General features: G+C 36.7%; 2 protein-coding genes across 5 annotated transcripts; one reads left to right on the forward strand and one right to left on the reverse strand.

Moving 5' to 3' along the window:
* The first annotated feature begins 9,373 nt into the window (after positions 1 to 9,373).
* Positions 9,374 to 23,587, forward strand: mapk8a (mitogen-activated protein kinase 8a). Of its 3 annotated transcripts, none has more exons than XM_066693691.1 (12): positions 9,374 to 9,559; positions 12,010 to 12,194; positions 12,722 to 12,851; positions 13,279 to 13,337; positions 13,871 to 14,009; positions 14,303 to 14,468; positions 14,916 to 14,987; positions 17,436 to 17,618; positions 18,153 to 18,277; positions 18,900 to 18,963; positions 19,632 to 19,709; positions 20,373 to 23,587. In XM_066693691.1, exons 2-12 carry the CDS (start codon positions 12,073 to 12,075, stop codon positions 20,516 to 20,518), a joined length of 1,284 nt encoding a protein of 427 aa, XP_066549788.1. In that variant the 5' UTR covers positions 9,374 to 9,559; positions 12,010 to 12,072; the 3' UTR covers positions 20,519 to 23,587. The 3 variants fall into 3 exon arrangements, with proteins under 3 accessions (XP_066549788.1, XP_066549787.1, XP_066549789.1); XM_066693690.1 differs by lacking the exon at positions 14,916 to 14,987 and adding an exon at positions 16,182 to 16,253 and having other exon boundaries at positions 9,375 to 9,559; XM_066693692.1 differs by lacking the exon at positions 14,916 to 14,987 and adding an exon at positions 16,182 to 16,253 and having other exon boundaries at positions 9,375 to 9,559; positions 20,368 to 20,495.
* A 324-nt stretch (positions 23,588 to 23,911) lies between these two features.
* Positions 23,912 to 58,119, reverse strand: LOC136716182 (rho GTPase-activating protein 22). 2 transcript variants are annotated; one of them, XM_066693688.1, is made up of 10 exons: positions 57,783 to 58,119; positions 54,274 to 54,473; positions 52,433 to 52,520; positions 32,773 to 32,901; positions 29,600 to 29,807; positions 29,149 to 29,281; positions 27,372 to 27,445; positions 26,976 to 27,097; positions 25,939 to 26,824; positions 23,912 to 25,539 (listed from the first exon to the last, which is right to left on the reverse strand). In XM_066693688.1, the coding sequence occupies exons 1-10, from the start codon at positions 57,814 to 57,816 to the stop codon at positions 25,317 to 25,319; spliced, it is 2,097 nt and encodes a 698-aa protein (XP_066549785.1). In that variant the 5' UTR covers positions 57,817 to 58,119; the 3' UTR covers positions 23,912 to 25,316. The 2 variants fall into 2 exon arrangements, with proteins under 2 accessions (XP_066549785.1, XP_066549786.1); XM_066693689.1 differs by lacking the exons at positions 32,773 to 32,901; positions 52,433 to 52,520; positions 54,274 to 54,473; positions 57,783 to 58,119 and adding an exon at positions 30,372 to 32,736.
* Positions 58,120 to 58,394: the final 275 nt, after the last annotated feature.

Genomic DNA, 58,394 nt, shown 5'->3' on the forward strand with positions numbered 1-58,394 from the left:
ATGATTCATTTTCTGTGTACGTGTGTAGGAGTCGTATGACTTGTGCCTTACTGGAATGTAACTGCCTGATAAATTTAGACAACTGCTGAATTGACAGGCATCACCATTTAAACATTATTTGAAGGGGTTTTAATTAAAATAAAAAACTTCAAACCCATACATAGATACAAAAATCTGAATTCCAGTAAACTTCTTCACATTTTAAGTACAAGAATATTTATTTTTAAATTATTCTTTGCCTGCCAAACTGACTGTGACCTTTTGTTTGTTGAGTGCAGGTGTTGCCTAGGAGATTGAGTGCAATGCCGGCTTTTCAGATCCCTGGTTTGATACGTGATGTTTGGGGAAAGCAATCCCTGGCTTGACAAGTAATGATGGAAATCTTACATTCACAAAAAAAGTATACATAATTGGAAGACTTACTTGAGAAAGGTCTATTCTTGTGAAGTCTATTCAAACAGACTTTCTTCCGCAGGATAAGTAAAAGCACTTACAGAGACTTAAAGGTCATGTACTTTGTGGTGTCTTTTTTTGCAATTGAGGAAGGTGGGTAATAATTAAATAGCTATGTGCAGACTCATGATAATGAGATTTGGGTGTGCATTTTGATCATCAAATGCAAACACTGCAAAGTACTTTTTCTACTTTATACCACTAGATGGCACAATGATCCATAGCAATGCCAGTTAAACCAGTCAAGACAAATGGCAGCTCTGCCTGAATTCTCAGCTCACAAATGCCAATACAGGCCCAGAAATCATTACAAATTTGAAATACCTGTACAGAATTCATGCAAAGCCTTTTTCAAAGTATGAATTAAATTATGAAAGCCAACATAAACTGAATAATATTAGTTAAAGCCAATGCCCTCACAAGTACTATATCAGGAAATACATATATTTTAATTGATTCATTCTCTGATTTGACTGTAATAGAAAAACAAATTCCTTAATAGATGGCACCATGTGAGCATGTGCAAGGCATTGGATCAATTATTCAAAAGAAGGATTTCATAAGATTTCATTTGAATATTCATGCAATCATATGATGCAGCTTCCCATGCTGATGTAATGGTTGTGTAGGAAATTGTGTAGGAAGCTGGACGAGCGTGGTGTGAAAATTGCTTGAGCATTTTTAATTGCATTCATCTTTTTATTTTTAATCATGATTGTAATTGCTGCAATATAAAACAAATTGTCTATATCTCCAGACATGTTGTTGTTAGTTTAGATTAATTAGTCCAGAGCACTCTCATAGAGAAAAATGGGTCATATTAATGTTTAATTTCCATAAATGTCAACAGCTTGTTTGTTTGTGTGTTTAATTGCCTGCAGCTAATCTATCCAAGACTTTCACCATGCAATTCCTAAATGGGCTGAGAGAGTCAACTTTAAATACTTGGCATGGGAGTTTGTTCCTTATTTCTTTGTGTAAAGAAGTGCCTCCTACATTCATTGCTCAACCCCAGCTTTTGTTCATTTTCAGTTATGACCCTGGGTTCTTGTTTCACTGTTTTGTTTTATTAAATATAAACTTATAAAAGAAAGTGTTGTTTGAGTTATTTACTTACTTTCTCCTTGGCTAGACTGACAGTGACAGCTCGCCCCTGGAGCACCTCAGGGGCTGTAAATGTACACACCTCATCAGCCAGCGCACTGTTCTTAAACGCAAGGTTCCCATTGGCTGAGAGCAATAGGGATCCAGGACAGATGGTATTACAGAGATTGTTGTGACCTGAAAAACAAAATCAAACTATAAGTTCTCATTGTTCTCATTGTGTTTAAGCATTGCTGGTTACTTTAGATGAAATCACCTCATATTTTAGGCAATGTACCTTTGTATGAGGCCTCCAGTAAAGACTCAGCCGTGCCCAGTAACAGGGACCAGATTTCATTTTCCTCAAGTGGTCCTCCCTTGTTCTCCAGGACTTCAGCCAATGTCACAAAAGTGCTACTCATCCTGTTCATAAAGAGGAAAGGTAATAAAAAGACCCATGTCAGTATTTTAGTCTTTTCAATTCTCGTAATCATTTTTTAAATTGAATAAATTATCCCTAGATCCCGAACACTAGACCCAGGGTTGATTCAAATTGTTTAATTTATATTTCATATAATTTAGCCATGACAGTTCAACATAATTGTCATGTTCAAGATTTCAAAACTTGATCAACAATATGGTCCTCCTCAGGGTAACTCTTCTTACTGACAATTATATACAACATAACCTGTTTTTATTGCTTGCATATCATTGTAATTATAAATCATAATTGTAATCAAACATAATATCTCTGTAACTCTGACTAACAAAAACTGCTGTAAATGTAATTTAATTATAATTGACTTGAGGTCTACTGAATACCAGCCTACCACAAGCTTAGTGTAACACGTTTACTTTGTGCTCCCACATTACGCTGTAATTGGCTTTCAGAGAGGTTGATGTTGGTTCCTGGATTTGGTTTAATGCGACTGGTACCGTTGTAATTTTTCTGTTTCTGGCAAATTGACAGTTCAGAGGTTTCTGTAATGAGATGGGACTCTATAATTACCCCAGGAAGATGTGATCTTATGAATTCAATGGTTTAAAAGAACATGTAACTGTTGCTAAGGACTGTACTCTGAAATGATTACTCTAATCTCAGTTTAAAATATTTTTTGTTTCATAGGGCCAGTTCGCTAATTAAACACATTACAAAGAATATTACATATCTGAGTAAGTCACACATTAAGTATGTTAAGAGACAATTAAATGCTAATGTTAATGACATAATATCACTACTTAATATGAATCACGTGGCAATATTAATAGAGTTACAAATTAATTTGTTACTGTTACTGTGAAGCAATAAAAATGAAAGTGATTGAAAAGTAAGGTAAAAGACAAAAAGCATGGGCCAACTTGCATAAAATGCTTTTAAAATGGCACATCTTGGAAGTTCTAAAGATTTTTGTTTCTATAATCCAATTAGGGATTATTGCAAACCTAATGATTAGGACTAAAGAAATGTAAACCAAATAATAAGGCTTTAAAATATCGAATTACTCATTGATTATAGCTGCTTACAATGTGACAGAAGATCAATGCAGTCACTAGAATTTAGCCAGCCACCAAATGCTTGGATTAAAAGTAGAAAGTGTAGAAGGTTTTAAAAAAGTAATGATGGATACTGCTGCTCTTATGCAGTTCAAAGGACAGCCTCTAGACTAACTCTAGGTCTGAAATTGATGGCATACTCAGACAGAAGGAGCAAAAAGGGCTGAGTGGCCTCCTCTGGTTTATTAGTTTTCTTCTTCCAGATATTTCCTATAACAAATTCTAATGCATATTGGAGGAAATTGAAACGAGTATAGTCTAAAATTATTTTCAAGTTAACTAAGTTAAACACAGCTTATTTGAACCACATTCGATTGCAGATGACATCGTAATATTTGCAGAAACTACTGAAGACCAGCAGGTTCAGTTTCAAGAACTGTCAGACACAAGCAAGAAAACTGGACTGAAACTGAACCCAAACCAAACCAAACCAAAAAAAAAAAAAAAAAAGTAATGTTTAACATCTTTGTCAAATCTAAGAAATCTGGAATAGGTCAATGGATACTCGAAGAAGTCAAAAATTAGGTCTACCTTGGGCAACAAATCAGTGCAGATTGGGATGTGGAAGAAATCAAAAGAATTTACTGAATTACCTCTATGTAACACTATTCTATATGTGAACATCAGTCAAAACATGTTATCTATTTTACAAATACACTACAAAATGTATTTTAAATAAATTATGAAATAACATCAGATCATACTTTTTATTTAAATGTTAAACATACCATAATCTACAGAACTTTTTGGTAGAATTGATACATGAACCATTTCCTTCTGAACTGAAACCACACAGTTGTGTAATGACGACAGTGCAGTGGCACAAAAGGCATGTACAAGGAAAGATTAATAAATATTTAGCTTATTGTATTTCATTATATATATAAAGGTGGTAAATCCAATACCTAGGCCCTTAAATTCGGGATGAAATAGATAATGTGATCCTAAAAACAGAATTGTAGAAAAACACAAGCCAAGATTTAATGATTGCTAAGAATCACATAGAAAAAATGTTACGTTAACTAATGTGACCCGCAGTCTATAAACATGTGGGCGTTTAAAGCCAATAATAAATGCTATCCTTTGCCTCTCTTGACACACAGAAAGTTACACACACATACTAATAATCATGGTCACATTGAAATAATCCCTACACTGAATCTTAAGTAATTCAAATTCTAAATAGTTTGTGTAATGTACTTTACGGATCTCTGATCACATTTTGAACATGACAATATAAAATATTAATATGTTTTACACCCCGCACTTATAATACGCAATATTTCGACTACATAGTGCCTTATTAAGATCCTAAAAAAAAACACGATGCTACAAAGTTTGTACTAAAAACGCTGGATGCTAAACTTTTTTGCCCCCAGTGGAAAACTAGCGTTAACTACAGAACTTGGCATTATCTCAAATACAACAGTCACACAACTAGGAAGAATGATGACATGTCACTGGTTTATCAGTATAGATATTAAACCAGCTGATTACCTTGATTCATTCGATATCTGGAAGAAGGATTTATTTTTTCTTTATGTAGTTTCTTCAGACGCTACAGCTGAAAGAAGTCCCATTCAAGCATCCCTTGCTGATTCGTTTACTTTATGTAACTAAGCACTGGCTACCTGGGTAGGTGGCTATTCTTCAATGTGCTTTAATCCAAGTCAAGTGCCAAACCCTGCAGAAAAACAACAACATCATACATCATTTTCACCATCCCTCTATTGTGGTCTCTTGTTTGTGATTGACTCTCACTTCTTTTTATCCTATTCTTAGTCTCCAGCTAAAGACCTCAATTGGATTACAGACAGCTTGACAAGCAAGAGTCCAAAGGAGCAAGAGGCGTGGCAAAGATTTCTGAGCAACACCCAGAAAATAATCCATCCTATTGCCATTTTTAACTTAATCTTAAATGTTGAGGTGAGGAATGTGATTATTATTATTTTATTTTTTTCCGGGTGTGATATGGTTTTCTATTTATTAACTTTCTCTTATTCGCCTTATTCCCGAAATATGTCTTGATTTTAAGTCAACCAACACAGCAAGAACACAAATATCACAAGTTGTCAATGAATTTCTTCTTTTGAAACCTAAATGTGAATGATTATACTCATATTAACGTCTCGAAATCCACTTATGTTGTTGTTGTTGTTGTTGTTGTTGTTGTTGTTGTTGTTGGTTTATTTTCACAATTCTTACAGACACAAACAACCTGGCATACTTTACTATATTTCACAGTATGGTTCTACAGCATTCTATAAATTTAAACATGTTGTGTGCGTCCCATCACAATGTAGAAAATTATTTACAAAACGTCCAAATGAAATCATCGGCCTTTCATCAGTTCTTATCTATCCCAACAGGCTAAGACTTGCCCTAAGCTCACTCATACATGCTATAATAAATTAAGAACAGCCCAGCAGTAATCACAAACACACAGAATTAACTTGAGCCTCTGCTATGGCAATTGTTATTAAGTATGTGGCACTGTTTCAAGAGGTACAATGCTAGAGTGAGAAAACAAAGCTGCCTTAAATGTAAATTGATATTCAGACATGACGCTTTAACTGTACCATACAATTTCTCAAATTTTCGGCTTAGGCCATGTTTGGTGTATGGATGTTTTTATTAGTCGATATGTGAAAGCTAAGAGACAGGGCAAGTGACAGCTCTGGGCCTCTGCTTTCTAAAGAACATTGAACAAAGCAGCAATACTAGAGATCAATACAGCGATATTAATTGCAAATGAATGCCCAGGCTATGTAGCTCAGAAGCAATGACATTAAGTATGTAGTTTAGCAATAGTAGTGTATGTAGGTTACAAGTCTAACCCATTAGTTTATAAGTCATTTAATTAATTATTGTTGTTTTTTCCAATGTGTTGCATAAACTTTGTTACATGATTTATATGTTCTGCTATATGCTATATCTGTTTTGAAATATTATGTTTTGTGTGTTATATGATATATCCACATTAATATACACCGATCAGCCATAACATAATGACCACTGACGGGTGAAGTGAATAACACTGATAATCTTGTTATCATGGCACCTGTCAGTGGGTGGGATATATTAGGCAGCAAGTGAACATTTTGTCCTCAAAGATGATGTGTTAGAAGCAGGAAAAATGGGCAAGCATAAGGATCTGAGCAACTTTGTCAAGGGCCACAATGTGATGGCTAAACGACTAGGTCAGAGCATCTCCAGAACTGCAGCTCTTGTGGGGTGTTCCCGGTCTGCAGTGGTCAGTACCTATCAAAAGTGGTGCAAGGAAGGAAAAGCGGTGAACCGGCGACAGGGTCATGGGAGGACAAGGCTCATTGATGCACGTGGGGAGCGAAGGCTGGCCCGTGTGGTCTGATCCAACAGACGAGCTACTGTAGCTCAAACTGCTGAAAAATGTATTACTGGTTCTGATAGAAAGGTGTCTTTCTTTCAGTTTGTTGCGTATGGGGCTGCGTAGCTGCAGACCAGTCAGGGTGCCCATGCTGACCCCTGTCCACTGCCGAAAGCGCCATTCAATGGACACGTGAGCATCAGAACTGGACCATGGAGCAATGGAAGAAGGTGGCCTGGTCTGATGAATCATGAGTTCAAGGTGTTGACTTGGCCTCCAAATTCCCCAGATCTCAATCCAATCGAGCATCTGTGCGATGTGCTGGACAAACAAGTTCGATCCATGGAGGCCCCACCTCGCAACTTACAGGACTTAAATGATCTGCTGCTAACGTCAGATACCACAGCACACCTTCAGAGGTCTAGTGGAGTCCATGCCTTGACGGGTCAGGGCTGTTTTGGCGGCAAAAGGGGGACCTACACAATATTAGGCAGGTGGTCAGAATGTTATGGCTGATCGGTGTATTTTCTGCTATATGATATATCTACTTTGGTACCTAATACATATTTTATGCTATTTAATATATTCACTTTAGTATATGATTCATATGTTCTGCTATATGATATACACTCACCTAAAGGATTATTAGGAACACCATACTAATACTGTGTTTGACCCCCTTTCACCTTCAGAACTGCCTTAATTCTACGTGGCATTGATTCAACAAGGTGCTGAAAGCATTCTTTAGAAATGTTGGCCCATATTGATAGGATAGCATCTTGCAGTTGATGGAGATTTGTGGGATGCACATCCAGGGCACGAAGCTCCCATTCCACCACATCCCAAAGATGCTCTATTGGGTTGAGATCTGGTGACTGTGGGGGCCAGTTTAGTACAGTGAACTCATTGTCATGTTCAAGAAACCAATTTGAAATGATTCGACCTTTGTGACATGGTGCATTATCCTGCTGGAAGTAGCCATCAGAGGATGGGTACATGGTGGTCATAAAGGGATGGACATGGTCAGAAACAATGCTCAGGTAGGCCGTGGCATTTAAACGATGCCCAATCGGCACTAAGGGGCCTAAAGTCTGCCAAGAAAACATCCCCCACACCATTACACCACCACCACCAGCCTGCACAGTGGTAACAAGGCATGATGGATCCATGTTCTCATTCTGTTTACGCCAAATTCTGACTCTACCATCTGAATGTCTCAACAGAAATCGAGACTCATCAGACCAGGCAACATTTTTCCAGTCTTCAACTGTCCAATTTTGGTGAGCTTGTGCAAATTGTAGCATCTTTTTCCTATTTGTAGTGGAGATGAGTGGTACCCGGTGGGGTCTTCTGCTGTTGTAGCCCATCCGCCTCAAGGTTGTACGTGTTGTGGCTTCACAAATGCTTTGCTGCATACCTCGGTTGTAACGAGTGGTTATTTCAGTCAAAGTTGCTCTTCTATCAGCTTGAATCAGTCGGCCCATTCTCCTCTGACCTCTAGCATCAACAAGGCATTTTCGCCCACAGGACTGCCGCATACTGGATGTTTTTCCCTTTTCACACCATTCTTTGTAAACCCTAGAAATGGTTGTGCGTGAAAATCCCAGTAACTGAGCAGATTGTGAAATACTCAGACCGGCCCGTCTGGCACCAACAACCATGCCACGCTCAAAATTGCTTAAATCACCTTTCTTTCCCATTCAGACATTCAGTTTGGAGTTCAGGAGATTGTCTTGACCAGGACCACACCCCTAAATGCATTGAAGCAACTGCCATGTGATTGGTTGGTTAGATAATTGCATTAATGAGAAATTGAACAGGTGTTCCTAATAATCCTTTAGGTGAGTGTATTTGCTTTGGTAGGCTATATGATTTATATTTTCTGCTATGTGATATATCCACTTCGGTACATACATTTAATTTCATATTTTTTAATGGAACAGCCCCTCATATTGTACAGGGGCATTTGTATGGGACAGGGGGCATTCATATGGGACAGAGCACGTTCATATGGGATAGGGAGCATTTGTATGGGACAGGGGGCGTTCCTATGGAAAAGGGGTGTTCGTATTGGGACAGAGAGCATTCTTATGGGACAGGGGGCATTCGTATGGGACAAGGAGTCTTTGATGGGACATGGGGCATTCGTATGGGACAGGAGGCATTCGTATGGGACAGGGGGCGTTTGTATGGGAAAGGGGGCATTCGTATGGGATAAGGGGCATTCATATGGGACAGGGGGCGTCCATATGGGACAAGGTCTGCTCGTATAGGACATGGTGCATTCGTATGGGACAAGGAGCACTCGTATGGGACAGGGGGTGTTCGTATGGGACGGGGCGTTCGTATGGGACATGGGGCGTTCATATGGGACAAGATGCACTCCTTGCAGTCTTCGGCTCATATACAATACACGCTTATTATGTTACATACAACACCACCACAGGTTTGTATGTGTTTGTGTGTACTAATACTATGCCATATTTTTACCATGCTACACTACACTACACATTACCATATTATACCACGTTTTTACCACATTCTACTTCATCCTAACATAAATTCAACTACAACTACTTTGATTTAAAAAAAATACACTGCACCTTCATACTATTGCTCAGACTACACTACGAAATATCACACACTAACCTGCATACTACAGTACTACACATATTATATTCAATCATTTATTGAGTAAAAAGTACTTAAAATAATATTATTCCCAGTGATAGTAATACGTAGGAAGAGAATCTACATATAAATACTAACCAAAAAAGAAAAAATATAAAACAAACGAAAAACTCGAACCAAACCCCTGTGCTCTTTGCGCCCCATGTCTACGTCCTGCGCGTCGGACCTCTGCTGCACTAATTGCGAAGGCGACAGCGAAAGGAAAGCAGAAACCGCCGACGTCACGGAAGCGCAGAGATCGTGTGACGTAGTACGCAGCTCCTTTGCAGTGCTAGGCCTGCCAGTGAAAGGAAACGCAGTGAATACACAGTGTTTGTGTTTCAGTGCAGCACATAAAATAACAACAATTAAAACCATTTTATTCTGGGGACGAATAGGCGGACATTACAGGTGAAGTGACCGAGAAAAAACACAGACATCTCTTTTGGCAAGGTAAGCAAGGGTTGCCGTTTTTTTAAGACATGTTATTGTTTAGCAGTGGGGGAGGGTGCTTATGATATCGCACATAAAACAACATACAGTAGGTGATTTTGTTGTATTTCGGCCTTTATTGTACGCTGGGTGTGCATTACATTATTTTAATACATGCACAATTGAATCAAGTGTTTTTCAGACTTGAGCTGTTACATGAGATTGACATGTTTTGCTATCTCATTACAGATACCTAATTTTATAGCGAAATGCAGCTAGATGCACTTTCGAACAATAAAACTATATTTACGAATGTGTGTCGACCTATACCATTAAAATAACTGGAAGTGATTCATTGACTTCATTTGTAGTTATTATTCTTGTTTATTTATACAGAAATAATTAAGCATTTGTGTTTAGATTAATACACAATACAACAATACTATCATCTGTAATGTCTATTTTAATTACAAAAAGGAGCTGGTGCATTATTTACAGATTGTAGTGATATCACTGTATTTATCAGGGTGGTGTGCGTCTGTGTTTAATGTTAGGGAAAAAAGAGATCGATATATTACACGTTGTCGATCATTGAATACAATAATGGTCTCATTTGGTTTTCTTAATCCGAGGCATTTATTTAACAATGCGAATTTGTTTTTAGCAGTTGATCAGCGACATAGTTTGCACATTTTAAATATGTAAAGGACCGTCTTCTGTATAAAACCGTGTAATTGTGCATGGACAGTACCTGCCTTTAACTACTACATATATAACGTAGGCTAATGTTCATAATGTATAATGTTTTTATATATATATATATATATATATATATATATAATTTGTTTGTGTGTGTAGTTGTGTGGTTAGGATCTAAAATTTTGGTGAAAATCAATATCTATTCACCTATGCTTCTATCCATCTGCTTATCTAATCTGCCTAATGTTTTAACTAAAATCTTGTTTTGGGTAGTCTTGGGGATGGGATTCAATATAAATCCATATGTCAGGGTTTAAACTATGTTACAGTTAATCACATTTTTATAGAGTGAATGCACTAAAAACAAATTAGCTGTTGGATTTTTGTTCTTAGGACAGTACTACAGTGTTACTCCTTCCATGGCCCAGGAAAACAGTGGCTTGATGGGTTATTTGTTCTTTTCACTTGAAAAGGGTGCAATATGCAAAGATGCTGAAATGCCTGTCTTCTGGTACAGCCTACACAAGATACATTTACCTTTTGAAATATTGCAAAATAGATTGAAGATGCTTTTTGTAACATGCAGATCAGGAATTGATTTAATATATTCTAGATTGTCTAGAAAGATGTACATTGATACAGAACTAGCTAATATAATACATCATTTCCATTAATCTTCACAAGCTCATGCAATGAGAGAGTCAACATTATTTATTTCACCACTATATTGCCTTGTTATTATTGGGATGGAAGGAATTCTACTTAAGAAATGAAATAATTTATCAGCTAGATGGGTGCTTTGCAGTGTATCTAAGCTTTAACAAATTTAACAAAGTATTTATTTTCTTAAACTTACAGTAACAAATTAGCCTATGTGATTGTATGAATGGTGATTTTCAGCTGGTCTGAAGCATCCTCTCCGGTATTATCTCTGTCTTTCCTGTCCAGCCTTTTTCTGTCATTGTATTTGTTGGTTTTGCATTTAAAAAATAATAAAAAAAAAAATTACTGACGTTAAAGACAAAAGTGCAGGTTTATGTATATTTAATGCACTGTTTGTCCTGAGTAGTTTTACACTGGGGCACCCTTCTCTCCTTTTTTACAAAAACAAAGTGCGCCACTCGGTTCTGTTATAATAAATTTTAAACTAAAATTAGTTTTTGACAATGTATTTGTATTGCCTAGGGCTCTCTTAAGCTTTGTGAATTGGTGCTTTGACCTTGACATCAAATAGACACATTCTAAGTTCTTTATGTTAACTGAGTCTGCCCAGTGAGAAGGATTTAAAATGACTCCGACATTATTTAAAAAAATGCAAAACCGAACCAAACAAGAAAACAGCTAATTATTTTTCAAGGCTTTTTACTGTGTCTTTAATACTATTAATATCGTTTGCATTTGTGCAGTACCTGGATTATATGATAGTCTACCATTTCTCTGCTATTTTATTTTAGGTGGCTGGAGAAATGCCATGCCCTTCTTGAATTTGATATACAGTGTACCATCTGACCACTTACACAAATGGGCACTTCTTAAGGCATCCTTGCTGTAACCCTAGATCTCCAGTGTTTTCTTTCGACCATCCTTTTAATTTCGCACAGCTATTAAGGAATTAATTCTACTCTTTATTTAATGAGGTGCATCACTGCCTGGAAAATGCCTTTTTCCTGATTTCACATGTCCAAATCCAAGGAAGCAGTGTGAGAGTAATTCTTATGTTTTGTGATAAATCTGCATTGCACCAGAGATCTAATATTTCACTTTTCTTTCAGGTCTTGAGAAGAAATTGCTTTTTGGTTTTGGATGCACATAATAAAACTTGCCAAGATTTCAACATGAATAGAAATAAGCGTGAGAAAGAATACTACAGTTTAGATGTTGGGGATTCAACTTTTACTGTTTTGAAACGCTACCAGAATTTAAGACCCATTGGGTCTGGGGCCCAAGGAATTGTCTGGTAAGTTGAGTAATTTAACTGCAATCAAAATCCTATAATTGCAGAGAAAGATGCATGCATAACTTTAATTAATTGGTTTTAGATCTCTTCTCCACTTAAAACCACACCTGATCATCAAAAAGAATATTCTACTAAATCACTTCAAAGTGAAGGGTTAAGGCTTGGTTGATCTACCAGTTACTTTAGTTTACTATGCATTATTGAAACTGAAATGGTAAAATCACAAAGGTTATATATATTATATATATATATATATATATATATATATATATATATATAAATATAATTCCCCCCCCCCCCCCCCTTGGCTTTCTTACTATATTAAAAAAAAAGGGCTAGACGTTTGCAAGTTACCAAAAGTATATTATTTTGTTCTGAGACAGTTTTTTTTAAGAAACATAGTTTGTTGTTTTCATTACAACATGAACCCTTAAATGGATTTATAGTAAGGTTTGTGTTGTTCATTCAAGTATAAACTTAATTGAATTCATTTTATTTTTTAAATGATTTATTCTTTTTCATTTCAGCTCCGCATATGACCACATCCTTGAGCGAAATGTTGCAATTAAGAAACTTAGTCGGCCTTTTCAAAATCAGACTCACGCAAAAAGAGCTTATAGGGAACTGGTGCTTATGAAGTGTGTCAACCACAAAAATGTAAGTGTGTTTTACTAAAATGGTCAACCTCTTTATAAGCTGTTCATAACTCCTTTAAAAATGCTCTGTATAGTACTTATAGTATGAGATATTGATACATTGATATTATGACATTGATAGATTTTTCAATTGTTAATATTGTTGGTATACGGAGATTAGTAATCCCATCTGGTTCAGCACCTACAACAGTCTTGAGAGTCGTGCATAAACATGTTTAGTGGTATTAATTACATACACATGAATCAGGATTCTTGTCTACTTTCACCTGAGCGTGCAGGTCATTAGTGAGTTACCAGCTGGGGGCTTTGAAGTCCGCTTTAGAGGATGAGCAATTTATATAACCTGTTGAAAGGTTAATTTTTTTTAAAGGTTATGGGACACCCTTAAATCAAACACAGCTAATATAATAATCTCTTTTCTTTTACAGATCATAGGACTATTAAATGTATTTACACCACAGAAAACACTTGAAGAATTCCAAGATGTGTAAGTACTTGCCAATACCTTGATGACCCTAATTGTACGACTACTACAGACTATAGACTAATATAGCATAGTAAAATTGAACACATTTAATCCCTGCGGATGAGTATAAGTGTAGAAAACACGGGGATCAGAAATTACTGAATTTATGTGAACGTATTAGGCTTTTATGAATTAAAAACTTCACATTTCAAGCTGGCTTATTTGAAATTGTTCTTTTAAGAGATTTTCTAAATTATGTATATTACTGACAGTTCAGGTCCAAGACTGACCAATTTTTAATAATGCCATTTTATATCCAAACCACAAATCCAATTGGTGGACTTTGACAGAGGTCTAAATGCATTACAATAAATGCTTGAGAGTGGAAAGACGTTTGTTGTTCCTAAACAAAATTATAACATTGTATTGTGATTTCTGACCTAATGATTATTTATTTTCAAGTCTCTCGATCATGTTGATTAATTGTTTCTGTGGCGAACGTGGATTAGATGCATTAGTTCTTATTTTTATAATTTCTTTGTTGTTGGTAACAGATACCTTGTGATGGAGCTGATGGATGCCAATCTTTGTCAAGTGATTCAGATGGAGTTGGATCACGAGAGATTGTCGTATCTACTGTATCAAATGCTTTGTGGTATCAAACATCTTCATTCAGCTGGAATCATACACAGGGTGGGTGTTATCTCTTTAGATATCAACATACATCATTGTTTAGGTACTACATTATCAGTCAAAAACCAAAACACAAATGTACAGTTAATTCTTGAGATTAGCAATGTACTTACAAATTCTTACCCAAGACCAGGACATGGACGTCAAAGTTAATCAAACTGCTGTAAATACTCTCCAGATGTCTCTATATGACTTTATATCTTTTTAAAATGAAGTTTAATGGGTACTGCTAGGAGTGAGCTTTTTTACTTCTGACACAGGTTGGAATATGATTTTCCTTTTTTTCTTTCTAGGATTTAAAACCCAGTAATATTGTAGTAAAGTCAGATTGCACTCTGAAGATCCTTGACTTTGGATTGGCCAGGACGGCAGCCACAGGTTTATTGATGACTCCGTATGTGGTGACACGTTATTACAGAGCACCTGAGGTCATCCTTGGAATGGGATACCAAGCCAATGGTCAGTAATGACACACTTTACAGTGCAAAAGCTTATTGTGTTGTGCATGCTATATTGAAAGATGTGGGAACATATTCAGCCATCCTAAGGAAACGCTGCACACCTTGCTATGTTTTGGAACAGCCTCTTTTTGGAATTTCTTCACTTTTTGATGTATATGTTCTAGATGAAGTTGTGTGTGAATGAAATTATAAACATTAATACAGTCATATATGCATGCTTCAGCTCACTTAATGTGCCTGCCTTTAACATTTAACATTTTCTGCAAGAATGTTTTTATGCTGAGATGATGTGGGCTTGATTTTTATATTAATGTAAGACAATTAAATTGACTTTCAGTGTAAACAAAAACAAACAACAAACAAGAGCCAACAAAAAAAAAAACTTTCCTGCTGACTTGTTGCTTTGCTTATGTTTTTTCCTTCCTTCTATGCTACAAACATGTAGTGGATATATGGTCTGTGGGGTGCATTATGGCAGAAATGGTTCGCCACAAAATCCTTTTTCCAGGAAGGGACTGTATCCTTATGCTGCTGGCAGCAGTTCTGTTATTCAAATTACCACGTTTCTTCAGTCAAGGCTGATTTTAATGAAAAACATATATTAAAGAGTAAAGCGATTCAAATGCCATTTTTATTTGTCTATTCATATTGGATAACATGTCTTGTCAAGTTGCACTCCTAGTACCTCATAACATTCAATTTATTCTGGTTTATTCTACTACGAGTGACTGAAAGCAACATAAAATGCAAAGAAAATTTTATCAAGACACAGCAAATTAATTTGAAACGGATTACTCTTTAATAATTAAAAAGTCAACTCAAAACCGGGTAAATCTGGTTATGATTTTCTGTTGCACAGGTAAGATGTTTTGGGGTTTGTTTTGTTTCTTAGGCAAATGATACAGGCTGCATCTGGTGATGGGACATACAGTCTCTGCTGGGTTATTGAACGTTTCTAAAAAAAACTTTACACAGGATGTTCATGAAGGCAAAATGGCCACTGTGCATTGCTGATGTTCTGAGTATCTTCAGCTCTGTGACTCTTCATAAGGACAAAGCAAGAGACAGGACCCAAGAGTTACTATTGGCCATAAGGTTAAAATGTTTTGAAGAGTCTCAGTAAATAGGGACCCAGAAGATTGGCTTAAAATTAGATCTTTAAATTCTGAGTTTCAAAACCATTTAAAAGAGCAGCAGTACACAGAGACCAGTGCATTTATAAACCTGTGTAAAAACTGTATATACTCATGCATAGGTTATCATCATGTGGGGCAACATTGGTTTTTTACCCACTCTGTAATTTTTTTTTTTTTTTTAATAATCAATTTGTTGCATCATAGAAAGACCTATCATAAGTATTTATAGGTTTTATGCATTTCTGCGATCATAATACAGTTTCTGCAGGCCTTCTGTGTCAGTGTCTTGCTTGGATTTATGGCTCAATTATTTAAATTATAGCATACAGTACAAAAAATAGGGCAATTTTTCAGTCTTTTATTTATTAATGGGACTTTTAAAATTAATATTTTACTGCCAACAAAAATCAAAAATCAGCTCTGTCACCTTGTTGCTCGACACTGACAGTAGTTGCATGCTATTCATTTTATGTTTTGTTCATTAGTTTCCCATCATTCTGTTTGTGTCTGTTCTTTTATTTTTTGTTTGTTTGTTTGGTTCCTGCACGTTAATTTCATGTCATTTCATTTTTCAGTTGATGTCTGGTCAATTGGCTGCATCATGGCAGAAATGGTCAGAGGTAGTGTGTTGTTTCCTGGCACAGATCGTATCCTTACCTGTATTTCATAGTCTGTTCATTTTTTGTGTTTGTAACTTACTTGTGAGTTGGTCTTATGATTTGCTCGCTCAGAGAATAGACGTGACCGAGTACTTTTCTGTAGGAATGCTGTGCTGAACAAACCAGGCTACTTCAGTTAAGTCTCTGATTAGACTCCATATCTTGTCTACTCATCAGCTAAATCCATTATATATCCAGAAAGGATTTGCACCACATGGAATCTCAAAGGAATGTAGTTTTTATATATATTCAGAACTGAAGGTGGGATTTTGCTTTGCAATTGACTTAATTCATCTCAAGAACAAATGGGGCTAAACTGATTGCTATGCAGGAAGCTACATTTTATCTTCGTGGTGTAAAAGTTGCTGCAGGTTAATTTTAATTCCTGTGAAGTATCTAATTGATCCGTAAACCTATGTGCTTCATATAATTAACTGAACTACAAGAAAGAGTGTTCTCAACCCCGTTTATACTCCTGATGCATAAATTGTTGATGAGTGCATTATTTATAAACGTGTGTACTGGATTAGCATCTGTAAATTCAGCACTAGGTAAAATGTGTGGATCCATATTTTGTTGGTATGCTGGAAAATTCAGTAATTTACTATTAGGTTGACATTATTAAAATTACCCCTGGACTTTTGAAATGTCTTAAGTGTGCCCATCTGTAATTGGTCACAGATTGGGAAACGTGATTTAGACTGTGCTAAAGTTTTAGATTATTAGAGTGTTTACTTGAAAATAAATTATGTTCATTACTGGTCCCAGCTCTGTATATTACAATATTAATAAGCAGGATGCTAATTCTTCTTGGTTGTGTTCTTGATGGATTGTGGGGTGTGTGGATGAAAGAGAATTTGTACTGATAAGTTACTGTGAATTTGCTGAATGTGTCAACTGAAGGTCACTCTAAACTGTGCAGTTTATCCTTTATTTCATTTCATTTGTTTATCCCCAACTTATAATGTGTGGCATATGTGTGGATACAGTGCCTCCTTTATTTTGTCTCTTAATTTTGTCCTTAAACCACAGGAACTCGTGTTTTATATTTAAAAAAAAAAGGTAACGTGAGCGATCTTACATTTTGTAAAGAAAAGCATTTCTTGTTTAAACTTGTGATAAAAACCAAAAAAGTTTTGTTTAGTATTTTTCTTAAATACCTGATCATAGATATTGATCAGTGGAACAAAGTTATAGAACAGTTAGGAACACCTTCCCAGGAGTTTTTGATGAAACTCAACCAGTCTGTTCGGACCTATGTGGAGAACAGGCCCAGGTATGCTGGGTACAGTTTTGAAAAGCTTTTCCCAGATGTCCTTTTCCCAGCTGACTCGGAGCACAACAAGCTCAAAGGTAAGTTGATTTACTTGAATTCTTGAGTGTTTCTTTAGATGTTGTGTAATGATCATTTCTGTCATGCAGCGTTTCCCAATTTTTTTCCCCCAATGGACGTTGAGAACCCTCAGTCCATCTGTTGTAGTCCGAATTTACTCACTAAGTCTGTTCTTCAGAAATAGATATTTGAAAATGGAGGAAGCAGATATTTGTTGTTATCAAGAAGCCTAACTGAATTTTAACTGTATAACAGAATTATGCAATCACATATTCATTCATTACTTGTTTATATAATATGTCTTAAGGTCTAATTATGCCTTAAGATTGTAATTGACCGTGTATAACCATGTTTGCATTATTTTTATTTTCTTTATATATGTATATTAATTGCCAAACATGAAATCCAGTAGTTTTCTAAATTAGAGTAGAAAGCAACAAAATAAATCTTTGGTAGTTTATATTTTGTCATTGATAGAACCTTAAATGTTTATCTAAGTCCAACCAGATAGTGTGTGGTTACTTCATTAAATTTTCTTCTTTACTCTGTTACAGCCAGCCAGGCAAGAGACCTATTATCTAAAATGCTTGTAATAGATGCATCCAGGCGAATCTCTGTGGATGAAGCTCTTCAGCATCCATACATTAATGTTTGGTATGATCCGGCTGAAGTGGAAGCAGTAAGTACGGTTACTCCATTATCTGTGCCCATGCTGTATTCAAAGTGAATTATAAGGGCACAAGCAAAAGTATTCCTCTGCCTAACGATGCTGTCTGTGAGCCTACAGTGCAGCTGTGTAACTAGCATACTTCACCACCTTGATATTTCACTGGATTGATACCCAGTGAGGGGTTTTCAGCAATCATTGTGAATCAGTGTAGAGGACCATGCATAATTTAAAGGGACTAGCGATATATACCATTTTCAGTTCCGTGCGCCTGTGTGTGAAATCACAATTTGCCACAGGAAAACATGCATAATAGCAGATGATAGATGGGTATAAGGCTTTTGTGTTGGTCTCTGTTAAAAGGGGGATTCCAAAGAAATATGCATTTAGATTTTTTTAATGATATCCCATGCTGTGGAGTACAATAGTTCAGTTTGGAGAACAGCTTGGCTGCCATACAGTATGAAAAGACCAGTGAAAATGCTTTTAAGATGTTCTTGTCACCAACTTGAAAGTATTAAAGTCCTAATGTGACAAACGCAAATAACAGTACATGTTTGGAACAAACAGGATCCCTCCTGTTCATCAAAGAGCTTCTGTTTTGTACTCAGCTTTTCACAAATGTTATTTCCAGCCTCCTCCACTTATTACTGATAAGCAGCTGGATGAAAGAGAACACACTGTTGAAGAATGGAAAGGTAAGATTCAGATTATTTGGATTAATACGTTGGTTACATTAATGCTGTCGAACTACTGATTAAGTCTGAAACCAGGACAAAGGCTTGGGTTAGTGCTTCACCCATAGGAGAATTAATATAAGGGTGAAGGCTGAGAAGAAGACTAGTGCTCAGGGCATGTTTAAGTCAAGGCAAGGATGACCAGGTTAAAACTAGGTGTAGTGTAAAGACTGGCACTGGGTTTGAAGTAAAGAAACAAAAATAGATCAAGACTAGGTTTAGGGTTAAGGTAAGTTAACAATTAAGTATAAGCACTACAGTACAGAGGACTTGGGATCCTGCAAAACATCCTCCAGTTTCCTTACAAATATGAATGAGTGCAGCTAGAATAACTATTGTTACTTGTTGTTTTATTACAGTTTTAATTATAATGAATGCAGAATTTACTGGGTTTGTTGATGATTGGAAATGGCAACGTTTGTATTTTGCAATTCCATGCCTGGAACTCACCTTGCATATGACCACAACATATCAACCTGTGACTCAATAGATGTTCAGATATTGCATCCTGTTGGGTGACTTAAGTATGCATTACCTTTCTTATAATCATGTAAAGATTGATATTGCTGTACACTGATGTGAAAAACATTTTATCTGAAATCATATATTTTTTATTTTTTTTATTTTAGAGTTAATATACAAGGAAGTCCTTGAGTGGGAGGAGAGGACAAAAAATGGAGTGATCCGAGGACAACCGGCCTCTTTAGGTTAGTTAAAACGGTTACCTTCACATACAAAATAAAGCTCTTGAGCTCCGGATATTTCAGTTTGGCAGAAAATATTCGTGTATATATTTTTAATTCTTCAAAAGGTAGACCGTGGATTCCATGGATCTGTTAAGGAAAGCGTATATACAGAACGAGTCGATGTTATCCAAGTTGATTCACTGTCTTAAACTGCAAAAAGATCTCCCTGTTTCTCATTTCATGTATTAAGAGATAATTGATTTCCTTAAATGAACTGGTAGGGAGGCTTTTAATTATGCAACAGGGTGCAGCTGTTGTCATGTGGTTACCCAGCAGTGCTGAGGCCTAGAAGTGCGGCCTGCTGGGTCTCCATCTATCCTTAGTGTCACGGGGGGGGGGGGGTTCCTGCTGTGAGAGGAGCAGAACAGAAGATCTCCATAGAGCAGAAACTCTGATCACTCCAGTACGTATACGTATCAATATAGGTAGGTAGATATAGTAGTAAAATGAAGTTACCACTAGATGGTGCCACAGAATGTACTTTCTTTTTCTGAAGCTACAACAGATGGGGCATCAGTAACGGCTTCATGTAGATCGGGTAGCTCCGTTAAGTGACATTGAAAATGAAAAGGAGCCCCTGCTGTCTTACATTTCTGATTTAATACTTTATTTCTCATAGCACAGGTGCAGCAATGATTAATGGCTCCCAGCATCCATCGTCGTCCTCGTCCGTCAACGACGTCTCCTCCATGTCTACAGATCCCACATTGGCTTCCGACACAGACAGCAGTTTAGAAACATCCGCCGGACCACTGGGATGCTGCAGATGACTATCATCTTGTTTTGGTCCCACTGTTTGTGTTAGATGGTATAGAATTTAGGCCAGTTTTTAAAAAGCTACAGCTTCTTTTGATTTTTCCCAGAATGCTGACTTAGGCTGTAAATTATTGTGGCTTTTTTTTCTGGAAAGAATCTGAGAATCGTCGTCATTTTAAACACTAAAGGTATTTACCGAACATTAAAATCATACACACAGAAACACTTTTTTTATTTAATTTTATTTGTTTATGCTACGGTTATACCATTTTGCCATATTGTAGGATGCTACGGATAATTTGTAAAGATTTTATGGTAAATATATTTTTTAAATATTTTACTTTGAATTTTTAGTTTGCAGTGAGCCATTTTATCACATTTAAGTGAATTTTAACATCCTTCATTTTGCTATGCCATCTGCTACTTAGTAAAATGAGAGGAGCTTTTTTATCACTTCATGGATGATGTATAAAATACAGGTGTCCATATTGTAGAAATTTTAAATATTTGACTTAAATTTGTCTGGGAAACAACTGAACATTTTCTGTTGTTACTACTTTCATGTAAAACGTTTGAAGTTAAGACCGAACTTATTCTTTTTGCATACGTTTAAGTTGTCTTAATAGGCTTTTAGAATAGTGTTATCAGTTGTTCCTCAGGCAACTAAATTCTCAGACTGCTAATTCATTGTTTTAAAATGTTTTGCATATTTACATTTTACTATGAATTTGCTTACATGATAGAATTTGTTGATACGTTATGATCAAAACTTACAAATGTAATGAAAGGTAACTAAAAGCCTTCAAAGCTGAAGCTAAAAGCAGAGTGAAATTCGTTTGGCTTCCTGCTTATTTGACTACTTATGTTCTGCACTGGTTAGAAATATAATTTTTCTTAACAATTCATGTTGCTTTGACAGTGGGGAATGATCTTTAATCTAAGAATGTGGCGCTTCAAAGAAGAGATTACAATTAGGATGTCATTAATGGGAACAGGTGACTTGTTTTAAATGCTGGGCACAGATATGCAAAGAATGGATTGTAAAGGGATTTTAATTTTAATTTTATTTTAAACTGTCACACTTTATTTAAACTTATCAAGGGTGTTGAATAGGTAATAGGATGTGGGGATATTACAGTGCCTAGTAACCATGGTATAATAGTTTCACTTCCTGCATGCCACCAAATTACAGTGTTACAGATAGGAATAAAGAAAAGAAAAATGGTAGAAATCATGTTTTAAAGTTTGGGAAAGTTGGTTGTAATAGTATCACACACTATTTATTTAGTATTTGTTCTATAATTTTTTTAAATATATCATTGTCTGCTTGCAATACGTTGACTTTTTGCCAAGTATATAGTGCTTTCCAGGATGAGTAAAAAATGCAAGTATGAAAAATATCCGTGAGCGTTCCTTCTGCAGGAAATAATAAATGCATGTGTGCACTGTTTTGTTCCGTACCCTTTATTACTATCAATAAGTGAAGCACCAACAAACAAAATCAAAGTAATATCAAAATGTTATGCAATAATGGCCTATTGGAGTATGTTTGGTTTTTTCTTAAAAAGGAAAAGTGCCTGTAATTATGGTGCATTAATTCCTAAAAAATGTTGAGGTTTTATTTATACATTGTATGTGCAAACTACTATTGTCTCCCCCGTATCCCATCATATATGAGGTGGTTCACGTCAAAACGGATTATCTATTTTTCTACTGCATTGGTAAATTTGATCTGCAATTGGAAGTAGAAGTCTGTAAGAAGGATAAAGTATGCTTCAAAATGCTTTAGCACACAAATTGGTTGCTCTAAAAATGTTCAGTGCCGTTTTTATCAAGGTATTTCCACCGATGTTAAATGTATTGGGGAGGAAAAACAAACAATTGGTATCTTAAGTGGTTCATTTATAACAAAACCCTTGCACCAATTTGAATAATAATAAACCGTTATGTTTGGCAAATACCACGGGTTTCGTTAACGTATGAGTTTAAGCCTATTGTTTTTAGAACACGGTTTTTTTGAATATAGGAAAGACGTAGGTGTACATCCTTTCAGTGTGCTGTCTGAGAATGTAAAACGATATGTAATGGAGCGTATGGGAATGTGAAAAATGCTGGAGAATGTAAAGAAAATGGAAACGTCTACAGTACAAAAAAATACCATGTGAGGCATTCATTGTCAGAATATCTGACTCCGTAAACAAGAAGATTATCTTCTAAAATGTGATAGCTTTTTCCTTTCTTTCTTTTCTTTTTTTAAGTGCTCTTAATTTTTTTAGCTCTTCTGATCCCATGGCAGGAGATGCAATTGGAACTGTAAGGTAGCTTTGCTTCTGCTTAAATGTTGCATCTCTCTCAAAATACGTAATAATCACAATTTAAAGTAGGCTTTGATGAACTACCTCACTCTAAATTTCTACAAGTTCTTGGATAAGCATAGCTGCCCACATTATTAGTTATAGAAAACAAATGTGAAATACAGATTTTCATTATTTATTTATTTTTAAGTGTACTATTGTCAATGTTAGGAGACTTCTAGTATTGTATGTAATGTATACTTCACTTAGAAGTAAGAAAACTGTTTATGTATAATTTTTTTACAGTTCATGTGCAATACCTTCTGCAAATTGTGCAAGTAGTAAGTGGTGGATCTAGCCATGTAGATGTATGTTTCTGAAGGTAGAAAAAAAATGTTTGGTACTGTCAATCCATGTTTTCCTTTTTATAAATTTAAACAATTTTATGTGACTTGATATAGTCATCATTTAATGTAATCAGCCTTACCACATTTCAATATCTGCGCCCAGATGGCAGTGGGTGAATATCATGCATGGCCAGATAGATTTTGATCTTTAGATGGTAAGGTTAAAGAAAACCATTTGAGAAAAAATGCCTAAAACAAGCTGATGTTACTATGGGTGCTGGTTTGTATTGTTTGCTTGTAAGGCCAGCCATGCAGGTTGTTAATTCCTTGTTCTGGGTATACTATACCACAGACCATAATAAGTGCACTATTGGAATGTATGCACTGGAATCCAATAATGCAAACCTTAAAACATGTACTGCAAATAAACAATTGAATTTAATTGTGTTTGTGTGTTTCACTGCTAAGACATTCAACAAGCAATTACTAGGGAGTATTGAAAGAAAGATCAGATGTGCTGCATGTAACCTCACCTCACTAATATGTGCTTGATAATATGGGTGAGTTTTTTTGGTATTTTAATATGCCTTGATTTTTTTCTCTCTCTCCAAGTAGTGAGCTTTAGAACAGATACAATTACAAAGTCATTGAATAATAGTTTGTTTTACTATGTGAAAAATAATACTTCAAGTGTTAATCCAAGTTCAAGTTGTTCAGTTCAAAAGATCCATTTACAAGCACAAACAAGTCGTTTTGGCACTTTGCAAAAGATTACACTGTTTATAATACAGACATGAGTCTAAGATGCAATGCAACATTTCTTTTTTTGCCTCCACTGGGCAGTTAGGGTCATTAACACCATCCACATAGTACAGGAGCTCGCACACTTGCTCCAATCCTCCATCTGCTTTCACAAAATATAACTAGACACTTACAGAAGGACACCATGTAAGTACAAACATTGTTTACAAACATGTAAGGTTCTTGATTTATTTTTTCTTAAGTATTTTTACTACTTTGTACAATCAAATTCAGTTTTACCCAGCTGGTCTGTGTTTCTCAGCTTCATTGTAGCTCTTTGTGTAAGTGGACCAGGGTCAGAAGTGAAATGTAAATTATTAAAACAGCAGTTTATTTTGATTACAGTACAACGATGCCTCAAGAAACAGTAGTTAAAGCCACAGCACCTGATTAAATAGAAATTATTTACTATATAGTATCTTACTGTGTGTATACTGAGATGTAGGCCAGTGCTGGATAAAAGGGTCTTCTAGGGTAAAATAATACACAGTCTCTTAACTGTCCTCTGTCTCCCTATAGATAGGGTTTGTGGATCGGGGTTAGGCTGAAGACTAAAGCCAAGGTTAGGGGTGTACAGACCGAATAAGGCTATAGTTCAGCTTAGGCCTAGATCAATGCTTCAGTTTAGGGTGTGCTTGTTGGTAATTAAGATGTGAGACTGCGTTGGGGCCAGGGTTGCATGTTGGTTTAGGGATAAAGTTACAGCTATCTGTCAAAATAAGTGTTGGGTTATGGATAAGGCTGAACTTAAATATCAAATTCAGATATGTTTTTTTCTGTATTTTTAGCCATTAGATGATGTCACCAGCATTTGTAGTGTCTTTCTAATGTCTAAACAAAAAATGGGGCTGATGGATAGGAAGGAAAGCATAACGGAAGCTGTGGATTCAGTATAGGCTCTGGAATGGTTAAACTTTGATCTCCACTATGGTCAAGTAATGTTTTCTCCATCCCATGCAACAACCATAAAAGGCACAGTCAGGGAAACCCATTTAGTTTGATTCTTTCTTTCTCATTTTCTTTCTTTTATCAGAAGTTACTTTTCATCTGCTTCATGTACAGGTACCACTATGGCTAGTATTCCAGTTCAAATGTTTACAATGAAATTCATGCTTTGGTATTGTGTTTGTGCATATACAAAGGCCATATGATTACAGTAGTACAATAATTTAGGCATACCTTGTAACCTTACATTTTAGATACATAAAAAAAGTCCTGATATACAGAATAACAGCATATATAAATCCAAAGACAAAGTACTGTAAGAAAACAGTCTGGAATTGCTTCAGAATACTCATGATACATGAGCACAGGAAGCTAAAAACACAGTCTTCTACAAATGTCACCTTCCAGGACTCTTAAATTGGATTTCAAACTTTGCTTGTCCTTGTTCCCAGGGTTAAATCCCCCAGTGTCGAGAAAAACTCCTCCATTTCCTTCTGCAGCAGTTGGTTTCTTCTCTCGGCATCCTCACGCGCTCGTTCTGAATTGCGAAGTTTGATTTCAAGCATGCTGTATCTCTTCCTTTCTTGATCCAACTCCTCCTCCAGCCTCTCCATTTGCACAGACAGCGACGTACTTGAGTCTTCCAGTCTAGAAAAGGAAAAGCCACGTCACTCAGATTAAAGATCTTATTTTCCACTGTAAAATCTCTTTTCTTACCATTATTTTATTTAATTTCGTCTCCAAATGAAATAATTGAGTGTGTCTTCTGTCCTGTACACAGAATTTTACTCAAAGTAACAACACTCCCAATTTATTTAAGAGAGTGAAAGAAAGGCTAAAAGTAAGAATTCTTGGAAAGGATTAATGTTTGGTACGGAGACATTCTCAACCTATCATGACATTGGACAGCTAAGTATGAAAGCAGACAAGGAAAATTAAGTTCAGCCATACCATGAGGACAGTTTGAATCTGAAACTTACTACAGCAACCACAGCGATAACACACATTGCATTAAAATTTATCAATGGAGGTTATTCAATTTTTCACCTTCGTATCCTGGTTTCATACTCCATCTTCTGCTTCCTCAATTCATCCTTAAGCTCTGTGACCAAGCTGGTGAGGGCTTTTGAGCCACTGGCAGCCTCATTTGATGATGCCACTTGGTTACTGTCCTCGCTGCAACTGTCCAGACACAGTTCCAGCCTCTCATTGCTGTCCTCCAGCTCTGAGGGCTTTTTCTCGCTCTGCACCTGAGACACTGGTTCACACCACTCCACTTTCCCACAGTCGAGCCCTGAAGAATCACTGGCATTGCAACTGCTCCCAGACTCTGGGACAGAGATGTCACAGGAGGATGTGGACCACGGTGTACTGGCTACACTTGGCACGCTCAGACTGGACACCGTCACGTTGTCGTACGTTGACAGTCTTTGGGAGGACCCTGAGTCTTTCACTCGTTCTCCTGAGGAAGTCCGTCTGTGGCCACGCAGGGATGACAACCCGTTTATTAACCAGTTCCCACTAGATGACAAGTTGGGGATATCCACAGAGGACCCACCCAGCTTGGCCGGGCTAGCTCTCACCCCAGAACCTTTGAAGGAATATTTCCAAGTCGGAAGAGGTTTAATCTGTTTACTGGGGCTGAGGGCCGCCTCTCCCTTTGCCTGAGATGTGAGTTTGGGCACAGTTACAGGAGTGCTGACGTTAACGTCCAGTGAGGTGGCACTGCTACAGAGGTCCTCACTAATGTTGGAGGCCTTGCTCTTGGCTGGGCAGCCCTGCAGGTCTTCCTCAGAGATCCACTCCACCATGCTGCGCTGGGCCTGAGCTCTCACCTCCTGCTGCCCCACAGAGGCCTCGGTGTCGGTGCAGATGTACAGCCGTTCATGTTCGCTGATGAGCACGGTCATGAGGTGTTGTACAAGAGAGGTCCCTTTAGAAAGAGAGGATTCAAAACATCAGGATCAAAATACACTACTTGAAGTTACATTTCAGATGACAGTTTGTTTCCTATAAATATGAAAAACTGAAAATGGCTTACATTTGTATATCTTGGAAATGACCCACACAGACAAGAGACTTACCTTCCATGATAGTCAATGGGTCTTCCATTTTAGGTCGAAGTATATTTGGTCCAAAAACTGTGGCAAGGTTCTGAACACTCATTTTATTTTCGTTTGAATGTGACTGAACTTCATCAAGGAATCTGAAAGTGTAACACAGGATACAACAGCAATAAGAAGCAGTTTGGAGACTAAATTACATTTATCTATTAAATTATTACATTTCTTGAAGGATTACACTATCATGTTTAAAATGACTTTAATTGTAAAAGGCACAGTCAAGGAAACAAATTTAGCTTGATTCATAACAAATGAGATATGTGTTTTAAGGTATGTACACATTTGTCTGTAAACCATCATTGCTTGGCATTATTGAATAGGCACAATTATAGAAACTGGAAAGGTTGGAAGACTTACTTGCATATATACTTAAGAAGGTTGTAATTAGCCTGAGGAAGGGTCTTCACCTGTTTAACCAGCTCCTGTTTGCCCTTCAAGAACAACAATATACAGTTTACCACTTCTACCAATCCACCAATTAAAGTAAGAATTTCAACTTGAAATGGAACTGATCCTAATATGGTAACTCAAATATGGTAACTGACAATCACATAGTTTTTTTTTCTCTCTTGTTAATAGAAATTGACAATACAGATGTTTTAAAAAAAAAAAAAAAAACATGGTATAATGCCCATACTTATATTACATATTGTAGTGATCCTGGCTTGTGTGTGTATATGTGTGGATAATTGTTTGTACTGGGTTAGGGAGGGATAGTGGTTTGGGGTTATGTGGTTCCCCCCCGTCTCCGCGGTGGTACAGCCGGGGAGCGGTGATTGGGGGGTAGGGGTCACATGACCTGGAGGTATATTAAGGGGAGGTGACGAGCTGAAGCGGCAGTTGTACCTGGAGTAGATGTGAGCATGTTGGTGACAAGAGAGCTGAGGGAAAGTAGATAAATAATTGTCCAATAAAGCACGGTTTGTTTGGGAAAAACGTCCTTGTTATTTTCTTTGCATTTTTTCCGTAATTACCCTGAACCCTGGGGTCGTTACAATATTATAAAAGTTATTGTTTATAATAAGCCTTCATAAAAAGCCCCTCAGTTGCCACTGTCGTCTCAGCAGGCGTTGGGCCAGACTGAATTTAAACTATGTATTTTGAAAATACAGGTTTACGCAGATAAGTTAATTTAAAAAATTTTTTTCCCGAAAGAGTCCGATCACCACCTGCACCACTGTTAATCTGCTTGTTACGGTTTCTTTATCCGCCGTTTTTACAGCAGTGTAGTGCAATATAAATGGAAACGTAAACCAAGAAAAATATCTCGAAAACCATCTGTTTGGGATGTTTTGCTAATGAAGACACGAAAAAGATTAATAAGCTTTGCAAGAGAGAACTGGTGTCCTAGAGGAACAAGCAATCTGAGCATTTGACCAAGGTAAGTTTAAATTAGTATTATTATATGGGCCTACAGAACCATATAGTCTTGACACAATCTCTGAACTGTAGTATTTTAATTTTCATTAAGCAAACAAGGTTACTGTGTTCTGATGTCTTTAGTATTCATCTTCATCAAGGGTTTTACATAGATTCGCTTTTTCGCGCATAGTTTATTGTGAGTAAGGTGCTTTAATTGATGAAGGTTAAGCTAAATGTTTCACGCAAGTACCCGTATCTACATTATTTCAGTTTGAGATGTTATTTTAAACTAAACTACAATGGGATGTTTTATTTTGTTTATATGGATTACCTATATGGATTTAATTCAAATCTACACTAGTACTTAATGTGGCGTAAACCATACATTATGCAAATTAGCAACAAGGAAGAATCGAACCTTCCTTCGGTAATGTGTTCCAAACCTTCGAAGGCTCAGATTGTCACTTTAGACCCTGAACACAACAAGACTGTTACTACACTGCGACTGTGCTCTGATTGTCTGGTCCTGAGGGAAGAGAGACACCTACTGTTCAACAATTTGCATATGTAGACATACTAAGTTTCTATTCTGAAAGATTTCATTCACACTATATTCAGACTTTTATTACCATAGATAGACAATATGCGTGATGTATGGTTTATAGGCTTTGAGCTTTATTTTCCTGTCCGAGAGTCTTTTTAGGATAAAGAGCTCTTGGTAGAACAAAGAGTAACTGATACATCCCAGGGTTGTGTTAGTGGTGACACTGACCTCCTCCTCATCCTTGGCTAACAGTTGAGCGCAGGAGAGAAAGTCTTCATACTTGGCAAAGGGGATGACAGGCTCAGGCAGTTCGCGGAGATATAACTTCAGGAGAGATGCCACTGTGTGGACATCAGTGTTACTGGAAGAGGTCACAAGAAGGTTACATTATTCTCAGCCAAGCCAGAGTCCAACAGAATTAGAAAACACTTGCTAAGACTTGAAGAAGTAGACATAGTTGTCAAGGAGATACACAAGTCAATGCATATGTTTATCTGTTATGGCTACAAAATCTCTTGCAGTGCTGTAATTATCAAACAATTAAGATTATATCTTGATTTCAGGAGTAAATTAAAAACTGCAACATTATTCAAGTCTTGCTCAATAGATGTGACAAGAGTTCAGACTCTGCATCTAGTCATCAAAATGGATAAAGAGGGCTGATATACATTTTTCATACCTATCAAAAAGAGGTTTGTCTCCGCAATCAAAGGCGTCCTGGAGTTCCTTGACTAAGTTGGCTTGGCCTGGCATGCGAAAGAGCCCCTCTTCATCTAAGCCTTGCTCTCTTATGAAATCCACACACTGCTCCACCAGTAAGGGAGCCAGGCGCTGGCCAAACTTTTTCTCGTATTGCACGGTGTCCTCTAAACGCTGGCCAAATATTCCTACGTTAACGGAGGCAAAGACAGGGATCATCCTTCATTTAGTTTTGGAATCACATTTTTCAAAGGCAGATTTGTTAGGCATGGGGGACACTAAAGCCAAACACTAAAATCTTCACTATTTTTGACAGATACTCACAATTATTCTTCCCTTACAAGACTTCAAAGGTAACATTACCATTGTTGTTTCTTTTGGTGCAATTATTTTTTTGTATTAATAATCATAATAACAATCTTCATGTATATATAATAACATAATAACAATCTATATGTAGTAGTAGCAGAAGCAGCAGCAGCATTAGTTATAATATAAATATTCCTGACATCTTGACAAGAATGAATACTTCATACATATTTCATGTCCCTCAAACAATATTAAATCAGTACAAAATATTAATGTCTCTCAGTATTATAAAGCTTTAAAAACCATATTTGAAGTGTATCTAAGGAGGAAAATAAAAGCTGATGCCATTAATTAAATACTCAAACTTGTACACATCCACCCTGACAGACAGCAGTAAATGGCATTCTCATAAAAGCCTGCTTGTTGAAAATGCTGTCACCTACCTGGAGTTTTCTCACAGCACTGCTGTACACCACAGTCACCAGCAATTGCACAAAAGTCATGGTAAGCCACAGTACAAGAGCTACACAGAAGCAAAGCCCTTACTTCAGGAATGAGATACATTCCAGATCGCCCGGCTCCCAGGGTCTGCAGTCCTGCATTAATCCAGTCTAGCTCAGTGTACGGCAGGAAAGAGCCTCATTAATGCCCAGGGACACATCTGTTTCTAACCTCATGGCCGAACGTTAATCACATCTTGCAGAACAAAGTATTTGCAAACTCAAAAGAGCCCATCCTGCAGGCAATGGAGCAGGCAGGTATTATCTTGCCTGTGATTCCTCCACCCGGCGCTGCAGCCAATGGAAATAAGTCCGCTACAGTTCACAAGTTCTGACAGGGGCCTGTCTGCATGCAATACGTCTTGGCACTAATCGAGGGTCACTTCTATTCCTGATAACGAGGGGGACTGGGAAGCATTCACTGCCCCCTGAATGCCAGGTTAATCTGAGTCTGCTGGAACCAAGTACTCCGATCACTTGATTTATATTCCAGTGCCATTCGTAATAAACTGGCCACACCCTGACTTTGCACTGAGATCGTTGTGTTCCTGTTTGTTGCTCGTGTCATCAGTAAAGCTTTAGTGTCCACCCACATACAATGAACTTTGCCTTTTTCCTTTCCTCTACGCTGCAGCTGGGCCTCTCTCTCATCACCGTATAAAAATAATTTCAGGATACTGCTTCACAGTGCTGCAGCACTCATTATTTTCAACGTCTTATTAGCACAGCACTTTGACAAAGCTATTGTGTGTATTCTGTTATGAATATGCAGTCCTTCATTGTTTTTTCTCAACAAGATGCATGCCATGATGTAATCTATGTCTACTCAACTGAGTGTGTAAATGCATCTTGTTGGCTAATCAAGACATTGGACAACTCGCAGGAATTCAAATGTGACTAGTTCAAATAAGCTAAATGCACTACTGTACCTTCCCAGTAATTAATATACCAAAGAGTAAAGTATGTATAATTCTCACAATTTTGCACAATATTTAGAGTGCTTAGTTGGAAAATGTGATTCCTGTAAAGCCCTTTCAAATGAAAGAGCTCAAATGTCTCTATAAAAAGCCAAGGTCAACTAAACAAGCTGTAAGAAAATGCTATTTGAACAGCTTCATCGTGGCTTTAACTAGGGATTTATCCACCACAGTATTGGATAACACATTACCTCTCCTCTGAGCTTTTTCTTATGTGATTTTAGTGCAGACAGCACAGAAATCCAACCCATGCAGACCATGACAATGCATTATACAAGACAAAAAGCACAATCTCATCATGTGACATTACATTGCCACATTGAGTACGGGCGTTTGTGACGCTCTCTTTGAAAGTGACTCAATAGGTTTAATTAGGGAAAACTGCCTGAGAACAGTCAAACGCATTATGAAATATAAGGAACAAATAAGATTACTAACTCTGAACATGGAAATATCTAATAGCTACATTTATATCTCTTCTTTCATTGAGTCATATTTTCCGTGTGAAAAATATTAAAATACAAAATGTATCTAATAGGCAGGCAATCTGCAGGCACTGGACTACACTGATGAATACTATCAAAACAAGGGCACCTGCCATTTGTAATGTTACTAATTATCCCAAGACTTAAAATAACGTAGTAATATGCTGCATACTTCTATGGGTTAAAAAGTGCCATCTGTTTCCATTTTTACATTAAATTATACAACATGCTAGGCCCATAGGATATTACTGTCTGGTGGCATGCCTGCAATATTTGAAGTGATTCTGAAAAAGGTTGTTCAAAAAAAGTACAGGGCAGATATGAGTATTTTGTCTGTCTAAGCTCTGTATATAGTTAAAGGACAGTACTGGCAGGGATGGCAGTTTATGATCTTGCTATAAATAACAAGTTATCTGTAACATAATGCCTAGAAATGCAAACACCACCCAGTGCTTGGACTTAGCTTAGTGATATTTTTGTATACATTCTGTATTCTTCTATGCAAAAAGGTTTCTGTTTAAGAAAAAAGAAAACTAGAACAAGAATGTATTCAACTACAATTAAAATAATTATTCCAAATCTATATTTTAGTGATTTTGAGACAACAATCATGACTGAATCCTATAAATGTGTGCAGCTTTTGGATTTACAAATCTTATACACTATACACTTAACCAACTACTTAACTAAACTGTGGTTCAATTGAACAGTGTAAAAAAAAAAAAATGCCTGCCATGTCGTGTGATATATTGGAAGAATATACATCTGAGCCTCAAGGAGTGATTTCAGGACTAGGCCATAGCTATGTTGATTTATCCTGAGCATATGTTTAGTTTTTCCTTTTTGTCAAAGATGGATTTCAGTTGCTGCTATTTCTACTACCTCCTCCAAAAGGAGCCCAGATGACTCGTCGGATGGCTTTCACCCAGTCTTCCATGTCATTCTGCGAGTTCGCCATGAGCAAGAAGGCTTCATGATTGATGGCCGCCCTGTCACGCTCGCCTGTCCCACCTAGAAGACCAAGACATGAGAGACCTCAGCTTTACCAGTAAGTAAGTTAGCTGGAGAACAATTAAACGTTCATATAAATGTCAATTTCACATGCAATTTCTCCTTTTATTTGTACGTACATTATTCAGAAACTGACCCAAAACAAATGTATCGGTCAGAAAAACTGTCTCTGCTGGAATGGCCTTTGTATTGGGTTACAAGGAAATGCATTGCACTGAGCATTTGGCATAAATACCACAGTAGTGAAGGCAAAGCAGTGGGGGTCAGTCTGTTTGGGTACCAATTGTAACAAGATAAATGTCCTGCTTTTTTTTTTTTTTTGCACTATTTCTACATCCACATTTGCAAGCCAGCTCTGTGGAGCTGCAGGTACATGGTGAAACCTGAAGTCCTTACACACTGCATGTTTATTATATTTGATAAAAGGGAACCATCAATATGTAACTAAATGCTTTTAGCTGAATGCTAATTTGTCTGGGAATAAGTAGATGTAAAATCACAATCAAAAGGTACAGTACGTATGATGCTTCCTCTTAATGCGTCAACAAATGCTTAAAATATATTTAACTGTGCTTAATCAGCAGTCTATTTAGGGAAGTATTGAATTCATGTCTGAACAAAACACATTTTTATTGGGATTTTTTTTTTTACAGAATCCTCCACATTCTGTCTGGCATTTACAGGTTTCCCCATTATTAATTTTACAGCTTTCGTAATGACTAATTCATTTGCACAAGATATTTTTGTAGTTTTTAAAAAATAATAGGGTTCAGGTAAACCTTTGAAAGTAAATCTCAGTTGTATATTTCAGAGAGGGCAGTGAGGAAGATACCAACATCATCATTGTAAGGGGTCCTCTATAAAAGTAAATGCATTCCCAATGGATGTGGTTCTTAACAAATGCTTCCTCCTTTCAGATGTTGGTTCTTACCGCAGCTGAAAAGTGTTATAGATGAGGCATGAATCCTATTTATTTCTATGTTTATTGAATTAAATATACAGGGACCAAAGCAGTTATCTGAAGGCTCATTACATAAAGCCAGATTTTCTCCATCCTAAGCTAATTAACACAATCATGAAAGCAGACAATGTACAATGTATTGCTTTCTTTTTCTCTGTGTATCATATATTATTGTGTAAAGTATCAATCATGTCACACTGATTCAGGAAATCTAGTTGTAACCTGTTAGACTAAAATTGTCTTTGAATTTCTCCTGGATTGCTAATATATAATTGTTCATAAATTTGATCTTATGAAATAATGCTCATTAGAGAACATTTAAAATAAAAAGTGCAATATTTACATACACTTTCAATACATTGTAATGATTCATTGTAGTAAGAACTCTTGCAAGCCGTCTACCGGGGTATATGCCTTGTGAGTTTAACATTCAGAGCGGAGGTAAACTGCTGTATAGTAAAACCCCCGAAGGGAAGTTTTGAAAAACTTTTTGACCTTTAAATTGAGTATCATCCTAGAGCAGGAAATCAATGTTGCTAGATGATTTACTTAAAATTTCCACTGTACTCTCCCGCCTGGACCGAAATTGTTGATATTCATCACTCAAATGCAAAGAGTTACTTCCTAAATGGTTTAAAATTGTAATGCCACATCCCTTGCCTCATGAATATTTTGATTATATGTGGAAACTACTTGATTCGCACTTTACATGTGATTGTAAAATGGAAACATTTGGTTATGTGTCAAGTCATTTGCACTCACACTAACCTAAATACTCTTGTTAAATCAACATTAAGTTACGTGAGGGGAATATGTTAAACAATAATGTTATAGTATAGGGTGACCTTCAAACTCAGAAAACAGGGAGTAGGCATTGTGTAAGCATTATCAAACAATGTATTCAAGCTACTTCTGTTAAGACCGCTTTTAATTTGTTGGGGCTTCTGGCATCCTCTCTGACACAAACATGATATACAGTGCACACTTTAATCAATGTCAGTGAGGATACAAATCAATCTGATATAATGGATAAGTACTGGCATAAGAATATCAAAACATTTTAGAGACTAATTTGATTTATTATAATTCTCCTCTAACTCTCCTGTAAACCAGTTGTTTCCAAATGAACTATGTTTTGAGGACCATTAGTCTTGAGGTAAACATTCATGTATCCAACATAATTATATTGATAAAATCATTTAGATATACCCATGGGTTTAGCTAGTGGCAATACATACAGTGACAGCTAGTGCAACAATTATGTATGATATATTATTGTATGAGCCAGCTCCTCAGTCATCAATAATTCACTTCATGTTGGCAGGTGGAAAAAAGTTAGTGTGCAAAATTGCAGCACAAGTGTCAAAATGGTAGGTTGCTCAAGCCTCACACACACTTCTAAAACCCTGTAGTAAAATGTTATCGAATAGCAAAACACAGACATAAATATACTAAAATGTAAATTGCACAATAATGAATACACCTTATTATTAAAAAAAGTAAATTGGGGAAAACCATCACTTTTTTTTTAAATGCTGCAGAAATCAAAGCTATTTTTTTCAAGACCATGATCTGAATTTGCCAATTAAAACAAGTGTAACTGTCAACTCCTAATCACTAGATGTTTTTCATATCTGCTACACAGGACTTAACAGTAATTATCCACTCATGCTTCAATATGAAAAATTGATGCTACTTTTGGTTTGCACATTTTGAAGTATGGGTAATTGTAACCCCTTTGGCTCTAAGTACAATTTCTACTCTAAAATGAGAACTGAACATTGTACATTTATTTGGAAATTACCATATGAATTAAATTAATACCTTTTAAAAGAGGGTTTTTACCAAAACACGGAGCAAACACAAAGAGAAAATGTTAAAATGTGAAGTCCTAGGTCTGTCTTGTAATATTTCACCCAATATTTTCTTCTGCCTTGTGTACAGCTTACACAACACACTAACTCCCACAACATTACTGTAGAGTTTTCTTTAAAAAGAAAATTGACAGATTCAGAGATAAGAACGGAATATGTGCACTTACCCTTTTTACCCTTTTTCTTTTTATTATGCTTGAGAAAAAATGGCATTTTTGGACTGTGAATCTGCAGGACCAATGTCTGTGGTTTCCTGATTTCTGCGCTATATTAATAGTTCCAAAGACAGAGACTGCAAAATCCCATGAAGATCAAGTCTATGTTACAGCTCAGGCTGCATCGTGAGACACTGCAGATAAGAATTTGCTTGTTAGCTCTGATACAGTTTTTTAAGGAAGCACAAGGGAATAGACAGGAATTGCCATGACTATGTATTTTAAGTAGGAAGGTTTTAATCGTCAGAACTTCTGCATTTCTCGGTTACCACAGCAACTAGGAAAATGTGAGATCAAAGTGCTAGCAAATCAATCATACATTTTTTCAATTTTATAATGTTTTACAGTATTCTTGGCAACAAACAAAATGGCTGAGAGGTAAATAGTTTCTAACAGCATCAAAGACCTCAATACCCAATAAGCATGGAATATATTCACCAATCAAATTTTATGAAAAGTGACAACATTTGTATTCTGAAGTTTATAAAAATTGAAATGGGGATTTTCAACAAGGGCTGGGGAGAGCTTGGCTAGGGATGAGGCCTTAAACCATATTATGAAAATCAAAAAATAACCAGCCAGGCACATAATATTAGTAACTGCTTATCCAGTCAACCAATTTACAAACAGACCAAAGGAGACAACTTTTTCCATGTTCTCAAATAATACAATTAAAAACTGACGGTATTTTCTTCTACTGGGAGAGAAGTAAAGCAGGACAATTGGAAATGGAGAGACACCTCCTGGTGAAATCCTTAATGATGTGAAAAATAAGTGATGTTTCTTTTCAGAAATGATATAAGGTGGGAATTTCAGGAGATGGATGTCACTGTACATGCTGTGTAGGCTGCTGGTGGTTACAGGAATGAAAGATGTCAGGTGGTGTGTTAAACACCACAGAACTCCTGGCATTGCATCTGAACAATTTGCTTTGAGTGGAGTGGCTAGAACTGATTGCTTTTCAACTCCCCTGTGTACCATTGATGTGTGTAGCAGGATGAGATTGTCCAGGAAAGAACATAATGTAGTGCTACTTAAATATGTATGGCGATTTACTTAAAGCTTTACAGAGAGGTCGGGAAATGTACATTCTCTTATTGGATGGCAGGAAACCATAGAAGAAGCGATTTTTCTGCTGAAATGCCGTGACATTACAATAGGACTTACTTTAAACAGAACAAAAAAGCCCTGAAAGCAGAAGGATGAAAAGGAACATCCTATCTGTTTTCCGTGAAATGTATTTTATTTTGATGTAGTGAAAAGCATTCAGTGAATTTATCTGCTGCTTTTAGTGACACTTAAAACAAACAGTGTGTATTGCCTAATTGCACCATTTTGTGTGTGTGTGTAAGTAGTGTTTTTCCCCCAGTGAGATGCATTTGTCATGTCTTACTGATCCAAATTAAATTAAAATTAAAACGTTAAGCAAGTGATCCAAAAATATAGAAAAACCTAAATGTCAATTTAATTATATTTGAGGGGGCTAGTTTCCCAAGTATAATCAGAATCATCAAATTTGATTTAAAAAATATAATCAACATGAAGCAAGAATTCTAATGATACAACGTACATGGAACAGAGGAAATGGTTATATCTGTTGTAGTTTGTTCCCATTCCACTTGGTGGCACAACTTTGCTGTTAGTTTTTCCAGACAGCTGGGCATTTAGCCATTATCATTTCCTTTGATGAAGAAGTGCTGTAATAATGACTAAAAACACTCAGACACCGCTGAAGCTTTAAAAATGTAGTTTCTTTACTTATGTTACACCACATAGGTGCAGTGGTTTAGTTATTTCTCGTGTACGTAATGAAGATGGGGAACATTGCAAGGATACTGTAGGAAGTGCAGAATGTTCTCCAGTGGGGAGTCCTGCGCACACACCCTGTTTCATCATTGTAGTTGTGTATTTATTCTCAGCAGCAGTATTTAATTGCCTTAATTCAGTTGTTTGAACTTCATTTGTTAGGGAAGGGGACCTTCATAAACCTAGATGAAGTGATTCCCACTCTGGCCTTCTAAGCGTTAAAGCACTGTGCAATTAAAACAGACTAGATTTACGTCCATTAACTGAAGGAACTAAGTCATTAGTGGTTCAATTTGCCTTCAAGATGTTGGACTATTTCATATCTGTGTGCCCCTGGGAGTACGTAATTGCATCTTTTTACTGCTGGCAATAGCTCATGAAGAAACTTTTCTTATTTTTATCTTGTGAGCTGGTTTTAAAATTATACAATCATTAAAAGCGCTTGTAAAGGAGTATTGTGATTCTTCCTGAGCTTTTGTAAAAATGTATGACTTGTCTTTTTGGCAGAACTGAGAGAATGTTTCTGTTAGAAAAGGTCAATGGTTGAAAATAAATCTAATATCCATAATCCACTTTATCTCTGAGCGCCAAGACAACAAAATGCTCTAAAACAAAACAAACAATCTAATTAGAAAAGCATGCAGTCCATTACAATAAATTAAATTAATACAATTTGAGTTGAACATTGTAATATGCCTTTTTACTACATACATTATTTTATGTGTTAGTAAAAAAAAAAAAAAAAAAAACGCATACTATTTCTATCCAAATGATTCACAGTTTGACACAGGTTAAAAGACATATTTTATTTCAAACTAAAATTTGAATTTCATATGTTAGTGTACTTAGATGCCCAGAAAAGTCTGCTCTAGATAACTAACAATAAATGCATGAAGGTAAAAGTGTAGGTCCCACAGAACTACACTACGGTGTTTGATCAATGCATTTAACTGCTTTTTCTATAAAACAAATCATTGTATGTCCGAGCCAATCAGGGGAGACTGTGCTGTGCAGCTGAGCACTGACAGTAAGTCAAATGGCTTTAAGAATGTGAAGCGGTATAAATCACTTTCATGTCTGTTGTCGTTGTCTTTTTAAATAAAGACAAGGTAAACACAGGACAATGAGTAGCAGTCTGGAATAGTAAGTTAAGAGAGTGACCATAAAATACTGGATGGAACCACAATGAGGCCCATGCCTCCTAACATTGAACACTGTTCTAAACACATTGTAGGCATACTGGTAGTTCCAGATCATTCAATGGCAAACAGCAGTGCCAGGACTTTATTTCATGCCATGCATAACTATATAACAAATATTTTAGTTGCCAACAATGTAATATTTCATATAATCATTTCCCAGTATTGCTGTAATGGCACAAAACAACTAAAAATCATTTAAGGTATAGAAAACAGGAACATGTTGGTGAAGTGACTTTTGGTACAATTAAACTATCAGATTTCAGACTAGTGGGAATTTTGTTATTTTGTTTCTACACAACTGTGGTGTCCTATTACCTTTGCTGGATGAAATTTAGCTAGGGCCCACCCTTGTCCATGCTTGGATCCACACAGCGGTGGTTTGTTGGCAGTCATTGTGGAAAAGGCCTAAAGCACACTCTTTGAGTGTCCGTGTTGACAAGTGAGGATTTCAGGGGTGTTTTTCACAGGTCTGCCAAGAGGTAACACTTCAATTCACTCACTTGAATGATGGCAGATGGCATATTTAATCTATTCAATTTACTATAAATCAAAGGACACAATCTGTCCTAACCCACTTTGATGTATAAGGAATGAGAATCAAAATAACAGCTTTCAATGATCAACATATATTACACTTTACTTCAGCTTTTTAATTAACACAAATTAACATAAATTACTGCTTTTAAGAGCAAAGTTGAACCCTTGGGGCAGATCATATTCCAATTGTATTGAGATTTTTTTTAAGTTAAGAACATGATCTGGTAGCCGTGATTCATTGAAGGCTATTTTATATAAAGGAACAGTCCGTTGATACTTATCAGCTGAACTGTACTGCATTTCCTTCCCAATATGTTTTCATTCTGTGTACCAGCACTGTGGGGCATGCTGGGCAGTCTGACGTCATTCTTTTCAGGTTCCTTCCAGCTCTTACTGTTGCAGCAGACTATCCAATGCTTCATGCATAAGGAGTTGCTCTATTAAACACTACATTGTTCTAAAATTTAAACAACTTAAGATTTATTTGCATACTACTATTTATGAATTTCATGTACATATTCAAGTTTACACTATATAAGCATTCTGTTTAAACACACCTTTCACTTAAATTCAGATTCTTCTGTCCCGCAAAGTTGCAAGATGACTTATCTTTTTACAGGCCTATACATAAAAGATATGAGAGGACACATTGAAAGCATTTTCAAATTCTCTAAAGATTCCTTTGTACTTATGTAATCACATGAAATAAGTCAAGTTAATATTTATAGAGCAATTAATTGTGAAGTAAGACAGCCATAATACTCATTTAGCATTGAACTAGAGTGCATCATGGGCATTAACAAGATAATGCCACATATTTATAGAATTAAGGACTTAAGAGCTGACTGTGCTTTAGGAAATGTTGCTTTCTTAGCACAATCTCCCCCACAGAGCTGTCTTTGTTATTTTTCTCTTGGCTTCAGCTTGGTTAAAGTGAGAATGTAGAGAGCAGCCAGGAGTTACCAACACCATTGCTTACGCTGCAAGTAACAGCTGCACTCTAGACAAAGCAAAATGTTTTGTGAGAAAAAAGAAAAAAAGAAAGGATTTGGCATAAAAAAGTAGTGCTAATAGGTTAAAATGGCACATATGACAAATACAATTCCCAATTGTTTCTCTAGATATTCTTGATTTGTGTCTATCATTATTCATATTTTAATCCTTAATTTAAACCTGTTTGTTTTGGAGTTTTAAATTAATTCAGAACAGTTAGTTTTTTCAATCAGTGTAATACACCGCCACTAAAAACAGTTTCAGACTTGTACTTTTGATCTTGATGTTTTAGCTTAAATATGAGTTAAAATGATGTTTTCTGCTGCAGTGGTAAAACGGCAAACCCCACTACAACATGCCAGTTCTCAGGCAGTTTGTCTCTGTGAAAGGCGACCCACATTTTAGTTTTCGTAGACCATCTTCTTTGCTAAATACAGTATCTGTATTTGTTATAATGTTAAATTGGGCTTTGAAAAGCAATATGCACATTAACAGGCAGCATTGTGTCAATCTTTATTATGTGCCAGCAGTAAAGAATTACCTGAGTTTTAACACAGGGCTTCACTGAAATATTAATCAAAATATTCTCTGCCACATGCATTAAACAATGCCAATGTCCCTCTCAATTAAATATATAGTGGAACATTGAAGGACCTTTGAAGAATACAGTGAAACGTTTAATAAGTTTGTGTTTTCATAGCCTTTTTTTGCACCTGCATTTACACTTAATTGAATAGCTGATTGTGTAAGTTATATAATCTTAGAAATTAGAAATGAACCATGAAGAAAAATACAATTAAGTGAACATCATAGTACTAACAGTTCAGGACTTTTTTTTTTTTTTTTTTATATATTTTTTTTTTTTTATGAATGGGAAACCCTAAACAGTATATCAGACTGATTTAATGTTACATGATGGGTAGAGTGGTTGAGAAGTGGCACATTGTGCAGCCTACCTACCAACTACTCTCATTTACACAGAGGACCACAAGGCATTTTGTGTGTTTTTACACTAATGCTTGCCCACACATTTATTAATGTGGAAATCTATGTGACCCTTTCTCTTCTGAAATATACCAATCCAATCAAGATACCAATCCTGAACAAGTCTTTTGCTACTGTGTTAAGTTTAAAATATGTATTATTGCAACCTGTTTTGTGAGTTTATGACTACACAGAATATTTTATATTTTCATGTAATAACTAGTCCAAAAGTACCAACAAAACAACACTGTATCCTGCATCTGAAGTGCATTTGTACCAAATAACAAATAATCATACAGAAAAATTACTAATCTGTTCACATTCTTTATTGTTCCTCCTTCTTGCTACACATTTAAACTGTAGACAATGCTTTGACTATGACATTTGATATGTCTCCCTGAGGGAGAAGGTCAAGTCTATGGCCTATTTATAAGCTTGAGCTGAGCAGTAATGTACATTTTTTACATTCCGTAAACAGGAGTCAGAAAACTGAGCTCTTACAAGCAGTTTTCTTGCATTTAAAAACTAAAAAGAAAAAATGCACACAAATTATGAATTCTCAGATGACACAATGCAAGTCTTTTTGTACATAAGCAGGTGAAAATGAAGTAAGACGGCCAGTGGAACTACACACTTATTCTTGTGGCATATCATTTCTCTCTTAAAGCTGCTAACCTAATTTGTATACAACAGATGTGGCAAGAGACATTGTGAGAGTCTCCACAGTACACACAACACAAATTATATTCACTCCAGTGACCTGTTATTGACTTCAATTTGGCCCACAAATACTACATTAGCCAAAGTAAAATGAACTCAAACTTCAAGGGTTTAAATCTTGAAATATTAATGAAACTGTTAAGGTGGATGCCAAAAAATATCAGTCAGGGCCTTCTCTTTTAAAAGGGCTCAGACTGTGGGAGCTTATGTTTTATATCACCTAATTAATTAACCAGAAGCATAAGGATGTCTTTCAACTATTTCCATTATCTTTATTTTATTTCATTCCCGGACAGGGTTCCAATTGGGCCTAGACATCCAAAATGAAAATAAAACACTATTAAATTATATTAAAGCACAGATTTCAATTTCCTTTGATGCACCCCCCAAAAAATGTGTGAAGTTCACTCTTCCAGATGCTTATCTTATTTAAGGTCTTTTTAAAAGAGAAATGGAAAAACATACTTTGCACTTGTCAATTTAGTAATTATTATGGAGTGCGGTATGACTATGCAAACATCTTGTAATTGATTATATAATGAGAACCTGTTACAAGAAAATTAAAATATAAGTATTCAGTTCCTCTTTTCATTAATTACTAGTCTGAACAGTTTGAACGACTTAAAAGCAGTCAAAAAAAGTTCAAAGACTGTAACTGACAGACCATTTTCCTTTTCCTTTTATAACAAAATACAACTTACAAAATGTGCCAGAGAGGGGCAGTGCACTGACACGCAGAAAGATTAAAGCTGTGCATCTATGAGCATCCTATCAGGTTTCAAACTATATTAAATGATATTTTCAATTGCCTTTCATTAAATAAAGCTTTAAGTGGATCTATACTTTATGAAAAATTATACCTCAAATCTACAGTAAACTTAGATATACTTCTACTGTGCTTATCGGGACTTCCTATTATAAGGGACAACTTTACATATCTCATGGACTTGTTAAAACACATTTGTACAATTTTTTTATGTGTATAAAAACTATAAAGTCCTTTGTACTTTGTTAGATTAATGACTCAAACTATCATCTTCTCATGCTTACTGTATTGTACAAAACACCCCTATCACACAGACTGTACACCTCAAAGCAACATCTGTCGAGGCCAATGGTTACAGGAAAAAGCACTTTAACACTTGCAGAAGAAAAGTCAGTGTAAAATGAAAAAGTGTTTCAGGGGGGCAGACTAGGACTGAATCCAATTGCCTCTGGGATGAAAGATGGAAAAACTTTTATCTTTAAAACAACAAAAACATGCCGAGTTTCCATATAGGTGGATTATGGTTGATGCTAGTCACAGTGAGAAAATGTACAGAGGGCAAAATTGAGGACAGATAAAAGCACCTGCTCAAAGACCGTATTTTCTTTTAAGCTTTTTTCTTAAGCACTCAAAACTTTTCAGAATTTGTGAATGAGAACGTTTTTGTGGTTGTGACCAAATACCAATATTATGAATATTATAGATAAATATGAGATAAAATGTTAATAATGCCATGATTAGAAGATGTGTACTGTTGAAAAAAGAAACACAATCATAAGTTTTCTTAAGGTCCACTGTCCATTTTGAAGCCACAATTTACTTAATTAACTTATTTTTATTTCCCTTTTGTAACATTTGAATTTTGCTGTTCTACATACCAAAAATAACCCCACTGAGATGCAGCAAGCCAAAATGTCATTAATTCTTTGATTTTATCAAATCTCATACAAATATATACATGCATACAACAGCCGTCTTGTTTGAGTAAGGATCATTAGCTTCTTAATTTGTGCACTAAATTCAACAAGGAAAAAGGGAATCCTGGACAACATAATATTTGCCATAATCCCTCTCAAGCTTGTGTTAAGGCTGAGCAAAATCAGCTCATTATGGTTGTTTGTTTCTTGGCAAGTTAAGTTTTGCTCATTTATGCATGTCCATAATCTCTCCAAAAATGCAAGTATGAGTTTTCCTATCATTACTGATTAATCAACATGGATATTTACATGCCTGCCCAAGTGCATAATATGAACGCAATATATTTTTTTTATATGGATTTAATTTGATTGTCTGTAGGACACTCTGTGTGATAAAGAGGCAGAGGGCTTAGAGGGTTCACATGATATAGAAATTCATTTGGAAGCTCTACTTCACATCACTCTCACAATATCACTCTCCTTCAGGACATGTTGTCTTGTGATCCAGATCACTGTTTTCCACAGTTGTATTTACTCATTCTAATGAAGGATACATACATTTAATTATTCATTTTTACTTCACTTTTTCCTTGATTCCGGATTCTTTTTAGTACCAACCTACATGCGAGAAAAGAGGATTGAAGTAGCCCCCAACTCAGATCAACTGTTCACTGTTGTCAAACTATGCTGTTTGTATCGTGCGTCTGCTCAGTTTAGTAGATAGTGGTGCTGTGAGCCGAATTAGCTCCAGATGTTGTTGTCCTACTAACCTCTAGGGAAAAAATAAAACGCTTGTCCCCAGTAAGCATCAGCTACTCTGTAACACATGGCTTTTGTCACTGGCCAGTTTAGTGTTGTACATTTGAGGGCATCTCCATTTTTTATTTGTGCGGTGTGTCTTATGTTGCATGGAGTCTTAATCCACACTCTTTTTACTTGACTTTGTGTTTTAACTATATATTCCCTGGTTGAAAGTGGCTGAAAAGAAGATAAATGAGATAAATGAAAACAGCCTTCACCAGATGTGATAACAGTCAACACAACTGTCCCTTAATCTCCTTATTTACATAAACTGCTCCTCATGTATTTACAACCAACGGTATAGCTGTTTGGTATCATGAGTCAGTTGTTTGCTGTCTGTTAGCAAGCGCTTTCTGTCCCTGGACTCAGCTCACAAGAAAGGGAGTGAGGACACGATCAAAGTCCTCTGAAAACCTAATTTAAAACAGAACCCCAAACACAGGCGTGGCCAGTTGAAGTTTATTTCATTTAGCCCAAGACAACAAATAAGACTCATGGAGGAGGTCCTAGCAACACAACACAAACACAACTGCATTTCCTAGCAACCCTAGCAAATTTGATTCAACCTTTCTTGTTATTAAGAATTGAGCAATATAATATGTTTCAATGGTAGAACTTTGGATGAGAAAAATCGAATGGATTATTCTGAAACGAACGAAAACACTGAGACCGAAAACGTATAAGTAAGAGATGCTTCTTTGTCCACAAGGAAGGAGCCAAGTAGCACACCAAACATTTACTTAAGAAACTCAAATATTTCAGCGCTTATTTTCACAGATAAGAGCAGGGTCCTGTCTCTTGATAACTGGGACTTCTGTGACAGATAGGGAGTTTGTATTAAAAGTCAGGATGTGTTTCTCCTTCTGTAATCTATGTTCTCGTATCATGACAGGATCTTAGAGGAGGGTCTGTGTTGCTAAGCGGGACAGTCTGGGTGAGCCGGAGCCGGTCAATCTACTTACCAGCAAATAGCCACAGCTAAACAGGTTTGGACAGCTATGTGTCAACACATAACTGATGGGTGTGTACTAACACACACTAGACCTCCTTTTAAGACTGTAAAACTCATTAACCTAAATAGAGTTCAGCTTTTCAGGAAATTCACAAAAGACTAATTAAAAAGCAAAACCGACTTAGACATTAAACTAAAAACAAAGGCGGGCATCCTTGTATAAATTAATTGGAAGTGGGAGCTGTGTGCTGTTCAAACCAGTAGAAAACAAAATAACTCCACCCAATAGTTTTAATAATGAAATGTTTCAAACAAAGATATATAAAAGATAGTAAAAAATAAACCAATTAGTAGAGCAATGATCCCACTAGCATTACAATTTCCATACAATTTGGTTGTGCAACTGTATGTAGACAGTGGATAATATGAGAAAAATAAGTTTGCTCTATAAAATCTGACCAATAAACTTTTCAAGTTCTGTATGAAATCCCTTCACAACACTTTTAAAGTCACAAAACATTCAGATGAAGTCCTGAACTACAAAACAGAAAGAAAAAAAACAGTACCTTTTTGTTGACTAGAGTGGTGCTTCTTGACTTTACAGCAACAGAGTCCCATATCGCGCTTAAAACAGTTTGATCGAGGCTAAAGCTGTGCCATGTCAATTACATTACCAACTCTATTGGAGGTGAATCCACATGCAGGTATGTGCCAAGGTAGCACAATGCCAAGAGGCTGAGAGGAAGCCCCCAGCACCATCACCGCCAAAACTGTAAAAAACAAGCCATTCTTTTTCATTCACTCCAAATGTATTTTCCACTTTCCCCTGAGCGGCAACAAAACCCTTTGTGAGTGAAAGCTCTCCTCATGTGCCCTCACTCACTCTCACTGCTCGAGAAAGATGTGCTGCACTGCTCATCTTTGCCAAATACTGCAAACATCCCCAAATACAAACAGACCCTGCTAATCAATCTGAGAGCAGGCTGCCGTTGTGGGTATCTGCTTTGATTCTGTTCCACACCACATTTTTCACTGGCGAGACACAGATCTCTGCATGTCACTGGATCTTTTCCCCCCTATTAAACCCAACTGCTTATTAATTAAGCTTTTCCCCCTTTGAAGAAGTGGCAGACCACACGGGGGGTGTATGTGTTAAGCAGATGCTTGCTCTCATAGCTGGAGGGTAAGGGCCAGGCTTTGAGTGTAAAGCACCTATAGGAGATGAAACTGCTTGTATACAACGCTGAATCCTAACAGACCTTGAGTCAACTGTCATCAACAGGCACACTTTCGTTTTAAACTTCCCCCACACAACTCCCATTCCCAATCTTTATTATGTTCACTGTAGTAATAAAGAAAGGCATTGTTGTAGACGCTGGCATTTTACCCATACCCATGGACCTTATAACATGAGGTCTGAATCACATAACACATGCACAAATTTGAAATGTTTTGAATTCTACTGAAGTATTAAACCCGGGGCCCAATTTTTCTTGCTGTACACCCACCCACTTGGCATCACGCCTTTTTCTGAAAACAATAAACTAACATTTAAGTTACGCATGTTTAGTTAGACAGTTTTATCGTAAAAACTGTTACTAGCTGTATAAACTCGGATGAGTTTGAGATCCCAAAAATCATTCATCATACTTTACTCTTTAGTACACCTTCAATTAGCAAATAATATGAGCATACAAGCTATCTTTGGAATGTGTTATAAAGTCATAATTGTACATTACTGTTCCCTACTTTCCCTTATTCACATTTAAATCCTCAAGCACAATGCCTCATATTCCCATGGGTCGTGATACCATAATTAAATGCAAAATTACAAACAAGAGAATGAAGTACAGTTTGGTACTATGTATGACGATGGACACTGCATAGTGCCCTATTGCCAGTCAAATCTTGTAAACTGCACAGCTGTCGGATTAATGGGCAAAGGAATGGCAAACAGTACTTTCTGATAAGACGTGCATCTGCTCTTCAAAAGCCAACAACAAATGGTTATCGGTTAAGATAGTCGTAAACGATGATATTGACTAATGCAAAGCGAAAGGAATGAAAAGAACTGCTTTCTACGAGCCCCGTCTGTTGTGCATGCCAGCTAAACAAGCAGTCTGTAATTATTAATTAGCTGAACTGGGGGTGTTTACTCAGGACTGTGTCCACCTTCATTTCCTTCAAATGTTCCCCGTAGATTCTTGCTGCCAGGAAAACACAAATTAAAGAGATAATTTGGTCAGAGGGTCCAAGGATTAGGAACACTGCCGTGAAGGAGATATTTTCCATTTACTCTTTCTCAGATGTTGTGACAGTTTGTTGGACCTGTACATTCAATAGACTCCTTGTTGATGTTTTCAGATCCTATACCAACCTCTTCAATTTAGAGTCCACCAAGAAAAGACTGATGGAAATAAATCAATTACTGGCAAAGGGCTTGTCCATGACAGTCATCAAATGGATTCTCAAGCTTTGACTCAGCCGCTAAGCAACACTATGTTCCAGAGGTATAACTGGGTGAGGGATAATCATTAAACAATGATTATCATATTACACTGATGTTCTTTTCTCTATTATATTCATAACAGACGTACCACATCATTTGTATTAAAAAAGGAATGATAGAATACATTGCAATTTTTAAACTGGGTTTGATTTGTTTAAGCTGTAAGCAGATTAAACACGGCTTGAACGTTTTCCTCATTTGTCAGTGCAACTGCCGTTCACTCACATGTGAAGTGTGAAATCAGGTATAGAGATTCTTCCCTGTTAATATACAAGGAAAAACAATAACACTAATATAAAAATGAGGTGTGGTTATTGATTCCAGCCTGTCAGTTTTATCACACGTCTCAAAGTCATTGCTTAAAGCTGTTCCTCTGATCCTCAAACTAAAGTCATAAATCCACCAGCTCCCAGGGAATAAACATCGCTCCCTGGTGTGAGACAAATAGGCAGAGAAAGAGAGAGTACAGGCAAGAAATCACAGCAAATCAGACTATCAGGGCATGAGTGTGTACAGGGATGCCCAACTAATATATACAATTCTGCAATACAAATATAAGATTTTGTTTTTAAATAACTTTATATATGAGAGCAAGGTAAAACCGCAATCTATTTTTTGGTTAACAAGATCAAAAATACATTCATGATAATAGTAAGGGATGGATTTAGAGAAGGGTCAGGGCAGAAATGTACATTAGCAATAGCAACAACAAAAAAACATGTTAATTGATTTCATAACCGTCAGCCCTGGACTCTTTCCCAAAGCCTATCAGAATCTTTCAAACACATTTCAGAAATCCGCACAACTGTGGTTTTGCAAATCTACATTTTCCTGATGACGTTTGATGGATATTACACTTGCATGTCATATTTGTTCGTCATATATATGCAAGAACATACACACTGCTCAGGGTAAAGTAAATTGGTAGAGGAATCCCCCATATGGAAATAACCTTTCCAGGAAAGTTCTGAATCCAAATCAAATAAATTGTCTCCAATTAAGAAACACGTTAAATGCTTTTAACTTATTAAACCTACTGAGAAATGGCAAGCTTTAACAGTGTAAGCTGGATATAGGTTTTAGTATGATTTCAGCTGATCTTGTGTGTCACTGACAAAACCTACATACGTTAAGACACAGTCGACAAAACGGCATCAGTCTCGTCAGAATCCCAGCCACCAACCAGTCATGTGGCTCTTGCATGTTTTCCATACGACATTGTGAAACAATCAGGGTTAAATGTCAACTAGAAATCTAGCAACACTGAATCAAAATTTGCCCACGATCACAGGAGTTGTCTGCAAACAAATTTGAGCTCAGCTATGAACCACAACTAGCCATGGCCGTTAGCCAACCCACCAATCTGTCGCTGGAGTTTTGGATTGCAGCCTTAAATGCACAGAAGAAATTGATTCACACAAACTTATTTATTCATTAATATTTACTTGTTTATTTTTGTTAATTCTTTTTGATCAAAAACGAATTTTATAATGAAGGATTAAAATTGCAAGTGTGGGAAGTATTACAATAAAAACTTAAATGGAGTAAGGTACTATGCATCAACGTATTTTTAAAAACTGTTTCAAAGTTTCCAGCAAACACCCACATTTTCTCACTCGGTGGAAATCTCCGCTCTTCTCTCACATGGCAAATTAAGGCCGCCTCCACAAGAAAACCAGCTGCAAGCCAAAACATTGAGAAACTCTTCCCACGGACACTGTTTTGGAATTCCTTTGTGCTGGAGAAACTACTTTGCAAGAGTAATTAGCCGAAGCTACAAACATCTCCTAAAATGACAGTTAGCTACATTTTGTTATATTGAAAAGGTACATTTTGACTTTCAAAGCGACTTTTATGTAGTTATATATATGAAATAAGAGACAATGGGACACCATCTGGTAATCACAGTATTTTCACAACATTCAAATTGATACGGTTAGCAGCCTGGCCTAGTAATGCAAGCTCTTGTTATACTACACTCACCTAAAGGATTATTAGGAACACCTGTTCAATTTCTCATTAATGCAATTATCTAACCAACCAATCACATGGCAGTTGCTTCAATGCATTTAGGGGTGTGGTCCTGGTCAAGACAATCTCCTGAACTCCAAACTGAATGTCTGAATGGGAAAGAAAGGTGATTTAAGCAATTTTGAGCGTGGCATGGTTGTTGGTGCCAGACGGGCCGGTCTGAGTATTTCACAATCTGCTCAGTTACTGGGATTTTCACGCACAACCATTTCTAGGGTTTACAAAGAATGGTGTGAAAAGGGAAACACATCCAGTATGCGGCAGTCCTGTGGGCGAAAATGCCTTGTTGATGCTAGAGGTCAGAGGAGAATGGGCCGACTGATTCAAGCTGATAGAAGAGCAACTTTGACTGAAATAACCACATGTTACAACCGAGGTATGCAGCAAAGCATTTGTGAAGCCACAACACGTACAACCTTGAGGCGGATGGGCTACAACAGCAGAAGACCCCACCGGGTACCACTCATCTCCACTACAAATAGGAAAAAGAGGCTACAATTTGCACAAGCTCACCAAAATTGGACAGTTGAAGACTGGAAAAATGTTGCCTGGTCTGATGAGTCTCGATTTCTGTTGAGACATTCAGATGGTAGAGTCAGAATTTGGCGTAAACAGAATGAGAACATGGATCCATCATGCCTTGTTACCACTGTGCAGGCTGGTGGTGGTGGTGTAATGGTGTGGGGGATGTTTTCTTGGCACACTTTAGGCCCCTTAGTGCCAATTGGGCATCGTTTAAATGCCACGGCCTACCTGAGCATTGTTTCTGACCATGTCCATCCCTTTATGACCACCATGTACCCATCCTCTGATGGCTACTTCCAGCAGGATAATGCACCATGTCACAAAGGTCGAATCATTTCAAATTGGTTTCTTGAACATGACAATGAGTTCACTGTACTAAACTGGCCCCCACAGTCACCAGATCTCAACCCAATAGAGCATCTTTGGGATGTGGTGGAACGGGAGCTTCGTGCCCTGGATGTGCATCCCACAAATCTCCATCAACTGCAAGATGCTATCCTATCAATATGGGCCAACATTTCTAAAGAATGCTTTCAGCACCTTGTTGAATCAATGCCACGTAGAATTAAGGCAGTTCTGAAGGCGAAAGGGGGTCAAACACAGTATTAGTATGGTGTTCCTAATAATCCTTTAGGTGAGTGTATATACAATACTATCACTGGCACAGTGTAATGAACTGGGTGGTCGTTGTCTTTGCTACTGGCATTGGCTTTACTGATTTCTTACTGGATTTAAAAAAAACAATCATACAAACATATATAAATACCTAAACTGTCCATTACTTATTTTTTAGAAATACACACGCCTCTCATTGTGAAATTCATTTCTTGAGTTCTGAACCTTGGTGTTGATTATAGGCATCATTTGTTCTGTAACCTGTAACACACCTTCACTACAATTCCCAAAATGCATTAGAAGTGATGGCGGTTTCATATTTCAAACTGCAAACAACAGAACAAACCAAACACAGATTACAGTGCAAAGTTGAGATGTCACACTGGAAGTCTGACCCAAGGCAAATGTAGTATAGATGTGTAAAAAGGAAAATTAAACTACATAAAATTATTCTTGCTGATTTTGATTACAGTAAAAAGTTTTGATAATATTTTTTGCATGGAAAAATAAAAGGATTTATTTAACAGGAATAAATATACAAATATGTTAATACAACATTTATAAAGGACCTTGTTCTATATACACTTTTATCAGTGTAAAATGTTTTATCATGAATTTGTCTGAAACATATCCACACAACAATCCAAAGTCTGCCCTCTGCTGATGCAGTAGTGTACTGCAAAACTATCATAAAACATGCACTGCACTTCACTTTATAGACCTAGTTATAAGTAGATTAGGTTTAGTATTAGTGCAGTACTTGTATTAGTATTATGAAAATATGCAATAAGGAAAATATATATATATATATATATATATATATATATATATATATATATATATATATATATATATATATATATATATATATCCCACCGATCCCACTCTGACATGCCTTTGACTGTCAATTGAGAAATTAGCTTTGCTGTCTTCAAGGAGGTTTCCATTCAATAAGCAAGGCAGTTGTATCTTTTGGAAAACAAAATGCTGAATATGAATTATTATAATTAAAACTAACAGTCATATATTTAATTAAACTGACATATACATAAGGTAAGATTGATGTGTTCTCTTTCAGGACTGCTTTATGAAACACAAGTCTCTACTTTAAGTGTCTCCTTACCTGGAACGATTTCAAAAAGATGCTTGCCTGGTTCTTCTGGATTGACTGACAGTTCGTTCACTTGACTTCCCTGAAGGGGAATGCAGCCCTGGAATAAAGGAAGGAAACTATATATATATATATATATATATATTTTTTTTTTTATGTGCTGTTTGGTTCAGCTGATCAATGTGACATGTATATAGGTTTCCCTATTTATGTCTATTTGCTTAGACTTATGTGCATGTTTAATAGTTTTGGAAGTGAACATTCTCTGCTGAAACAAAGGATTTTGAATTATTTGAATCATAGCGTGACCATTTCAGTCATCCTAGATTTACTCAAGTTCAGACAAAAGGGTCTACAAATAGATGTTTGAATAAAATGGTGCTTTGTTTTATTCAGTGATTTAGAGCTGTAAGATGAAAGTTGCATAAAAAACATGAGAATGTTTGGATAATAGATTCAAAACCCTATTTCACTAAGCAATACGTACGTTGCTCTTCTACATCAATAAGTTCAATTCGGGAAGAAGATTTGTATGCATTCAATAAAACCCAGAAGAGCAATTCATTGTGTTGATACTGATGGGAGGCCCTCTGAGATCTGTATCTGATATAATCCTCTTTGAGCTCCAGGATAGCAGTGTAATGAAGGCTAAATGATGGATGAGAAAGGACACATCAATCCATTTAAATGTAGCCTCCTTCTTCCGCCAATGACTGCAGGTTTCTGTATCAGTAGTATCCAGTGAGGTACAGAGGTTGCCTCGTCTGCAGTATCTAAATGGCTTGACTTACAATGCTGCCAAGTGGGAGGGCAACCCTTTACCAAATTAATTGTCATGGCAACAGAGTGGTATTACAACAGCGGGGCAATGGTCTTGTACTTATGGGCAAATTTAGCACAGTGATGTACAGCAAGGCATGTGAAATTACACCACCTCACATTTTTCACAAATTATGTTATGTTAATTCTTCTAAGTGTGCGGCTCTATTTTTCTAAGGTGAAGGCAAAGGAGAATTGGATGCTTCCAGATTCATTTTCGCTCTTTAAGACCCGCACGTGCAATTCATAAATCACTAAAGTATTCCTTTTTTATTGTAATAATAGCAACAAGATTCCCAGAATGGTGTTTTGTTTTGGGGCTCATTAACCAACAGCAATAAGAAAACGCCCTGGAATTGTTAAAACAGCTGTTTCCAATGCCTATTAAAATCACTTGCACTGAGACTCACCAGTTCCCAGTTTAAACAAGTCTGGTTTGTGTTCAATATAAAGCTGCTGTTAAACCTACTTGTTTTAATACAACCACAAGTTATCTGGTATTGACATCCTTATGTTTTAGCATTGTAACAAGATCACGTTCTTCATCCCAAAATATATTTGAAATATCAAGAAAATGAACAGAATTGTGTTTGGTCTTCAAAAATTTGAATGGTTCTAAAAAACAATAAACGCAGTACTCATCTACCAACGAAGAATTGAGAGCTCTGTTCCTGAAAGCTAGAAGTGATGAAGTATTGATTAACCATAGCCAAAAGAAAAGGTCAATGGCCCTGCTTAAATTGCACAACTAAAATCCATATAATTTTTAAGGATTCCAGGCTACTTAGAGTTTTTAAATATTAAAGAGCACTGGCAATTTGAAAGCAAGTTTCTTAGTGTGGTCAATTTCATGTTATACATGGTTATGTTTACCATAGATCAAAGAATTAAAGAAACACTGCAGAATATCACATATACAATCATGTGGCTTATCTGAATGATATTGAAGTGAAAATGATTACACTGCTATTACAACAAAACAACTGCAAGAACAAAATCCTTAACCAAAGCAAGTGTTGTGTACTAGTGAGTACCTGTGGCTTGGTCTCCTCCTCGTCTTTGTAAAAGTAGAGCTGATCTGTCCGTAGCACAAACCAGCGCAGCTGCCAGTTCTTCATGATGCTCCTCTGCTTCTTTAGCCAGCCGGCCTTGACTGCCCGCTCCTGGAGACTGGGAGAGCAGGGCCGACTGGAGGCCCGAGACATCTCCCCCATCACCATGCTCTTAGACCTGGCTGCAAAGACATGAGAAGACAGGAGAGTGCCTCATAATTGTAGCCTCGCTGTGCTATGCCTTGGCTATGAGCGTGTTATGTGCTATTTTGCATTGTGAAGGTGAGCAGCTTTACCCTCTTTGAGTCTACTCTTGCCATGTCTAAAGACATTAACAGATTCAAATGGCCTAGTGCAGTGATAAGATGATTTCTTCTAGGGACTATAATATGGTTATTAAATAATCCATGGTACCTTTTATGGCTATTTCAATTTCCCCAACTTTGCCATTACTTGCAATTCATTGTTGTGCTCTCCTCCCCTGTTGACGTTTTTCTATAATCTGACTGTGAAGTGGTGTGGTGATCTCATTTTATTTTGGCATCTGACTGTGATTGTTTTTGGTGCTTTGATCCTTCAAGTGGCAATGAAAGGCTCTATATACTGTAAAGGTATCTTGATGGAGACTGTATTACTACTCAATAAGGAGGATGTTAAACATTCTGTTCAAATCATTCATTTTAATGAATCAAGTATTGTTTAAAATATTCAACAGTATAAAGTATACTAGGCATCTGAAAATATATACATGTATTAATTTTATTACATATAAATGCAGGTAAAAAAAACGTGTGATTTTGTCAAAGCCTTTTGATATTTTTTTCAGATATTGATATATTGATAGTTTCACTATAGACTACCTAGAAATACCATGTTGACAGAGTACAAAATCAAACCTTTCAATCTGCACAAAATCCCTTTGTTAACACTACCTTTTACAGAACTGAATTCTTGCACGACAAAGCCATTTTATCATGGATTATTTATCAAAATCCATTTTGAAAACTGCAATCTTTCAACATTTGTTTGGTTTCTGTAGCAGTGACGGTCGATCAATTCTTGTATTGCTTAAAAAAAAAATCAATAGTGGTGGAGGGTTTTTTCTTCCTTTCTTTCTGCTGATGGAAGGGAAAAGCAACTTTGAGGAGGGGCTGGACCAAGCCTCAATTTCATCCCATGCCCTTTCTTGCAAAGTCATGATTGCTGTTACTTCTGCTTCCATAAGCAGTGCTCATAATGGGCCTCTCTCATCAGGAGGGCTGCCAGTTTATTATATTAGTTGTCTCCACATATGCTACTGAACCTTCTGAATCTCATTAAATCACAGTGCAGGTTAATGGAGGCTTCATTAGTGTTATTGCATATCCTATAGTCTGGAAAAAGCAGAAAACCTATAACCACTCTCTTGCTTAACATGGGTCTCAGAGGGGATAATAAATGATGCTCCTCCTTATTACCCATAAAATACAGCTATCATAACATGTCAGTTAAATCAATCACATTGTGGAACAGTGGCAGTGTTAAACCCAGAGAGGACCAAATGGAACATGTTAATTCATTTAAATGGCACTCGATTTGAAACCACAAAATGCAGCTCTCTAGCCTTCTATTTCGGTAAACCAGTCATGGTTAGCTAATTCTTAACTCATGTTATTAACTCATGCTTTCCCTGCTTTCTATTACAGAAATTGCTTATTTATTTTTTTCCAGTTAAATATATGGAAAGGCACCATATATATGTGTTTTCCAGTGAAAAGGAGGCGGAAAATAAACAATGACAGGGTTGAGGTTTTAAGTCAGTATTCCTGTGAAACATTTTAAATTGTCAAGAATATATACATAGTTATTTGTATGTCATCTGAAAGTACTTGTTAATCGTATAAGGCTTAGGTTTAAGACATTACTATTACATATAGTCGCCAAAACAAAACGGCAACAGATTTTCTCGTCTGTGATGCATGGAATTTGAGTTATCAAAAAAAATTATATCAAAACACTGTTCTCGCAAGGGTTCAAAAGTTACCAGTTTGTCCGTTCCTAACACAAAAGTCTCTGCCTGACAGAATTGTAAAATCTTCAATGTTGATGAAAATTAAGGAATATTTTACACCTGTGCTTTCTCACAATGATAAATACATCTCTTATCTTACTCAAGTTCACACTCCCCAGTATTGGATTAAATGTGTTGTAGGGATTTACTGTCTTTGCCCTTGGAGTTCCTACCCTGATAAAGTATCTTACGAAGCAATTGGAAGATAAATATCTGTCCCGGCATCAAAATGCACAGTTCAAATTGCTTCTGAGTCATCATGTTTAGAGGAGAGGAGAGGAGTCTGACAGACACTGTGGGCTTTATTAATATAGCAACGTATGCCAGTGAATGAGATGGATTGCAATCCATTAAGCATTATTGGTATATGCCATTTTACAGTTAGACAAGGTGAAAACATTAGCTCAGGACGTTTTATACATTGTCTGAGAAACAGAAAGGATATTTTTAACGAATGCACCTTTAGATCGGTTCTAGCTATCAGTTCTAAATAGTTTTATTCAACATTTAACATTTTATTACATTTTCATGAATTTACCTGAAAAGATTTGTAAATAGTAATCTCATATTTTTTTGTGATATTTTTTATTTCCACCCTTCAGCCTTCCAACCTTACACGAGTAGCTATAGGATTCCTTCTTCACACTCAGAGACCTTGCTCTAACTTTGACATTAAGCTGTTATGATGTGTAACACATTGTGTGAGTCCATTATCACACTGGCTGTCAGAAGTGTAAATTGTGAATCCAGAAGAAAGAACAATATAAAACAAAAAACCACCATCACCGTATGAAAAAATATAGCATCATTAGGGGCATTGCATTACAGTTTAATTATTACAAATTTCATCATGAAGGTTTCAGTTAAAGAGCTCCATTAATCAGTCTATTTATAACTATTGATTCAACATAAAAGTCAAGTCATTTGCTGTGAGCAGGAACATGTAGTTAAAGCATCAAGCAGAGAATACAGAATTAAATGAGCAAGGAACAAAAACAAAAAACATAGGTAGTTGAATATATACATGCTTGTTTTTAACGCATCCTAATTAATTTAATTTATCTAGGATTGTTCTCTGATTGCATGATTTAATGTCTATACTCTGTGGTACCTTGAAATGATTCAGTTTCTGACTTAAGCCAACACAATCTAAGAGTAATTACTTCTCTGCTAAACTGTGCAATAAAGTTATTTGGCAATGTCATGTTTTGCTGCATAATGCAGCCCGATGGAGCAAAAAGTAAGGCATAATATATGTAATTGCAGTCTTGGAATAAGAACAACCTTTGGCAACCAGAGAATGATGCATGAGAAAGTAATGAGATGAAAAACTAGTGGCCTTTTTTATTTATTTATATAAAACCAAGCTGCAAAAACAATAACTTATGTCAGACCATGAGGGTCAAAGAGAAGGCAGCATGCCACACTCAAACGTGCTTACCTCTCCGGGTCTGTCTGATTTTAGGGCTCAGCATGTTGTTAATCCTGTGCCGTCTTCTCCCCAGTCCACATGTTGTCCTTCAGCGCTGCCGTGGTCTCACCCTGTTGCTCCTCTTCATAGCTTGTCCTGCTCGAGCATCTGAAATGTCCCACTAGCCCGGTGCACCAGCCAGCACTCTTCCCTGGCCACGCCCACTCTCATCCTGGGAGCAGGAGGGATGCCTTGCACACGCTCACATAAGCCCTGCTGCATTATTTATCCAGCTCTGAATTAATTCCACCCCAAACTAACCATTAAGTGCCTGAATGATTACTGTCAATAATTCACTAGAGCAGAACCATAAGGGCTGGGGCCGATCTCCTCTGCCTTCCCTTAATTGGCCATGCCCCGTGTCTCCCTCTGTTCTCGGCACAGATAGTTCTATAAATATGTGCAGCACCAGCGGAGGGTGAGCCGTGTTTGCTGCCATTATCTTCCTCCCCCGTTTTGCAGAATAATGGCTTTAACTGTGCCAGCAATCAAATCAGTGTTGATCTGCAGACCTGTGCACAGCTTATTAGAGGCGAGTCTGGGGAGAGGGTTTGCACTCCAGCATAGCTGAGGGAGCACATA

Source organism: Amia ocellicauda, chromosome 20, assembly GCF_036373705.1.
Source record: "Amia ocellicauda isolate fAmiCal2 chromosome 20, fAmiCal2.hap1, whole genome shotgun sequence".
NCBI lineage: Eukaryota > Metazoa > Chordata > Actinopteri > Amiiformes > Amiidae > Amia > Amia ocellicauda.

What these genes read in the sequence shown, in the direction of transcription:
- mapk8a (XM_066693691.1), top strand. Translation starts at nt 12,073, where the DNA reads ATGAATAGAAATAAGCGTGAGAAAGAATACTACAGTTTAGATGTTGGG. An exon ending in GGGGCCCAAGGAATTGTCTG is followed by an intron (nt 12,195 to 12,721) that starts GTAAGTTGAGTA and finishes TTTTCATTTCAG; the next exon opens with CTCCGCATATGACCACATCC. An exon ending in GGAGCACAACAAGCTCAAAG is followed by an intron (nt 17,619 to 18,152) that starts GTAAGTTGATTT and finishes ACTCTGTTACAG; the next exon opens with CCAGCCAGGCAAGAGACCTA.
- LOC136716182 (XM_066693688.1), bottom strand. Translation starts at nt 57,816, where the DNA reads ATGCTGAGCCCTAAAATCAGACAGACCCGGAGAG. An exon ending in CTGGGCTCCTTTTGGAGGAG is followed by an intron (nt 29,808 to 32,772) that starts GTAGTAGAAATA and finishes CCGTTAACGTAG; the next exon opens with GAATATTTGGCCAGCGTTTA. An exon ending in CTTCTTAAGTATATATGCAA is followed by an intron (nt 27,098 to 27,371) that starts GTAAGTCTTCCA and finishes TTACACTTTCAG; the next exon opens with ATTCCTTGATGAAGTTCAGT.